The sequence below is a fragment of a genome, unplaced genomic scaffold, assembly GCF_019419815.1.
Source record: "Pyrus x bretschneideri cultivar Hongxiangsu unplaced genomic scaffold, Pyrus_bretschneideri_v1 Contig26, whole genome shotgun sequence".
NCBI lineage: Eukaryota > Viridiplantae > Streptophyta > Magnoliopsida > Rosales > Rosaceae > Pyrus > Pyrus x bretschneideri.
This window is the reverse complement of record NW_025999568.1, coordinates 824854-896942: the sequence shown is the minus strand read 5'-3', so window position 1 is coordinate 896942 and position 72089 is coordinate 824854. Positions and strand designations below refer to the sequence as shown.

The 72089-nt window shown below is 38.9% G+C and overlaps 5 protein-coding genes and 1 non-coding gene across 7 annotated transcripts in view; 5 read left to right on the top strand and 1 right to left on the bottom strand.

Moving 5' to 3' along the window:
• Positions 1–3675, top strand: part of LOC125478710 (phospholipase D alpha 1-like) — a 6677-nt gene extending 3002 nt beyond the window's left edge. For both annotated transcript variants that reach the window (XM_048587155.1, XM_048587154.1), the window contains exons 3-4: positions 815–2714; positions 2996–3675. In XM_048587155.1, the coding sequence (XP_048443112.1) occupies positions 815–2714; positions 2996–3429 (2334 nt within the window). In that variant the 3' untranslated portion in view covers positions 3430–3675. The remainder of the gene's footprint in view (positions 1–814; positions 2715–2995) is intronic.
• Positions 3676–5510: 1835 nt separating this feature from the next.
• On the top strand, positions 5511–6385 carry LOC125478745. Its single transcript, XM_048587253.1, has 2 exons — positions 5511–5830; positions 6002–6385. Exons 1-2 carry the CDS (start codon positions 5668–5670, stop codon positions 6226–6228), a joined length of 390 nt encoding a protein of 129 aa, XP_048443210.1. The 5' UTR covers positions 5511–5667; the 3' UTR covers positions 6229–6385.
• Positions 6386–32012: 25627 nt separating this feature from the next.
• LOC125478724 lies at positions 32013–41923 on the top strand. Its single transcript, XM_048587214.1, has 6 exons — positions 32013–32213; positions 32328–32461; positions 34336–34594; positions 35046–35136; positions 41507–41573; positions 41656–41923. The coding sequence occupies exons 1-6, from the start codon at positions 32144–32146 to the stop codon at positions 41707–41709; spliced, it is 675 nt and encodes a 224-aa protein (XP_048443171.1). The 5' UTR covers positions 32013–32143; the 3' UTR covers positions 41710–41923.
• An 18916-nt stretch (positions 41924–60839) lies between these two features.
• Positions 60840–61333, top strand: LOC125478698 (26.5 kDa heat shock protein, mitochondrial-like). Its single transcript, XM_048587127.1, is given in 2 exon segments — positions 60840–61164; positions 61167–61333. Coding segments are annotated over 2 exon segments (492 nt in total).
• Positions 61334–64895: 3562 nt separating this feature from the next.
• Positions 64896–65825, bottom strand: LOC125478697. Its single transcript, XM_048587126.1, has one exon. It carries the CDS (start codon positions 65823–65825, stop codon positions 64896–64898), a length of 930 nt encoding a protein of 309 aa, XP_048443083.1.
• Positions 65826–66597: 772 nt separating this feature from the next.
• On the top strand, positions 66598–66706 carry LOC125478756. Its single transcript, XR_007259521.1, has one exon. It is a non-coding gene; the product is annotated as a small nucleolar RNA R71 (small nucleolar RNA).
• Positions 66707–72089: the final 5383 nt, after the last annotated feature.

Sequence of the window (72089 nt, the reverse complement as noted above, 5' to 3'; positions counted from 1 at the left end):
TTGGACTATAGGGTCTAAGGAGGAAATGGACTCATAAAATAATGGTCAAGGACATTTGTGGTCAGATGATCAATGCTAACTCCACATTGTTAATTATAGTAATTAGTTTGCTCATTCCCCACTGGTGTACTATATATACATTAATTGGTAACTAGTATGACCTCTGTGTCTGATGTTTTCAAGAGAAGGCTGTTGTATTCAGTTGATTAGACTGTGTGCATCCATTTTCTTTTGGATTGGAACCTGCACTATGTCATATAGCTTTCCGCATTTTTGTGTTTGATTTATTGAAGGATCTCCTCTCGTGCATAAGAACATCAAAAAGTGAAGCTTTATATGCACTATATATGCGAGATTGATTTTTGTTATAGGCTGTCCTGTTATACCATTGAATTGCGTTCATGTAGGGTGCTATATGTTTGAGATTTATGCATAGCCTCTCCGGTGTCCATTTATGGTTTTCGATATGGCCACTGTTGATTTTCTATATGCACACATTCAATTTTTTGGAGGGTATTTTCCTATCTTGGGAAGTGCAAGTTACATGTCATCCTATATAAGATGCTCAACACTATCATCATGTTCTCCTTTTCTTCACTTCATTTATCAGATTTTGTTTTGGTCAATATTCATTTGTCAGATAACTGAAAGCATTCTTAACTAATTGACATCCGTTGCCTAGTAAAAGTTTTTAAGGTTGCTTGTAGGAGGTGCAAACAAGATTACGATGAACTAGAAACTTTGAACTATCTACACAGTTGTCTCTTTTTCTATTTACCTTTGTATTGTCTTATTTAAGAATTTATCTGTGCAGATTACAGGAAAACTTGAGGAGACTGTTGGTATTGGCAAAGGAATTAGTAGACTCTATGCAACCGTTGATCTGGAAAGGGCTAGGGTTGGTAGGACTAGGGTTATAGAGAAAGAGCCCTCTAATCCCAGGTGGTATGAGTCTTTCCACATTTACTGTGCCCATACTGCTGCAAACGTTATATTTACTGTCAAAGAGTCTAACCCTATTGGGGCATCATTAATTGGAAGAGCTTATGTACCTGTTCAAGAACTCATAGAGGGGGAAGAAGTGGATCAATGGGCTGAAATTTTGGATGGAAAAAAGGAGCCCGTTCATGGAAATCCTAAAATACATGTGAAACTACAATTTTTCCATGTTACAAAGGACCGCAGTTGGGGTCTGGGTATTAGGAGTCCTAAGTTTCCTGGAGTTCCATTTACATTTTTCTCACAGAGAAAAGGGTGTAAGGTTTCCCTTTACCAAGATGCTCATATCCCAGATAAATTTATTCCTAAAATTCCTCTTGCTGGAGGCAAGCATTACGAGCCCCACAGATGCTGGGAAGACATCTTTGATGCAATAACTAATGCAAAGCACCTGATCTATATTACTGGTTGGTCAGTTTATACTGAAATTTCCTTGGTACGGGACTCAAGAAGGCCAAAGCCTGGTGGAGACATCACCATCGGTGAATTGCTTAAAAAGAAAGCAAGTGAAGGTGTTAGGGTTCTTGTGCTTGTTTGGGATGACAGAACGTCTGTTGGTTTATTGAAAAGAGATGGATTGATGGCCACTCATGACGAAGAAACTGCACAGTTCTTCCAGAATACTGACGTGCATTGTGTATTATGCCCCCGTAATCCTGATGGTGGTGGGAGCATTATTCAGGGCGCACAAGTCTCTACCATGTTCACTCATCACCAGAAGATTGTGGTTGTGGACCACGACTTGCCAAATGGAGAATCAGAGAGGAGAAGAATTGTGAGTTTTGTTGGGGGTCTTGATCTGTGTGATGGAAGATATGATACCCCCTTCCATTCACTTTTCAGGACATTGGATACTGCACACCATGATGATTTCCATCAGCCAAATTTTACTGGTGCTTCAATTACAAAAGGTGGTCCAAGGGAACCGTGGCATGATATCCACTCTCGACTAGAAGGGCCTATTGCTTGGGATGTTTTGTTTAACTTTGAGCAGAGATGGAGAAAGCAAGGTGGTAAAGATTTACTTGTTCAGCTTAGAGAGCTGGACGAAATCATTATTCCCCCTTCTCCTGTTATGTTCCCAGATGACCATGAGACGTGGAATGTTCAGTTATTCAGGTCAATTGACGGAGGAGCTGCTTTTGGCTTCCCAGATACGCCTGAAGATGCAGCTAGAGCTGGACTTGTTAGTGGGAAGGATAACATCATTGACCGAAGCATTCAGGATGCTTATATTCATGCTATTCGCCGCGCAAAGAATTTCATCTATATTGAAAATCAGTACTTTCTTGGGAGCTCTTTTGCCTGGGAGGCTGATGGTATCAAGCCTGATGACATTGGTGCTTTGCATGTAATTCCAAGGGAGCTTTCACTTAAGATTGCTAGCAAGATTGAAGCAGGGGAGAGGTTTACTGTCTATGTTGTTGTCCCAATGTGGCCAGAGGGGATCCCAGAGTCGGCATCTGTTCAGGCAATATTAGACTGGCAGAGGAGGACTATGAATATGATGTATTCAGATATTAAGAGCGCATTAGATGCACAAGGTCTTGAGGAGGATCCTCGTAGCTACTTGACATTTTTCTGCCTTGGGAATCGGGAGGCGAAGAAGCGTGGGGAATATGAACCCTCAGAGGCACCAGAAGCAGATTCGGACTATCAAAGAGCTCAGGAAGCCCGGCGCTTCATGATTTATGTTCATACCAAGATGATGATAGGTAACTCCACAATTATAAACTTTGTGTTACTCACTTTGGACATATCTTTTTGTGGATTTATATTCATGAACATTGTTCCTGCCCCGCAACATCTCCATTCAAATGTAGTAAGCCCAACTCTCCACTGGATTATTCAGTTTTATGGTGTTTGAAACAACTTTATACATATTAGATAGTCTGCTAGAAAGAAATATACAATCCTTTCTACTATAGTGTTGCGTTTCATAGGACGATGGTGGTTCTATATTTTACCCATAATTGACTCACTCTCATTTCTGCAGTTGACGATGAGTACATAATTATTGGATCTGCCAACATCAACCAGAGATCAATGGATGGTGCGAGAGACTCTGAAATAGCCATGGGAGCCTACCAACCATATCATCTGTCAGTCAGGGAGCCAGCACGTGGTCAGATCCATGGTTTCCGTATGGCACTATGGTATGAGCACCTTGGGATGCTTGATGAGGTCTTCCTCCAGCCAGAAAGCATTGAATGTATTTCAAAGGTGAACCAGATTGCTGACAAGTACTGGGATCTGTATTCAAGTGAAACTCTTGAACACGATTTGCCTGGTCACTTGCTTCGCTATCCAATTGGTGTTACCAGCGAAGGAACTGTTACAGAGTTGCCAGGATTTGAATTCTTCCCTGACACCAAAGCTCGTATCCTTGGTGCCAAATCCGACTACCTTCCTCCGATCCTTACTACCTAAGTGTGCTTTTTGTCACTTGGGCTGTCAAAGTAAAACCTTCTACATTGTCATTTTGTTTTTACATAAACCTTCTACATTGTCTTTTTGTTTTACACTAGTATTTGTGATGGTAGATTAATAAGTCTTATCTGCTTCACAACCTGCATAGATGTTTTTAATGGGGCAGGATGTTCACAGCAGGTTTTATAGTGATGTGGTAATGATGTGGTGTGATTTGCTGACTGATATAACTTATGAGCCATGTTTTTCTTCTCTTATCTGGCCCCTTTGCCCTTGGTTGGTGATGTGCTCATGCTCAGCATTAGTTTGTTTTTGAATCTATATGTTGAACTATGGTGGTTTTGGATGAAGAAAATAAACTTAAATTTTGAACGAAAGAATTTTAGTATTGTCGTACAGCCACAACCACCACCACCCTGCCACCATCGTTACCACCCCACAACCATTTCTTCCACCCACCCTGCTGCCTCCTTGGTTTCTCCGATGCAGCTGGCGACTGTAAGTCGTCAGTGATGGCCATAATCCCATCTCTGATGTCGGTGTACATCATTTTTGAGATGGAGGACCAGGATTTTGAGATTTTGTCACATCCCCGCCGGCTTTGGACTAGGCACGGTCGAACTCACTACACCACCATCGACCTCGACAAGGCCGGAGTGAGTGGGATTGCAGCGAGCACTGTTGTAGGCCCAATGGCTATTACTGATAACACCAAACCAGTAGTGATTCAACCTTAACCAACTTACAAGTTACAGAAATGGCGATGGAAGAAGAAGGAGCTCAGCTTAATACTTTTTGAACATTTTATTTTATTATATCTAATCGTTGGAAGAGAGAGAATATGGCTTAACTAGCCCATTACGCATGTGTGACTGGCCGCTTGGCACTAACAGATAAAGTAACAAAATAAGCTTCAATAAAGAAGTGCAAATTACAAATTAAACCCAAACTAATACAAATTGACCCCCAAATTGATTGCTTGTGATTAAAGCAATCACCAGAACATAACAATACCTTTACCTTCAAAACAACCTTGTCCCCAAGGTTCATACTGCAAAGTCCGGGAATCGTTGTTTGCGCTAAAAGTTGCACTCCAGCAGCATTACCTTTTTTGTACATCCTGCGAGCTAGGATTGTCATTGGGGCATTCTGCATTAAACCATAATCAACTACTAGTTGCAAATTCACCTGTGGAACCACATTGAGCCCAAGCTGCTTTTTGGGACAGCTTACATGAAAGACATGATGAATTTTGGACCCATCTGGTAACTTCAACGTATAAGCAACAACACCATATAACCTTGGTTGCAGTTTCTGATAACTGTGGTTAACCAAGGACTGCAACTGGTACGTCACTAGCTTCAGGTACACCCTATCACCAATATCAAAGTGTCTCAGTTCTTCTTCTGTTAGCCTGCACTTTCATTCTATTCTGTGCCAACTCTAAATTGCTTTTGAGGGCTAGCATTCCATCTTTTCCAGCAAATTATGTTCCATGGAAGCCACTTTAGTGGAGCCAACTTCATATGGGGCAATGTGTTTGGGAGGATAACTTAAATGGAGTATACTTGGAAGAAGTATGATAGGCAGTTTTGAAACACCAATATGCCCATGGTAACCATTTTACCCATTTCTTTGGTTGCCCTCAACAAAGCACCTCAAGTAAGTTTCTTGACACCTGTTCATCCCCTCAGTTTGTCCATCACTCTGAGGGAGATAACCAGAACTCATGCATAACTTGGAGCCTTGAAGTTCGACAAATTCTCTCCAAAAAAACTTATAAACATCGGATCACAATCACTGACAATTGAGTTGGGTATCCCGTGCAATTTAAAAACGTTCTCAATGAACAACTGAGCAATAGTGGCAACATTAACATGAAATTTTAATAATAAATGTTTTAAAACAAAATATTAATTAATTAATAAAATGCACTTATAATTAACAAACAAAAATATTGTTGATTATGGCATTTTTTTTTTTTTACTGTTAGTGTTGATTAGTACATTTTAACTTTTTGTTTAAAAATATTTGCCATCATTTTTCACTGGTAGCATTGATTCAGATATTTTACATTTTGTTTAGAAATCCTCTTACGTAACGCAGCCGCCTCTACATGTTCTTTTGTATGCAACAATTCACAAACATAACATAAAACGCCTCTTCGATCGGTGACCTGAAACCCCTCAACATCTTTCCTTTTTTGCACCAAACTATCCTCTGGTTATTTGTTCCGCCATGTCTTCTATGCTGAGCTCTCAAGGTTTTGTCCTGGCAACTGCCATGGCCGTCTCCAGCACTCTCGTTTGTCTTGTTTTCTCCAGGCAAAAGACTTTACCACCAACCCAACTTTCCAATCAGTCTAAAAACCAAATCCCTCTGCGTTCTTGCTTGTGTTCAGGTAATTGGGTTTCTCTTACATATTTTTTTTTATTTGACGCAGCGATATTCTAAACTACTCCAAACTAACGCGGCTGGCACACTTTTCTGACCAACTGGCTTACGTTTTCTTTCTTGTTTCTCATTGCTCGGTAATTTTCTTTTCTTATGTTTGTTGGGTTGTTTTGTTCAGGTGACAAGAAGAGGGAGAGGAAGAAAAAGAGGGTGCATTTTGCTGAAAATATTGACGAGGAGGAGCCAATTGGGGATGGAGAGGAGGAAGAACCGATCGGTAGAAAGCAGAGCAAACTCAAAACAAGTTGCAGAAACGAAATTCGACGAAGGATTCCGGAGAATCGAATCGCTTTGTACAATGGAATTCTCAAGAACCGCATCCAGAGGATGGCGTGCTCTCATTGATTGCTCTGGAAATTTCTGGCGCTCTTCGTTTCTTGGCTGATTAGAACAAACAAAATGTTGGTTTTTTGTGGTTGTGTTTTTTTCTTTTTTTTTTTCTTCCCAAAATTGTGGTTGTAAATACTTTGAATTTTTCGATTAGTTAAGAAAATTTGGGCAATGCTTTCTGTTCTACTTTCCGGCCATCAAATTTAGAAATCTTTGAATATAATTTAATGTAGAAAACTGTGCTCTATTATCTTAGTGAATAGAGTTTTTGGTGTTTACTCGGGTTTAAAATTCTCTCAATTTTTTAAATTATTGTAATAGTTTAGAATAATTTTTTTAATAAATAATAGAAAAAAAAAGAATTGAAAAAACTACTGTGTCCAAGGCTTTGCCGTAACAAATGTTGATTTGTTTGTCCTATCTTGGTTGGTTTCCATCTTGGCCATTACTTGCCTAAAAATTGTAGCTACTTTGTGATAAATAAAAAAAGTATTTATGACTTGTGATGTGTTATTGACAATTCGAAAAAATCATGTAATCCTATATTCGAATTTTTATAAGGTGGTAATATATGTCCTTAACGAGACATCTTCAACAACATCTCCGATAAGAGTTGCAAAGTTCCTCAAAATAAGTATTTTACATTTTTAGTTGATAGGAAACCTTTTCAATAAATGAGAAAAACATTCATCTTAGCTGGAAATACTTTAAAGGACAAAAAATATTTAGAAATGTTATATTTAAGTGAAGTGCAAAGACAATAAGAAATTCATGTAATTCTCAAGATTCACCAATTCTTTCCAACTCACATTCTATCAAGTCATGCCAAAAACATTATATATGGTTCTTTTCTTTTCATTTTTGTAACCAATGTAAGCTTATTTTAACAATTCAGATACACTCTTTTAAATTATTTCACTCTCAATTTTTGGAGAAAGACATATTAGAGGTTTTTTATTTTTATTTTTTATTTTTTTTTTTTAACAAACGATATTATTTACATTAAGGATGAGGAGATGGACTTAATCTCATAATAAGCTAGCAATAATGTAGTTCATATTTGCATTTGATGAGAATTGAATATAAGATCTCTCACTTACAAGTACAAATGAATATCACTAGATCATAAACCAAATCCCTCTGCGTTCTTGCTTGTGTTCAGGTAATTGGGTTTCTCTTACATAATTTTTTTTTTTATTTGACGCAGCGATATTCTAAACTACTCCAAACTAACGCGGCTGGCACACTTTCCTGACCAACTGGCTTACATTTTCTTTCTTGTTTCTCATTGCTCGGTAATTTTCTTTTCTTATGTTTGTTGGGTTGTTTTGTTCAGGTGACAAGAAGAGGGAGAGGAAGAAAAAGAGGGTGCATTTTGCTGAAAATATTGACGAGGAGGAGCCCATTGGGGATGGAGAGGAGGAAGAACCGATCGGTAGAAAGCAGAGCAAACTCAAAACAAGTTGCAGAAACGAAATTCGATGAAGGATTCCGGAGAGTCGAATCGCTTTGTACAATGGAATTCTCAAGAACCGCATGCAGAGGATGGCGTGCTCTCATTGATTGCACTGGAAATTTCTGGCGCTCTTCGTTTCTTGGCTGATTAGAACAAACAAAATGTTGGTTTTTTGTGGTTGTGTTTTTTTTTTTTTTTTTTCTTCCCGAAATTGTGGTTGTAAATACTTTGAATTTTTCGATTAGTTAAGAAAATTTGGGCAATGCTTTCTCTTCTACTTTCCGACCATCAAATTTAGAAATCTTTGAATATAATTTAATGTAGAAAACTGTGCTCTATTATCTTAGTGAATAGAGTTTTTGGTGTTTACTCGGGTTTAAATTTCTCTTAATTTTTTAAATTATTGTAATAGTTTAGAATAATTTTTTTAATAAATAATAGAAAAAAGAGAATTGAAAAAACTAGTGTGTCCAAGGCTTTGCTGTAAACAAATGTTGATTTGTTTGTCTTATCTTGGTTGGTTTCCATCTTGGCCATTACTTGCCTAAAAATTATAGCTACTTTGTGATAAATAAAAAAAGTATTTATGACTTGTGATGTGTTATTGACAATTCGAAAAAGTCGTCATGTAATCCTCTATTCGAATTTTTATAAGGTGGTAATCTATGTCCTTAATGAGACATCTTCAACAACATCTCCGATAAGAGTTGCAAAGTTCCTCAAAATAAGTATTTTACATTTTTAGTTGATTGGAAACCTTTTCAATAAATGAGAAAAACATTCATCTTAGCTGGAAATACTTTAAAGGACAAAAAATATATAGAAATGTTATATTTAAGTGAAGTGCAAAGACAATAAGAAATTCATGTAATTCTCAAGATTCACCAATTCTTTCCAACTCACATTCTATCAAGTCATGCCAAAATGTGACATCCCACATCGCCCAGGAGAGTGATCCTTAAATGTATATTCCCATCTCTACCTAGCACCAGGTCTTTTGGGAGTTCACTGGCTTCGGGTTCTTTAGAAACTCCGAAGTTAAGCGAGTAGCGCGCGAGAGCATTCCCAGGATGGGTGACCCATCGGGAAGTTCTCGTGTGAGTTCCCAAAATCAAAATCGTGAGGGCGTGGTCGGGGCTCAAAGCGGACAATATCGTGCTACGGTGGTGGAGCGGGCTCGGGTAGTGATCCGCCCCAGGCCAGGATGTGACAAATTTGGTATCAGAGCCTAACCCTGGCCGCGTGTGTGCCGACGAGGACATCGGGCCCCTAAGGGGGGTGGATTGTGACATCCCACATCGCCCATGAGAGTGATCCTTAAAGTATATTCCCATCTCTACCTAGCATGAGGCCTTTTGGGAGCTCACTGGCTTCGGGTTCCTTAGGAACTCCGAAGTTAAGCGAGTAGCACGCGAGAGCATTCCCAGGATGGGTGACCCATCGGGAAGTTCTCGTGTGAGTTCCCAAAATCAAAACCGTGAGGGCGTGGTCGGGGCCCAAAGCGGACAATATCGTGCTAAGGTGGTGGCGCGAGCCTCGGAAGTGATCCGCCCCGGGCCGGGATGTGACACAAAAACATTATATATGGTTCTTTTCTTTTCATTTTTGTAACCAATGTAAGCTTATTTTAACAATTCAGATACACTCTTTTAAATTATTTCACTCTCAATTTTTGGAGAAAGACATATTAGAGTTTTTTTTTTTTTTTTAACAAACGATATTATTTACATTAAGGATGAGGAGATGGACTTAATCTCATAATGAGCTAGCAATAATGTGGTTCAAATTCGCATTTGACGAGAATTGAATATAAGACCTCTCACTTACAAGTACAAATGAATATCACTAGATCATAAACTAAGTGACGACTTTATTAGTATTTTAACTGTCACATGAAAGACATGGGAGTTTCTTTCCTAAAGAACGTAGTCCGCAAACCAAACGGCCATAAATGTTTTTTTATTACCTAAATTACGTATGTTTCCAAACTTCAAAATGTTAATCATCCCATAGTCTATTTTGACCTTTCATCATTCGAATCAATGCTTCAATAATTCAAAATATTCAAAGTAAATGCCTCCAATCTGTAAGTCTTCCCCTTCGAAGTTCTACCCATATAAATATATATTGTGACAGCCCGTTTCGAATTATTTGTACCGTAGGTGTGAAATGATGATTTTACCCTTGGTTGTTAGTTGCCATTGTGGGGTGTTGTTTAGTTGTTTCTTTTTTGTTGTTGACTCATCTAGGACCACACACCCACACACACACACACCCGTGAACCTTTCTCTCTGTCTTCTCTCTCGGACTTTCTTCCATTTCCGTCAAAGTGTACGAATAAATTCCCATCCACCCATTTTTGGCACGGATCGTGATCAATGTAGGTATTTTTGGACTCCTTTCAAGATCAGGAGTCAATTGGTGGTGGTGGTTGGACGTGAGACCCTTGAAAACCCAAGAACCCGAGATCCCAGTTCGAGGTACTGTTCATGCATACGTAAATACGAAGGTTTCAGAGGATTCTAAGCTTATAGTGAGCTTTAAGACACTCTCTTGAAGCTTGGAGAAGCATTTTGGAAGAAATTGGACATCAGGAAGCCCAAGTTCAGTGAGTTGCAAGTTTGGCTGGAATATCGAGGTTGCTCCGGTGAGATTTCGTGAATTTCAGGGCTTGAAAGTGGTAAGGTTTTGTTCTACTCGTTGTAAGCTACATTTTGGTACAAATTTCATGAAATTTGGATGAAAAACGACTGAGATTTAAAGGTTTAAAGTTTTTCCCAGTTTCCAGCAACTAGTCGGAGAAAAAAGGGGAATATTCCGTTAATCTTAACGGAATATTCATAGCAGCAGTTAATGGCGCTAGGTTAGTTTTAACGGAATATGCTTGCTTTTGGAGGGAATATTCCCTAACGCCGTTAGGGTTTCCACACTTGTGCCAGGCACGTGGCCGACGCGTGGTGGCGTGTGGGTGGTCAGAAAATTATTTTAAAAATATGGGGATGTTCGTGAGGTTAAGTAGATCACGTTGGTATATTCAAGCATCCCATTTGAGCATTGTATGAGAAGTTATTACCTAGTTTTGGTTATGTGCTTTAAATTGACGTTTTTATAGTTGTTTCGCATATAGGTGAGACCTATCCTGAAGACGAGCCCAATCACTTAAGGCTTGGGGGTTACGACCCTTCCACATACCAGTGAGTGGGCTTTTGGCTTTCCGTATATACCTATATACTTGAGAGTTTTCCTAGAAAATGAAATTGAATATTTATATGTTTTAAAATGCCATGCAAATTGTTTGCCTATTTATTTATGCATTTGTAGTTGCATATATGTATGTTTGGTGCTGCAGACGCATAGGTAAGTGCCAGATAAGTTATAGTTTATGGTTGTGAATTAGTGGTTATGTGAGATGTATTGAGAGCTCATAAACTTGCACCCCGGTGTTAGTGCTCCCGCCCAGAGTTAGGGCACAGTCCTTCACGCGATGTTCACCTCCTGCACCACACGCTCATCTTGGATCCAAGTTAGGTGCACAATCCTGTCGTACAGACCACTATAGGTGGTTCTGACTCGTAGGTGACCCGTGATTATTCACATAGTCTTCACGTGATCGTAGCACTCGAGCATATTTATTTACACCTAGTCTTGTTGTACAGACCACTTTAGGTGGTTCCGACTCGTGTGCAGGTATAGTTGTTGAGATGTGGATTCGAGCTTTAGATTCAGCCATACAGGTCACGTTAGGTGACTCCGGTTGATATATCATTTGCATTGATTGACATTACCTAGGTTACTTACATCTTATGTTGAGATATTCGATATGGCATATTTATGAATGTTGTTATTCTGAGCATGATTGTGATATATATACCTATATATAATCTATTTTCTGGGAAATTTTACAGGTTTTACAGAGAGGGGTTAGAACTTTTGAGAATGAAATGATTTTGAAAAGCTTTATTTTTGCCCACTCACACTTTCTGTTTTGCGCCCTTCCATGTTTTAGGTAGAAGCGCTTTGGTGGCTCACGAAGACTTTGACGGTGGTTCTGACAGAACATCACAAATGTAGGATCACCTTTGGGTGTTGTATAATTAGTATTCGTCCTACTAGACTGCACTTAGGCTTTTTGTGCTCTGATTATGTTTATCACACTTAGCCGTACACTAGCGTATTACTTTAACTAGTTTCTCTAGTAGTTTGGTTTTTATTTATTCGTAATATTTTATTAATTATACTTCCGCACTGTGCACATGGCTACGTCACTCTCACGTGACGGCCAGCACGCCTTGATTTCGGTCGGGGTGTGTCATATATGGAGAAATTTTTCATTGTGACGGGAACATGGGTGATACATTACGTGTTTTTATATAAGTGGTGGGAAATTGTATTTTTTAAGTTATTAACTTTTTAGTACACATATTCTTCCATTGGTATAGTGACACATGGTGTACCATTCCGTATTCCAGTCACATTGAAAAATCTCTCAAATATGACAGTTTCGTGGGTCCAGAATCATTTAAGTCAGGCTTAAATCCTAGGAAGAATCTAGCCCAGAGATATATTTTTTCCCCAAGACTTATTTTAGCCCATGATTGGATATGGTTTGAGGGATTTTAAAGCTTATATTTTAACCTTTATCCCATGAGTTGAAGATGGTCTAATGGTGATAAATAAAATAGTGAACATCGTCATCACTTGAGGTAGTGAGCAAATATATTTCCTCCTTTAGGCACCAACACCACTATCTGCTTGCCACACGTCCATTAATCAGAGTATTACTAATTCAGCTAAGCATTCCCCAGCCACTCCCTTACCTTTCACTTATAAAATAGTTAGAACAAAAAGTAAACAAAAGCAATGAGGGAAGTGTTGTTGTCAAATTGGAGTTGGTTTGGTCAACTTAGTTCGGGCAGCTAATTGGGTTGCTAGCTAGTTGGCACTCCTTTCGAGTTGGAATTTTCCATTTTCCTTTATCATGGTTCACTTCGAACTTGAAATTGTTGAGGTGGTCCATTCGACTCAAGTTTTGGATTCACACGGTTCAGGTTTTAACCTCACATGAGTCGATGTACTAATTGAACATAATTAATTGATCAAATCAATTGTGTACCTCTACTGAAAACACCGTTTATTATGTAACAGAAAAATAACGTTGATGAAGATCTATTATAGAGTCTACAACTACGTTTACGGTATGTTTACCATAAGAAAATATGAGACTGTAAAAGAATGTGGATATTAATGATGGGGTATAGGATAAACGAATTCTCTATAATAATCTCATGCCTTGACTTTTTTAGGTATGAGATACTTGAATGCACTAATTTTTTTCATTCTTTAGTTGTTAATAAATACAAGAATGTGAATGCTACCATACTTTATAAGTAAGCATGCCCTTAGAATATCATAAATAATAAACTAGGAATGAATATTAGATAAACAAAGAAACAAAAAAAAAAAAACAAGAAATTAATATAAGCATGAGTCATTGGAGGAGAATATATAGCATACTTGACACACCCCAACCGAGATCAGGGCATGCTGGCCGTCACGTGGAAGTGACGTAGTCATGTGCACAGTGCGGAAGCTAAAAACAGTAATATAAAAGTACGAATAATTTAAAACTAGCAAATATAATGTGATAAAGTATGTGATAGCGAAAGTAAGACGTTGAATTCAGAGCTTTAAGCCTACAGCAGTCCAAAAGAAACGATACAACAATAGTGCACCCGAAGGTGACCCTACGTAGGTGAGTGTATGTCAGAATGCCGGGACGTCCTCCGGGAAAACCACCAAACCCGCTAAGCTACTAGAACCTGGAGGGGCGCAAAACAAAAGCGTGAGTGGGCAAAAACAAATTCTTTGAAAACCAATTCATAAAATACATTCTAACCCCTCGCCGTAAAACCTGTATACTTCCCAGAAAATAGACACATATACGTAGATATGCCAAGTCATGCTCAAGGGTATGCCAATCATGCTCACGAGTATGCCATCACAAAACCTCATAATATCATGCATGTGCTCAGGTATAAATCACATCAATAGCATAATAAACTGGCAGCCGGAGTCCCCTAAGTGACCTGTACGGCTGAATCTAGAGCTCAAATCTCAACTAAATCACTAAACCTGCCCACGAGTCGGAACCACCTATAGGGGTCTATACGACAGGCCTGGGTGTAATACATATGAACGCTCTAGTGCTACGATCACGTGAAGGCTGTGCGAATAATCGCGGGTCACCTACGAGTCGGAACCACCGATAGTGGTCTGTACGACAGGACTGTGCACCTAACTTGGATTCAAGCTGAGCGTGTGGTGCGGGAGGTGAACAACACGTGAAAGACTGTGCCCTACTCTGGGCGGGAGCACTAACACCGGGGGTGCAGGTTATGAGCTCTCTAAGCATCTCTAACCACTATTTAATGCAATCGTTAAATAACGCTTTCCTGGCACTTACCTATGCCTCCACAGCACCAACAAATATAGATATGACATATGCATAATCGAATATATAATTAAACGTATATGCCACTAATCATGCATAACCATCAATCATATAAAAAGAATGGCATAAAACGAAGCATTTATACTAATTTCTGGGAAATAATATGTATATAGGTATATACGGAAAACAAAAGCCCACTCACTGGTATGTGGAAGGGTCGTAGCCCCCCTGCCTCGAGTGTGCACGCTCGTCCTCGGGATACGTGTCACCTATATGCGAATTAACTATAAAAACGTTAACTTTAAAGCACATAACCGTCCGTTCAAAATAACTTCTCACACATTGCTCAAAATGGACAAATGGATATACCAACGTGATCTACACAACCTCACGATCACACCCATATTTTTAAAATAATTTTTGGACCTCCCACGCGCCCTCACGCGCCAAAACAGGCACGGACCCACGCGCCCCCACGCGCGGCCACGTGCCAGGCACACTGACGGCGTCAAGTGACGCCGTCAGGAATATTCCGTTGAACTGACGGAATATTCCGTTAACCCTAAACTGACGCCGTCAACGTCCGTTAGGAATATTCCGTTAAACTCAACGGAATATTCCCCTTTCTTCCCCGGCCAGTCCCCCTCGCCGTCGCCGGAAAACCTGCAACTCGCCATAACTCGCTCGTTTTTCCACCTTTTTTCACGTTTCTTGCACCAAAATCAACCTTAGAGCTAGTAGAACACGATCCTACAAGTTTTAAGGCCTAAAACTACAAGATTATACCTGTCCAAAACTCCAAAACTCGGCCAACTTCGAACCAAGCTTTCCCGACGTCCAAATTTGTCCAACGAAGCACTCCCAAGCTCCTGGGAACCTCACAAACACAACTATAAGCTTCAAATGTCCAAAAACTCACTAAATTAATCTTGCATGAACAGTAGCTAAAACGGACATGGCGATTTCGACGTGAAAACGTCGAAGTTCTTACCTGAAAATGGCACCACTGGACTCCTCTCAGCCTCACAAGCACGATGGTGGTCCTGGATCCCTCGATCTGTGATGTTTTAGGGTAGTTGTGTGTGTGTCCGTACACCTTCAAAAGGAAGAGGAAGGATAGAGACTCGGGAGAGAGAGAGACAGGGAAAGAGACTGAGAAAGGGATAGGGACAAGGTGTGGGTGTGTGTGTGGTCCAACTCTGGCCAACACCACACAAAACAACCAAAACATAACAAAAACAAACTAGGGGTAAAATGGTAATTTCACACGTACGTTTCAAAAATTCCGGGACGGGATGTCACAATACTCCCTTTTAATATATTATTTATTTAACCCAAAAAAAAAAAAAATCTCTTTGGCCTTTTGTGTCACATCCCGACCCGGGTTCCACCACATCTTGGGCTCGACTCCGTCGTAGTACGATATTGTCCGGTTTGGGCCCCGACCACACCCTCACGGTTTTGGTTCTGGGAACTCACACGAGAACTTCCCAGTGGGTCACCTACTCTGGGAATGCTCTCACCCAAACTCGCTTAACTTCGGAGTTCCGATGGAACCCGAAGTCAGTGAGCTCCCAAAAAGCCTCGTGGTATATGGAGGTGGGCATGTACATATAAGGCATGGAGGATCCTTTCCTCTGAGCGATGTGGGATCTAACAATCCACCCCCCTTAAGGGCCCGACGTCTTCGTCGGCACACTTCTAGCCAAGGATTGGCTCTGATACCAAATTGTCACATCCCGACCCAGGCTTCACCACATCTCGGGCTCGACTCCGCCGTAGCACGATATTGTCCGTTTTGGGCCCCGACCACGCTCTCATGGTTTTATTTCTGGGAACTCACACGAGAACTTCCCAGTGGGTCACCCATCCTGGGAATGCTCTGGCCCAAACTCGCTTAACTTCGGAGTTCCAATGGAACCCGAAGCCAGTGAGCTCCCAAAAGGCCTTGTACTATATGGAGATGGGCATGTACATATAAGGCATAGAGGTTTCTCTCCCCTGGGCAATGTGGGATCTAACAAGATTTGATGGACTTTATTTGATTCTCAAGTTCTCGACTATTCTTCTAGCCTTCTTGACGTAGTTATATTCTCACTAAGTTTGAGAGAACTTCACTATGAATTTGCTTGCTAAGGCGTTGCAAACTACGTTGGCTCGACTACATGTAGGTATGTCACTATTGTATACATCGTGATGTGAGTTTTACTACCAAGTTAGTTTTTGACCCTGAAAGTTGGGAAGAAATTCCAAGATTTATGGGAAAAGTGGCCGTGGCCATTTGGCCACTTTTAGGTCAAATTCCTGGACAACGCAGACCACATTTGAACTTTTTGTTAATATGGATCGATTCATTACATTCCTAGCTTTAATTTGGTCTTTGTAGAATTGTTTTTTTTTTATTAAGAATCGAGCTCGTTAGGAGCTCTAGAAGTTGGACCTTTAACCTGCAAAGCGCAGGAACTCGTGAAGAAGGCGAGTACGTACATACTCGCAGGCACATGGTCTCACATGGGTCCTCGGCGCGTGTAGTGTGTGGCTGCCAGTGCAACCACTTGTGGCGGCGCGTCCGACCTCCGATTGACCTTCTATCAATTTGTGTAGGTCCGTGACGTCGAGTAGATCGATTTAGTATATTCAAACCTTATGTTTGGGCAATCTACAGAGGTTTTATGTAAGTTTCCATTTATGTGTTATTAAACTAAGTTAATTAGTAATTTCACATATAGGGGAAACGTATCCCGAGGACGTACAGGGTCAAGCAAGGCTCGGAGCTTTGTTTTGACTACGTATCTGTGAGTGGGCAATTTGTTTTTATACCTATATATAATTATAGTTTCCATTAATGCATATTTACTTCACTTTTACGCTTATATTGCCAAGTATCATTATTGTGATATAAATTATGATAAATGCTGCTATATGGTTGGGACATTACTCTCATGATATTCATACATATATGTACATGCTCATCATGTTGCATCGGTGTTAGTACTCGCCCTAGGGTTAGGGCCAGTCCTTCATGTGTATGTTCACATCACACCGTTCGCTCGCCTTGGATCCAAGTTAGGTGTTAGTCCTGTCGGGTAGTTGCATTGGGCAAATCCGACTCGTATGTGACGTGCTTCTGCACCAGTCTTCACCTAATTGTAGTACTAAAGTGTATTGATTACACCCAGTCCTGTTCGTGTCAGAGTTTATCTGTTCAAATTCGTGTGTCAGCTTAGATGGATGAGCACTTAGTTATACTTGATTATCACATGATTATATTACTGCGGCATTTGATATATCATGACTTGGCATATTTCTGGTTATATTGCTGTTGTACTTTTGTTACATACTTACGTAGTATGTTTTACGAAAACTATACTTGTTTTATAGCGAGGGGTTAGTATGTTTGAAAATCAAGGTTTTCCTTACAAACGTTGTTTTGCTGACCCACTCAACTTTGTTTTTCTCCCCTCCAGGTTTAGTAGCTAGGCTTACGTGTAAATGAAGGTTCTGGCAATTCTTAAGAGATGGTTATCTTCAATGGTATAACCCTTACCCTAATTACTGTACTATTCTTATGTTCTACCATCACGTGTGAAATGGGTGCAATCCCGCTCACCCGCACACTCTTTTATTTAGGCACTTTTAGGTTTAAATTTATTCACATTCTTTTTCCACTACACTACACTTTATGGCTTCATCACCCTCTAGGTGTCGGCTAGTACAACTCGATTCGGAGTCCAAGTGAACTTTACAGGTTGAGGTGTGTCATTTTTCCCTTTTGATATATTATTTGTTTAACAAAAAAAATATATATAGCATACATATATTTGACAAGAGGAGTAAAGATAAAGATGATCTAGCTGGGCACACCACACTAGATCATAACCTAAGAAGTGTGATAGGCATTGGATGACAACGGCTCACCAATCTTAGTCGTATAAGCTAGGCTTGTTGTGAGCCCACCTGCAACAAATTCTTCGTTCGTGTTGCTTTTGATGCGCAAGCCTGCCACTTTCCCCCCTTAATGTGTTGTTGCAGCTTGTTGGGCCCTCTTCCCACTTGCATTTCTTATCTATTTAAGGTGGATGCAAGAGCTAATGCCATCTCCAACCGAAGGCTGGCCAGAGGGCTCGATTTAGCCCTCTAGCCCTCCAAGATATTAATATTTTAATGAACAGTACATGACCATATTTGCCTCTATCTCCAACTGAGGGCTAAAGGGCCATAGGGCTCGTTTTAGCCCTGTCACAAAAAACTGTCTCCAACCGAAGGCCAAAGGGATATAGGGCCAAACATAGTTTATTATTTAAATTTAAAAACTACAACAACTTAAATTTAAAAAACTACAACTTATGTTTAAAAACTACAACTTAAATTTAAAAACTAAAAATTAAATTTAAATTTTGTAAAATAGAAGTTATAGAAAAAAAATAGAAGTTATAGGAAAAAAAATTTGTAAAAAAATAATATATATAAAATAAAACTGTAAAAAATAAAATAAAATAAAAAATAACGACTAGTTGATGTCAGCTAGCAGTTGCATTTGAATATTTGGCCTAGCATTCCTATCGAATATAACTGATAAGAATATATTATATTGCTGTCAGTTATATCCGACATGAATGCTTGGATTTTTGGCCTAGCTCGGGGTTGGCTGGCTAGCTGGATTGGGCCAGCCCTTTAGCCTTTGCAAATTCCATGGGGCCCACGAACCCTCTGGCCTAACCTTTAGTTGGAGATGGTTTTCGGGCTATTTTTGGCCCTCTGGACCCTTTGGTTGGAAATGGCCGAAATAACCACCCAAATCCAAGTTCCTAATTTGCCTACCCTCAAAATATATCTTTGGAAATGAATTAGACCTAAAATATGGGTCCCCAACAATGTAAGTAGGGAGAAGGTAGGGCACTGATTGTAGTTCAACAACTAAAGTCCTTTGTGCAGTTTGGCTTGTCCAATCTTCTATGCCAATGCTAGTTTTTTATCATCCCTCTATTTGATTAATGAAATCTCATTATTTTTATTAAAATATAGAGGGATACTAGCTATATTTCAAGAAAATTTTCATTGTGACGGGAATATGGGTGGTACACCACATGCTTTTATATAAATGGTGAGAAATTATATTTTTTAAGTTATTAACTTTTTAGTACACATTAGATGCTCACCACCCTCCTCTTAGACTACCACGTTTTATTAGCCTAAGACCAAACCCAACCCTGGGCTAAATGCTATTTTTTAGGTTTTATTCCCTTCCCAAACCCAACCCAACTCATGCTAAATGTGTGGACTAAAAGCTAAAAGCCAAACAAAAGCCAAAATCCCCCCAGGATTTAGCCCAGAAAATGGTGTAGGCACCACTAGCAGGACCCCACTCACTGATGCAAGGCGCAGCGGATAGTAACGAAGTAAAATTATATATAGGATTGATAGGGATGGCCCACTATCTCCTAGTGCGAGGAGAGGCCTGAAAATCCTATAAACTTTGGTTCTAGTACTAGCCTACAACGTAGACACTAGAAAGAACAAAGTAGCAAACTCTTACAAAGAGAAATGCACATAAAAACGAGTTTACAACTCAAATATCAATATAATAATTCAAACAACTTTTCCCTTTTCTTTACAAATACAAGAATTTATAGATGCTCAAACCCCCTCTTAATAATTACTAATACATGCATCATAGTTCATGTATCATTACTAGAGTTAATGAAGTCATTAATATTAACCCCACTTAATCTACCCCTCTAACATATATTTATTACATTAAATAAAGATTGAATTATTACATAAAATTCATTACTTCAGAACCCTTGTATTCCATGTATATCGGCTGAATTTCAAAAGCCAAATCTATTGAATCTTCCGATGATCTTATTTCATGTCCTGCATCATTCTCACCGGGTCGGAGAGAATTCATCCTCGAATTCGAATCACCATCAACTTTGGAGACAAAATATTGATATCTTCCACTCCAAACAAATAGACACTTTGAATAAATGGGAAACTTTGAATTGCATAAAATATACTCCACAGCCAAGGTCTTGATCTGGACGTCTTCCAAATAAATCTTCATGTGATTAGTTGTATTTGCAAAGTTTCTTGTAGTACTTGAATTGAAATTACCAACTCCAGTCAAATCAATAAATTCAGAACTACCCAACAAGTCAAATAAGCCATGGGACTCGACTTCCATATCTTCAAAGAAAAACTTGAAGTTGTAGCCTTCAACATTTCCAAGGTCCCATCCACTTGGAATTGCATCACAATTTTCACAACCCTCACAACAACGATCAAATATTGGAGGAAGATCTAGATTGAGACTTCCATCTATTGGTAGTTGCGACATGTTGGTGTTGTTACAGTGTCACCCTTGGATCGAGCTGACATTCTGATACCAACTAATGCAGGGCGCAGCCGATAGAAACAAAATAAAATGACAGACATAATGGATAGGTAGGGTCCACTATCTCCTAGTGCGAGGAAAGGCCTGAAAACCTATAAACTTTGGTTCTAGTACCAGCCTACAACGTAGACACTAGAAAGAACAAAGTAGCAGACTCTTACAAAGAGAAAGGCACATAAAACAAGTTTACAACTCAAATATCAATATGATAATTCAAACAAGTTCTCCCATTTTCTTTACAAATACATAAATTTATAGTTGCTCAAACGCCCTCTTAATAATTACTGATACATGCATCATAGTTCATGCATCATTACTAGAGTTAATGAACTCATTAATATTAACCCTACTTAATCTACCCCACTAACATAAACCTTTTACATTAAATAAAGATTGAATTATTACATAAAATTTATTACTTCAGAACTCTTGTATTACATGTATATCGGCTGAATTTCAAAAGCCAAATGTATTGAATCTTCCGATGATCTTATTTCATGTCCTGCATCACTGACATGGGCATGTCTTCCAGGATTTATTGAATCAAATAGCTGAGATCAAATATAATTAAATCTAACGGTAAAAAAATGATCTAATGGCCAAAATTTAAATACAACGGCTAAAATAATTCACCCAAATTTAGTGATTTTTCAATATTTATCGAAATTTAAATATTTTTAGCTTAAAATGTTCATAAAATTAAATTATGATTGTCCCATCCCGGCCTAGGGCAGAACCACTTCCCGGGCCTGACTCTACCATAACACAATATTGTCCGCTTTGGGCTTACCATTCCCTCACGATTTTGTTTTTGGGAACTCACGAGCAACTTCCCAGTGGGTCACCTATCATGGGATTGCTCTAGCCCCCTTCTCACTTAACTTCGGAGTTCCAATGGAACCTGAAGCCAGTGAGCTCCCAAAAGGCCTCGTGCAAGGTAGGGATGGGAATATACATATAAAGATCACTCCCTTGGGCGATGTGGGATGTCACAATCCACCCCCCTTAGGGGCCCAACGTCCTTATCGGCACACCATGGCCAGGGTTAGGCCCTGATACCAAATTGTCACATCCCCGCCCGAGGCGGATCACTTCCCAGGCCCGCTCCACCACCGTAGCACGATATTGTCCGCTTTGGGCCCCAACCACGCCCTCACGGTTTTGCTTTTGGGAACTCACACGAGAACTTCCCGATGGGTCACCCATCCTGGGAGTGCTCTCGTGCGCTACTCGCTTAACTTCCGAGTTCCCATGGAACTCGAAGCCAGTGAGCTCCCAAAAGGCCTCGTGCTAGGTAGAGATGAGAATATACATTTAAGGATCACTCCCCTGGGCGATGTGGGATGTCACAATGATAGTGTACATAATTTATTTTTTTTTTGAAATTACTTTAAAAGAAAAAATTTAGCCTAAATTTATTCTTTAATAATCTCAAACTAAAAAATTTAGGCCAGATGGGTTGGAGTAGAAAAGCTGTTTCTGGGCTAAAACCTAAATTTTCTGGAATAAAAATTTTAGGTTTTAGCCTAAGAGTTGGAGATGATCTAACTATGGTTACCAATGAAAAATTAATAGTTTCTTAAGACTTGATGAGGAAAGAGATTTTGTTAAAAAAATGAGGAAAGAGATAAATAAATTAAAAAAATTATATTTTAATTTATGCATAATTACTGCTCAGCTTCTTCCTCAAACCTGCAACACATCAAAATTTGATAGCCTCTGTTTTCTTCTGCTCCTTCTGGAACCCATTAACTGTCCCATCTTCTTTCCCAAACTTGGAACCCATTATGCTCTCCATCTCCTCCTCCCATGTTTGATTATCTTCTACGCAAAACAATGTCCAGAGAGAGGTGGGATGGGGGAACAAGAAAGAGAGGCTGAAGGGAATAAAATAGCTGGCGGCAAGGAGGTGAGATGGTTGTTGCCGGCGGAACGACGGGATTGGGTTTATGTGACTTGAAATTATTTATTTAGTTTTGTAAATCTTTTCAAATTAAGATCGACCATTTAACATTTATGAATTTAAATTTATGACTTTTTATTTCCAGAGAAAGAAAGGTTGGGGAGGAGACGAGAGAGAAAAGGCAAGAGGGTGGGTTTACCAACGGCAGAGCAGGGTGATTGTAGTGATGGTGCAGCCTCCTTGACTGTTGGTTTTTCTATTTTTGAAGTTTATTTAGTTTTTTAAATGCCTCGTACAATTTAATAGATGAGCCTTTAATATAAATATTAACTGTAGTTAATAAAAAGACACATGGCAGTCTAAGAGGAGGCTAGTGAGCATCCACTTTAGTTAATGGTGATGAGCACAAAGGAAAATGATCCAGCAAAGATTCTTTTCCTGATGATCCTAAAGATTTTGTGATCGTGATCATTCATCGTACATCGTGTAGTTAGAAATCAATTTAAATTTTAAAATTTAAAATTAAATATAAATAGTACCTAATGAAAACTGACTGCACGATGTACGATGAACAGTCACGATCACGGGATCCCTAGGAAAAGGATCCAGTGAGGATCCTTGCTGAGAATACTCTCAAGAAGGCATGTTTCCGTCACAATGAAAAATTTCTCGTCATATTGTAAACATTTTTTGTTTTTTACTTATAATGTCACATCTCGACTTGAGGCGGATCACTTCCCGGGCCCGCTCCACCACTGTAGCACGATATTGTCGCTTTGGGCTTACCATTCCTTCACGGTTTTATTTTTGGGAACTCACGAGCAACTTCCCAGTGGGTCACCCATCATGGGATTGCTCTAGCCCCCTTCTCGCTTAACTTTGGAGTTCCTACGGAACTCAAAGCCAGTGAGCTCCCAAAAGGCCTCGTGCTAGGAAGGGATGGGAATATACCTATAAGGATCACTCCCCTGGGCGATGTTGGATGTCACAATCCACCCCCCTTAGGGGCCCGACATCCTTGTCGGCACACACGCGGCCAGGGTTAGGCTCTGATACCAAATTGTCACATCCCGGGCGGGGCGGATCATTTCCCGGGCCCGCTCCACCATCGTAGCACGATATTGTCCGCTTTGGGCTTACCATTCCTTCACGGTTTTATTTTTGGGAACTCACGAGCAACTTCCCAATGGGTCACCCATTATGGGATTGCTCTAGCCCCATTCTCGCTTAACTTCGGAGTTCTTACGGAACTCGAAGCCAGTGAGCTCCCAAAATGCCTCATGCTAGGTAGGGATGAGAATATACATATGAGGATCACTCCCCTGGCGATGTGGGATGTCACATATAATCTAACAACTATGATAAAATGAGATTAAATCTAATAGTTAAAAAAAGATTTAACACCTCAAAATTAAATCTAACGTCTAAAATAATTTAAGAAAATAATTTAAATAAAATTTAACTTAAAATTTTATAAATACTTATGTATTTGTATTTTTTTAATTACTTATTGGAATTTAAATATTTTTAGACTAAAATGTTCATAAAAATAAATTAAGATAATCTACATAAATTTTATTTTTTAAAAAAAGTTACTGAAAATAAAAAGTTAGGCTAAAATCATTATTCAATCATCATGGGCTAAAATTTTAAGCCATAAGAGTTAGAGGAGAAAAATACTTTCTGGCTTATGGCTTAAAATTTTCTAGTTTAAATTTTTAAGCTTTATCCTCAAGGGTTGGAGATGGTCAAAGTGTGGAGGAAAAAATATCCTAAAATTTATGGAGTTGCCAAGTGGACTTTTTTCTCGAAGCAGACAAGAAAGCCCTCATTAAATTGATGAGGCCCGATTTAATCCACACACAATTCAACATCTCTGAAGACATGAGTAGCCTAATACGACGTCTCCTGCCATGGTAATGGGAAAAGTTAAATGCATTAAAGATAGGATTAATTACCAAATCCTCTTTAATACTCTCCTAATTGAAGATCAACACAAATAGGGAAGGAATCCCAATCTTATGGAAGAAAGAAAACTATCCATCCTCAAGAGGAACAAGTTGTCCTTCAGATGCATAGTTAGGGGCAATTGTAAGACGAAGTTGGATCAGACAGAGCAACAGTGTCACCATTATCCTATTCTGAGGCAATAGAGAAAGTTCGAGCGTCTCCCTTGGAATGATCATGCTTGTTCCGTGAGACACGAGATCTTATCCGTGGAATCAATCAAATCTTCTATATGTCTTGGAGTTCCTACAATCTAGGAATTGGCGTGCGTTGCAAGTAATCACACTCCTAAGAGGGCACAATATCTACTTCTAGATATATTCTAGGATTCTCTCGATTTAGTACAAGGATTCTATCCTGAAAAATGTCTCTCTCCCAGTTAGTATAAATACACTTGCCTAGTATTTGTCTTTGGTAACGCACTGCAATTCTTTTACCCACTACTTGAATCTAAAACTACTTGCTAACATGACTGTCGAAGAGCCTTTGAACGACACACACCCCCGACCTTAGGTTTGCTCACGGTTGTTATCTGTTTCGCATGTTGCTCGGATGTGCTTCCACCATCAGCGAGAGTGCACAAATTTGGTTCCAACATATATTGCACTCACGAGTGTGATTCCTATATAATATATGACAATAGAGAGGAGATAATTAATCATAAAAAATAGAGGGAAAAAAATAGACGAGTCTCATACTTTATATAGAAAATTTACATATCTAACTCACATTACCATGAAAATAGTGTACAAATGAACTTGTAGTGTCTTTCTTATAGATTGACATCACACTCACCTAATCAGATATGGATGACCTAATGGGAGGGAGATTAGGCTCACTGTATATGTAATCGTTATTTAGATGAGTTGAACAAAAGACGTCTAACTTACAAAATAATACTATGGACGAATTGTATCAAAAGCATTTCTATGTGCCCAAATTTAGGGTGGTAAAATGTAAAAACTGTTGTGACATATGTTTTAATACATATTGTGATTGTGTAAATCCTAAGTAGAGATAGATTAGGAATCCTTTGGGATCTAGAAGATCTTTCCTAATAGACTTTGAATTATTTGGAGAGCAAGTTTCTCTCCTCTTTATTACTATAAATAAAGGCACAATGACCGGGGAATTAACACACAATTCCTCAAGCCTATTCTCCATTCTCTTTCTCTCTATGCAGCACCCCTCAGTTAAACTTAGGCCACAACACATTATCAGCATGCTCTTCACATTGTGCTAAAGAGAATTTATTCATCTTCAATCAGGGGAGTATTACGTTTCAATTATTTTAATCGACTAAATTTTGATTTTATTGAATTCATATACTTTTACTGATTCAATTTATTTTTTTCTTGTGTTGAACATGATACAAGTTTTGAAGATAGAAAGACAAAATTGAAGAAATAATTTTCTGCATCAAACTAGTTCATTAATATCATCACAGAATCATGTTCTTCCAAAACAACAATTTTTATCTCGATATTTTTGCAGCCCTGATAGCATGAACATTCACTATAATGCATGACCCAACTTTACATTTTTTAGATTCTATATAAATTGTGTATGCATTATACTTATGATTTTAAATTATGTGAATTGATATTACTATGAATTATATTGTTATATAAGCATATAATTGAATTGAAAAAACAAAAAAACAAAAAAAATTAGGGTTTATTCAACCCAGGCGAGTTGGGGCTTGGAACCATTAAGCAACCAAATCTCGAGCCACTAGCACGTCAGGTTATCAACCTATGCTGTTGGAGCCACTGGAGCCACAAGCTGTGAACCAAGTCGGAGCACAGTAACTCCCTTAGAACCCAGAAACCCATGACGCCGTTCTGACGTCTTCACCCCTAAACGCGCACATATAGCGAGGACCCCTACCATAACCGCCATCCTCGATGACCTGAAGTCATCCACGATGAACACCTGGCCAAGATTCCTTCAAATCTCACAGGATTTTGAAATCCCGATTTTGAACCCGTGGTTTTTTTTTGGCTCTTGGGCATTGAGAGTAACCCTCTCCGTCACTCATGCGTGGCCCTCCGTTGGAACCTGACTTTCCTTGATGGTCCCGACCTTAAACACTATAGCCAGAAGTGGCGACACTGGTCTTCCTCTCTGATGATCATTTTGAGCGACGCTGGGGTGTTCTTTGGTCCAATACGACCCTCTGGGCTTCTCCCAGGGTCTGCCTACAATAGCCCAGCCCACTGCCGTTAGCTTTTTTTCTTCGTTTAGCCCGTGATGCCACATAGCCCAACCCTGGGCCTCTGTCTCACTGCACTTGCATTCTTCAACCCATGCACGTGTAAGACATGGCTTGCTGCCCTTACCCCCTGCTCGGCCTGTATCTGTCCTAGCCCAATATTGGGCTTGGGCTTTTTTTTTTTTTTTTTTTTTTTTTTTTTACAGCCCCATGTGGGCTTTGGTTGGATTTTGGACTTGAAGCTCCATACTTTTAGGGCCGTTTCACTCAACTTTCAAATAATGGTCCCAAAGCTACTCACTATTAATATCTTTGTTTTCTTTTGCTTTATGTATATTTTTTGTCTTGTATATATTGTGTTTGTTTGCAGGTTTTATGAACCCGAAGTTCATACTTCCAAACCCGAAGTTTCAGAAAAGTGCCATGGAAACTTGAAGTTTCTTAACGCGCAACACTCATATTGAGACCCGAAGTTCTCCATGCTTAAATCCGTTTAAATCAAACCATGTCTTAGAACCTGAATATTCTAACTTTGATGTTTATGGAAATTTTATTTCCTAAAACACCAATCACGTTCTTGTTTTCGCCATTCAGCATAATGTCAAATCGTAACAAGTTCGATTTCACTAATTTGGAAGTTTCGAACAAGAAACTACTTTATGTGGATACAAGACGTGACACCCTGCTTGACTACGACTAGTTGCGAAATCATTGTAGCCAGTTATGGTGTGGAAGAGCTGAATAAGCCTCTGTCATGATCTTCATTTGAAAACTTATGCTTGAAGCATATCAAATGGAAGTACTTCACTGCCAAGGACTCCATGGCTCTTTGACTCTCTATGGACCGTTTCAAATCATGCAAAGATGAATTCTTGCCCAAAGCAAAACATGATTGAAACCTTTTTTTTACGTCCATGAATAAGTACAATTCTGAAGTTTATATCTGATTAAATTTTGACTGGAAGAAAATCTTTCTCATTCTTCTATATCTAAATTGTTCATGAAGTAGCAGTATAGAGAGCGAAATTTGACATGGAAGGCTGTATTGGCTGAACCTCCTTGTATATTTGGTTTACTTTGTGAATAATTTATTTTTTTCTTGGATATAAGATTGGTGTTTGGTTGTCACTATTATTCTCCAATAAGAGTTAATTAACGAAAATTACCACATATGACTAATAAAATTAACTTATGCTTAGGTATGTTTTATGGGGAAGTTAGCAGTCTGGTTCTATGCTAACTTCATACCTAATTGTGGGGCATGGCACTGCCCTATATTGTCTAATGGTACTAATTTTACCATAAAGGGAATCCTTATACTCACTCGTTTTGGAAGAACGCCTTTTGAGCTTTAAGGATATTCGAGAGCATTATTACCATATTGAAACCAATGTAGAAAATGGAGTAAAATTCCTTTGCATATTACCATATTGCACTTCCTACGAATATAGCCAGAAGTGTATTCTAGAGAAGATGGAATACTTAACGAGTAGATTACATCCATTCAGGCCAACTATGTGGCTGGCCAGAAGCCCGAGATTCCAAAGCAATTTTCACTATGGATGTATGTTTGGGATATTTAGGATGATCTGTGATGAGCCGTTTTAAGCATCCTTTTATTAGAAGTAAAGATATCATACCTAGACACGTATCATGCCTTAGCACCCTCCATCTTTTCTACAAAGAATTCAAGGGGACATTTGTGGACTGATTCAACCACCATACGGACAATTTTGATACTTTATAGTATTGGTTGATGTTTCTACACATTGGTCACACGTGTGGCTGTTGTCCATAAACTGCATTCTCCACATTGGTGGCTCAGATTAACAAGCTCATGGCTCACCACCCAGATTATCTGATCGAATCTATTTGATTGGATACGTTAGAGAATTTAAATCGAAAACTTTCGATGGATATTGCATGTCGGTTGGGTTTTGAAGTTGAACATCAAGTACCCCATGTTTATACCCAGAACGACCTAGCAGAAGCATTCATTAAATGCCTTCAAATGACTGTGCGATCGTTGGTCATACGTACCAAGTTATCGATCTCTGCTTAGGGCCATGCAATATTGCAAGTAACCATGTTGGTCCACCTGAGGCCCGTCACAACCCAACCTTATAAAGCGTGTGTTAGTTGGTTACCAGATACGAACCTGACATATCCCATCTGCGCGTCTTTGGTTGTGTGGTTTATGTGCCATTTGCGCCACCCTTACGTACAAAAGAAAAAAAAGGGTCCTCAGGGAAGGATGGGAATCTATATCAGTTATGATTATCATTCCAATATTTGTTACTTAGAACTTTTGACAAGCGATCTCTTTATGCTTGTTTTGCGGATTATCACTTTTATGAAACAGTCTTCCTATCGTTAAGTGGAGATAAGAACGTCAACGTTTTGACAGAACGACGCGAATTATCATGGCCGTCCCCACTATGTCTCATCTCAATCCTAATCTAGATTGTCAAAGTATAACCAGACACTTCCTCTGATGAAGTAAAAAGTGACAAGATCACGTATACCAGCTGCAAATATGCCTGCAAAGATGTGTACCAAATGTACGACGGACCTTCATCCTGAAAGCAGGAACACCACTATTATGGCCGACCTTCTTACATTGGCGGCTAGCCAATCAATTTGTCTTGCACTAGAAGTGTGGTAGATCACTCGGTTCGAGGATTCACTTCCCCCAAATTGGAGGAACATGACATGAACAAATCCGCCCCTTAATCACTGTCTCAGTCTTTTCCATCTCATGAGATTAAATCCGGATTACTCCCAATATCTGAAGTTCTTGGTCCAATATACTAGTTTGGATGAGATATGGAATTGGAATAAGATTATCGTAGTTGATATTTCATTTATATGGTAACTACCGACATAAATGAAAAACGACAATAACGAATCGCATTCTGTTGATTAGTGTCAACGTAGAACTGATTGGTCAACTAGAGGAATCAATTGATGATGAATGAGATGAATGAAATAGTGCGATATGATGCCTTGTGGCGTAAGTTTTCTCTCATATGCCATGTGATTGATTGCAGCATTACAAACATGGTTATAGTATCTCTGGGACCCTAATACGACACCTACATGGAGTTTCCAAAAGACTTACATGTATTGATTCAAATAGTTCTAGATCACAAGAACACCCTCTCGGTTCTCAAGAGGCCTTCACTTTGCGGATGCAGAATTATCTGGGCGGATGTGGTATACCCGTTTAAGTGAATATTTGATCAGTTAGGGATATATGCCCCTACATGTACAAAATCCGAAATGGCTAGAGTTGAGAAAACTAATTTGCATCTAAAGTCGGACTTTAAAATGAATGATCTTGGGAAAACTTGACATTACTTTGACCTGAAGTTTTGAGCTAGTTCTAATGGTATTCTGGTTCACCACTCGAACTAGACCCAGAAGGTGTTATGTCTGAGTATACCCTGTTGTTTGTATACTAGATGCAAATGAGACATTTACAGAGGATATGGAGCATAAGGTTCCATATTTGAATGTGAGGTAACCATATCTAAGTACAATTAGCGTTTGTTGTACTTAGCTCAATGCACTAGATCAGACATCTTATATGCTAATAATCTTTTGGCATAAAGCAGCACTGCGCCTACACGCTACCATCAAATTGGTGTTAAAGATGTTTTTTCATTACTACGTTGTGGGATTCGCCAGATTAGACCCCTTTGATCATTGGAATGATGCCTACCTTGTGGGATTCATCAAATCAGACTATCTATATGACCGCACAAGGTATATTCCCGAATGGTTATGTCTTTACCATTAAGGAACACTGCAATATCTTGGAGGTCAACCAGATAGACCTTTGTTGCGAAACCTTTGAATCGTTCCAAGAGTCATTGTACATCATCACATGAAAGATATGGTCGAGAACTCTTGTTGAGCATATTAGAACTCCTTGCAATTTTCGTCCCTCGTTAAGTCCCAATAACAATGCATGAAGACAAAGCTGTATGTATCGACCAGATTATGATACATCTCAACAAGTCAATGCCAAGCATATTATGTCTACATCAGCATGATCATCAGAAGATTGAAGTCAAGCAGTCCGATCCCAGACAACCTTGCCGACGTCCACACGACGTCACTGTCGAAGTCTACCTTCCAAAAGCTTGTCCAAGGAATTGGTATGCGTAACTTTCTCACTTACGATGCTTCTAGTTTCATTTGGAAGTTTTGCCAAACTTAGGGGAAGCATCTAGAAGTATACTCACTTGACCTTAATGTACTCTTTTTCCCTGCGATTAGGAGCATTTTTCCCGTTGGGTTTTTGCTATTTGACTAGGTTTTAATGAGGCACCCATCTTGGGTTGGTCATACCCTTGTGTACGTTCTACTTGCGTCCCGAAGATGTATAGTTTTAACTTAATGCAACTTCTCACTTTTCTCATTTGACTATGGGATTTTGTCCCACCATGGGTTTTGCCATAGTAAGTTTTGTGAGTTTTACCATCCATGCATTCTTCTGTTTGTTTTGAGACTTGCATTCGTTATTTGTGCCGGCTAGATGAGACGACTTCATCAATTGCTTTTACATTTGCTTGAAGATTTGATGCGCTATCTACTTGACTATTTGCACACTTAAGGGCTGTGGCATATGTTCTAATACATATTGTGAATGTGTAAATCCTAAGTAGAGATAGATTAGGAATCCTTTGGGTAAATCCTAAGTAGAGATAGATTATGAATCCTTTGGGATCTAGAAGATCTTTCCTAATAGGCTTTGTATTACTTGGAGAGCAAGTTTCTCTCGTCCTTATTACTAAAAATAAAGGCCCAAGGACTCAAGAATTAACACACAATTCTTCAAGCCTATTCTTCATTATCTTTCTCTCTATGCCATACTCCTCAATTAAATATACGTCACAAAAAAACCAGGTACGGTAAGTTAGGGAACACAAGTCCAAGCCCTATTTTTAACGTTTTTTACAAGCCAGGAGGATCCTCTCTGGATGCTCTTGTGAGGATCTTAAGGATCCTCAAATCGTATCCGTTCATCGTATATCGTGAAATCAGTTTTCGTCAGGTACTATTTATAAAAATTTAAAATAAAAATATTTAAAATGATTTCTGATCGCACGATGTATGATGAATAGATACGATTTGAGGATCTCCAGGATCCTTATTCTTTTACAAGTCCAAGCCCTTTGGATTATGTAATGAGTATGATTCTCTTCCTTTCTATTCCCATCATTTTACATTGTTTTTTTGTCTTATTATTTTTATAAAAAATTAATATAAGATGATGATGTGGTTAAATCGTAGCCGTTGAAATAAGAGAAGAGAGAAGGAAAGAGAGATTAGGAGGGAGAGATTCTCCTCCATTATGTAAACTTTCCATCTCAGTCGTACGTTTTTTCTTCCGCTTCCCAATAATTGTCATTCGCCATCGAAGAACCAGAAGAAGGGAAACTCGAACAATCCAAAGGGCCATCCCTTCTGGGCTTGTTTGCTTCAGGAAGTGTATGCCTTTGGATTTCGATATCAGGAATGAAAGCAAGAGACTGATATCAAAGAAGAAATATTTTCTCACAGGTCAGTCGCTGTTCATCAAATATTCTTTTATTTTTTTCTTTCCATCTTTTGTTTTTGATTAGTTTCAATCGTTGGGTTGAGACCCATGCGTTATCTTCTTCTTTGGATTCTCAGGAGGGGCTCTCTGGTTTTCTTTCCTGCAATCTGTTTTCCATCGGATTTTGTTGCTGATTTTACATTTTCCTAGGAAAATCCTTGGAGTAGATCTGATTTTGCTTTCTGGGTCTTCCTTGTATTGCATGCATGGGGTAAGTTTTCTGAATCCTTTTCTGGATTTGGTAATTCCATTGGATTGAGTGGTTTAATGGGATTTCTGGGGTTTCTCCATTTTTATTATTTTTGTGAGTTAATTAGATACTGTTGTACTTGATTTGATTGGGATGCGTGGAAGAGTAAATGGATTGCATTGTTGCGTCAAAAATTGATGAATCGGAATTGGGATTTTGGGTTTTATACTGGCATTTTAGTTTTAGGAATTTCACCAACTTATTATGATTGTATGTGGTTAAGTAAGGTTAAAAATCTTTTCAGACTGTATTCAATTTAGGTTTTAATTTTAAATGAGTCTGTCAAACTCTAGTAGTATTCAATCTTGATTTTTAAAGAGTCTGTGAAAATCTGGTGGTATTCAATCCCGAGTTCTTAAAAATGTTTCAAAATCTGGTTGTATTTAAAATTCAGTGAATTTGTAGGAATCTAGGAGTTGGAGGATTTTGGTGGATTCTAGAGTAGAAAATAGAAATAAGAAAAGCCCTCACAAATCATGCCTCTACGGCTCTACCCTAAGATTTCATTGTGATTCCTTCCTCTATAAAATACGAGCAGACTTGGAAATGAACGAACTCTTCTTCTAAGCAGACATGTAGTGGTAACACGTCCAGAAATATACAAACTTCTTTTTCAATTTCTGTCTTCTTTGTACGGCCAAATCTTTATCTTGTTTCTCTTCAAGGAAGACAACCAGTAATCAGCAATTTTCTTGTGTTCTACTCATGGCCAATTTTGTTTATTATTTGTTTTAGAGAACCCTAAAATCCCAATTTAACTCAATCAATTTCTAATCATCAATTTCCTTGCCTGATCTTTTTTTGTATTCAATTTCCTTGCCTGATCTTGGTATGCCATAATCACCCATATACATGTTGTACTTGGCAATACCACTCCCCTTCATCACTGTAGAAATCTTCCTTTCTTGTCTGCTTTCCTTTTGGCGTCCTCATCGTTACTTGATAGGATCCTCCATAAATGCTATAAAAGCTTCATTAATATCCACTAAACATCATAACAAAATCCATATAAAATTTCTTAAAATTTCATGTGGAGTCTATGTGAATCCATTAAAATTCATGTGGAGTCTATATGAATCCATTAAAATTCATAGACTTCAATTCTGTTAAAATACATCAAAATTTCAATTGAGTACACCCCTCTTAGTCTTTTGTGACAACAGAAACACATGGCAATTGGGAATTTATACAGTTGGACTCGATAAAAAAATATCAATAGTTGAATTCAGTTAGATTAAAGTCAATCCAATCAGATGCCAATCGGCAAAGATTTAACATCTCTTTGGTCATTGGATGTTGATTGATTGACTATATTTGGATGATATCTAATAGAGCTGTTGCATAATGTTTCTTTCGTTGAATTGGCTTTTGGAATTTGGCTGTAAGCATATTCTGATTAAGAGTTTTAGCAAAGTACTATTGGCTAGTACTGATACCAGGAGCTGGAGTTATGTCAGTGCGATGGAATCATGTTCTTTTTTGCTTATTTTGAGCCCCTTTTAATTATCGTCAAGGACATTTTTCTGTTCAGTGTTCACCTCACACTATAGATTTGTATTGACAATGCCAGTTCTTATCATTTTGAAGGAAAAAAAAGTTCTTTTTTTTTATTTTTTATTTTAATTTTAATTTTTGATCTTTTCCTTTTCTAGTTGTGTTTGGAGAAACTTTCTTGGGGTGATGTTTTGCGAATTTATCGTGGGGACTTTGACTAGGGTCCTGTAGTTTTTACTGTATTGTACAGGTTTGTTTTTATGTTTAGTTAGTATTGTTGGTGTTGTTAAATTTTAGAATTATTTTTTATTTCTAACAGAATGAGATGTGGTTTGTAACAGAGCAGTGGTTGTCTAGCATGCCATAGTAAGACCGCACTGAAAACCTCAGTGAATGAGCCACCAAGAGGGTTATTAAACGAAGGTCGGACTGTAAAGAAACCAAGCATATCAGAGGATTTTTGGACCACCAGCACGTGGGATATGGACAACAGTGCAGTTCAGTCCCAGGGAAGCATCTCATCAATCAGCACAAACCAGATCCTTGATCCACATGGTGGCTCTGGCAGCAGTAGCACCCCTGCCGAATTTGTAAATCATGGCAAGTTTTTTATTTATTTGTTCTTGTTATGGTTTTATCAATTTCTGAGAATTTTATGTTCAAATTTCTGAGATAGTTTCTACACGTTGGAAATTTGTTTAATGACTCACTATCAGGTGGGTCTTATACGGACTCCTCATGGACATTCCAAAGGACTGAGCTGCTTTGGCAGTATCTTACCTGTAATGGAGTCAAATAATTATGTGTTACTAGTAGCCCGTTTCTCAAATTTTTCTGAACTTTTGCCTACCAAATTTCATTGCAGATGTGATCTTGGAAGGTTTTATTTACAGTCACTGTACTTTCTATGATTTCAAGAATGGTTTAACACTGTGGTTCTTGTCAGTTTTTGTATCTTGCTATCACATTTTTTTTTTTTTTTTTTTTTTGCTTTGACAAATGTGTGTGTGGAGCCTTGTTAAAGTTATATTACATGGTATCTGTGGTGCAGGTCTTCTTCTCTGGAGCCAGACTAGGCACCTTTGGATAGGGAATAAAAAGTCTGACAGCCCGTCAAAGAAAATTCGAGAACCCAAATTAAGGTAGGTTGCTGCTTCTATTCTTTTTCGACTCAAACTTATTGTACCTTTTATGTTTTTTTTTTTTTTTTTTTTTGGGAAAAATGAGGAAATATATTGAAAGAGATAACAAGTACAAGTGGAGTCATAAAAGACTCTGATCCCAGCTAGGGATACATAGTGATACCAACCATACAGAGAAAGTAAATCTCAAGAAGAGAAGATAACACTAGCTACAAAAAGCCATTAAGGCATACAAAAAATAGAGGATGGCAATGGAGTGGCCACCTTCAGACTACCAATGGCAGAGGACATGGGAGTCCATCACGTGAAAGTACCAGAACCAAAGAGGGAGGGGGGCGTTGAAGCCCATTGGAAGCGTCTCACCCTCGAGTTGGCAAGTGCAGCTGCCAAATGAGCTGCTCGATTGGACGACCTTGCTGTCCAAGTCCAAGTTACTGAAGAAAATGAGATGCCAATCGTCGAATCTCAGCGATAATGGGGTAAATTCACCATATCTTGCTGTGAGAAGGACAATTGATGGCCTCCATGACCACCATAGAATCACTCTCAATCATAACATGCTGGAAGTTTTTTGTTGAAGCTAGTTTCATCCCTGTTAATACTGCTTCAACTTTAACCTCTTCAACTGAAGCTCTCTTCAAGAAACTGGACTCACCACAAGTGAGTTCACCACTAGAATTTTGAATAACAACTCCCACTCCAGCTTCCATTGTGGAAGAGTTCCAAGCCCCATCAATGTTAACCTTTACGTATGGGTCCACCGGAGGGATCCACCTATGAATTGAATGGTCCTCTGGACTAACAATTGATGGGAGCCTGGTGTGTATTTGTTATGTCATTGTACATACTCTTACATCTTGCTAAGACAGAGATGGGGTTGGGAGCCACCTTCTTGAAAATTGCATGACATCGTTCTTTCCAAATCTCCCAACATATCACCCCAATATATAACCAGATAGCATCCCTTGAAGATGCAGATCCCATCGTAGCCATGCATAGAAGCCAGCGATCAAGAGAGGTAATTGCTTGATTATTGGGGCGATAACATAAGTGAGAGCCGTACCACACATAGTGCACCCACGGGCACTTGAGAACTATATGTTCTAAGGTTTCATCCTCTGTACCACAAAATGAACATCTAGGGTCCATGCCAATGTGTCGAGAGAACAGGTTGTGTTTTGTAGGAATGGCATTTGAAATAGCTCTCCATAGAAAGTAGTTGATTTTCGGTACTGTCGTCATACTCCATATTAACTTCCATAGTTTCGGATCCACTTGGTGGGATTGGTGAGGGTTAATACCAGGAGGCTCGCTAGCATGCTTTGACATTGCCCAATGATAACCTTCAAATCGAATATTGCCCATTTCGATTCCAAGGCCATACCAACCTGTCAAATTCACTAATATTGTGCAAGGGTATGGTTAAAATGAGCTCAATATCATGAGTTGATAAAATATGCACAATCTCCTCCCAGTTCCACATTCTCCTCTCTTTGTTAATCAACAACTCTACCATGGTTGGAATAGGTCTAGGGACAATCATGGAGGGAGTAAGGCATGATTGCTCCAAACGAGTTAGCTAGTTGTCTCGCCATATTCTTATCTTAGTGCCATCACCCACCTGCCATTTAGAGCCACCGTGCCATATCTCCCAACCATGTAACAAGCTGCTCCATGCCCATGAGGGTCATGCTCCTCTAGTAGCCGAAAGAAAATCCCCATTAGGAAAATAACGGGCTTTCAAAACCCGAACCCATAAAGCATTAGGATTTTCCCACAACCTCCTGCATTGCTTGGTTTGAAGAGCATTGTTGAAGTGTTCCAAGTCTCTAAAGCCCATGCCCCCTTTATCCTTGGCCACACAAAGATCCTTCCAAGCTTTCCAATGCATTTTATTCTCTGTTTCAGATTCACCCCACCAAAAGTTGCTCAAGGCTCCATTCAAAAAGTTGTGAGTGGCCACAGGGAACTTGAAACATGACATAGGATACGTAGGGATTGCTAGTGCTATAGACTTTAGTAGGACTTTTCTTCCTGCCATTGTGAGTCTTAGCTTTCCACCCTTGTATTTTGCTAAGGACTTTATCTTGGACTTAGGTTAGTGCATCGTGTTAAGACCTCCCCCATACTGATGGGATGCCAAGGTAACGCCCAGTGTCCTCGGAATGAGCAATTTTGAACAAAGAGTAGACCAATGAGGTAACTTTGGAAGGGCAATTTTGGTTGAGGAAGATGGAAGATTTTGTGTAATTAATTCTTTGCCCAGATACATGACAATAGTTCTCCAAAATGTTCATAAGAATCCTGCTGTTCAGCTCATTTGCTTGGATGAAAGAGTCATCGGCAAACCATAAGTGGGAAATAATTGGTCCGCTACAACTAATCTTGACTTCCTGCAATAAACCACGATTAGTAGCACAAACAATGTTTTGGGACAATACTTCACTCACGAGGAGGAATAGGTAGGGTGATAAAGGGTCCCCTTGCCTAAGACCTCTTGTAGGAACAAAATAGTTCCTTAGTTTCCCATTGATCACCACCGAGAAAGAGATAGTAGTCACATAGCCCATGACTAACCGAATCTACGCCCCATTAAAACCCATCCTCACCATCATTTCCTCCAAAAAAATCCCACTCCACCTGGTCATACGCTTTGTGCATATCAAGTTTAAGGCCCAGTTCATGCTTTCCACCCTTCCTCTTCAACTTGAGGTAGTGAAAAACCTCATGGGCTATTAACAAATTATCTTGTATTTGGCAGTTAGGGAGGATGGTTTTCAATCTGTTTGAAAGTATCTTGGATAGAATCTTGTAAGAGTTGTTGCAAAGGCTAATGGGGCGATACCGGCTAGTATTTTCAGGATTGGGAACTTTGGGAATAAGGGCAATATGTGTTTTATTAATATGGTTCAACGTGATAGAACCCCTAGAGAAATCAACTGCTGTGCTAACAATAGTGTGATTAATAGTTTCCTAAAAATGATGATAAAGAGCCCCGGAAAGCAGTCCGGTCCAGGAGCCTTCAAAGAACCCAGCTGAAAAGTTGCTCCTTTAACTTCTTCGTATGTAAAAGGAGAACACAAAATCTGATTTATGTTGTTTGTTACCGATGGTTGAATGCAATCAAAGACTGGACCCAATCTCTAGAACCATCATAAGAGTAAAGACTCTTATAAAATGCTTCAAAGGTATTCCTAATTGCAACATTGGTCTCTGCCCATACCCTTTCGTCGCTAGCAATACAAGTGATTCGGTTCCAACTTCTTTGTTTTTGTTGAAAGGTGAAAGAAACGGGTATTTACATCGCCTTCCTTCAGCCATTGAATTCGGGAGCGTTGTTTCCAATATGTCTCCTCACGAGTCCAAATATCAGACAGTTGAGCATTAATTTCCATCTCTCTGATCATTGATGGTGTTGCTTGCCTGTATGTGATTGAGCTTAGCTAGCAACTCTACTGCTTTCTTTCTCTCATTTGAGAATTTCGCCTTGCTCCAATGGACCAGACGTTTCCAACATTGGCTCAAAGAGGAATTCCAACGCTGCAAGTTTCCCCTTCGATTACCTTCATTCCACCCTTGCTCGACAATCTTCTTACAATCAGGATCGTCCACCCAAAAAGCTTCAAACTTGAACAACTTTTTGGTTTTTGGGGTATGTCGCAGAGTATCAAGAAAAATTGGGTTGTGGTCGGAACCGATACGTTGGGCATGATAAACTGTAAAGTCGGGCCACAGATCGATCCATGCTTCATTAACAAGGAACCGGTCTAACCGTTCTTGTAAAATTGTCACACCATCCTCTTTTCGTGCCCATGTGAATTTGGGTCCACTAAATCCCAAATCCAAGAGGTTATTATTTTCAACAAAATCACGGAGATACCAGATTCTACTAGGACGCCAAGGGCTTCCACCCTCCTTTTCATGATGCCAAACCAATTCATTGAGATCTCATACCACCATCCAAGGACCACAAATACTTCTTCCCATGTTCATAACTGATGCCCAGAAAGAGGCTTTGTCCACTTGGTGAGGCGGACCATAGAAATAAGGCACCCCGATTTGAGTACCACCAGAAGAGAAAGAGATCATTGTGTTAATAAAGAACTGGGAAGATGATAGAATTTGAACTGACATATTAGAATTCCACCAAAGATTCAATCCACCCACTACTCCAATAGGATCAACATCAATTTTGTTTTGGTGTCTCTCCACATTCTGCGAGATATCGATTCTCACATCATTTAGATTTCCCTCCGTCACAAAATTTGATTGTCCATCACTGAATACTGAACTTTCAAGATGGCTCCATCCTTTTCCTCTATCACGCCCTCTCCCTCTCATCCCCCTTGTATTTGATTGTCGGAGTTATGGTCCTGGGTTAAAGCTTTTGGTTTTTTTGGGCCCTTTTGTTTGGGTTTTGGGAATGGGTTTCTTTCCTTTTTTCCTAAAAGATGAGAGAGGGTTCATCGTGTTTTGGGGATTGTGGGCTTGGTAAAAGAAATGGCTTTGTAGTTGGGGTAAATGTGATATTTGGGTCATCTAGGCAGTGGGTCCTAGTTTTTTGGTTTGGGGGTGGCTTTGTTTCGGTATGGGTGTTAAGAGGTAAGAGAAATGGACACGTGGGGGTGATGCTTATAGAGTTGTGTAAAACCTTAGTGGGAGAGTGGGGTTCACGGGTATCATCTGAATATGTCATTGTTGGGCTCGAGTTGGGGTGATTGGGGATTGATGTGAGAAGAGATGCATGGTTAGGATGACTAGTTGACTGCAAATTAGGGATAAGGCTGTTGATAGGATCGATCCTTGACAATGTGTATGTCGAAGAACCAGAGATAACTTGGGTGGGAACATGATTTGTGAAGACATTCGGGGGTTAATGACTGGTTTTTCCTCTTTTAAGGCATCATGATTACCTCTACCTGCTGCAAAGAGTCATTATGACTGGCACGCTTACCCACGCCCGTGCTATCTGCTTGAGTTAACTCGTTCGTAACGCTTGAGTCATCCTGAATCACCATCTTGCCGGTAGCCGGAGGAGGAGTTTCGCCATTGATTCGATTTTTGTGGAGACCATCGTTTTCTCGTTCTGCTCGATGCCTCCAATGATTAAAGTTTAAACCATCATGTTGACCACCTGACCTTTTGCCTATTTTGGTAGGAAACAACGGTGCTGAGCCCTTCATCGCCTCAACACAAATGTCTCTCCTATATGCCAGGCCTTCCTTTGTTACCAACAGACATAGTGGATATTCACATGGGTGCTCTTTCCGGTCAGTATGGCCTAGTCTTCCGCAACGATAATAGAATTTTCTCAGACCTTCGTATCTTAGGCGGATCATCGTCTTGCCTCCAAATTCTCTAGGCAACATGAATCCTATCGGAAGAGGTCTTGCTGTGTCAACCTCGACTTGCATTCGCAAGAATCCGATACCTGTGCGACACGGATCCTCCACATAAATCATTCACCCAATTCGATTGGCAATAGTTGCAGCATTTGCACTTGTCATTAGACCAAGGGGAACGCCATGAGCTTGTATCCAGAATGCCGCCTTACACGTTACAATCTCATCTAGTGAGTAATTCAGAGGTCAATGTTGAACGGAAAAGACATCGTTGTTCACATACCACGGGCCCTTATCGACTAATCAGTGTGCCGCCTCCTTCGACTCAACTGTAATCGTGTAGACATTGGGGTTGGCCCAAGCTATTTTCACATCATCACAATGAACGACGTTTCTCCACTCCCTTCGGATGGCATTCTTGACACTACCAGCGAGTGGTTCTTTTTCTGCTATTAAGAAACTAGCCAGACTTACACCTTATCAAACATCGGAGTTGTCCTCCAAGTGAATAGTGAGATTGTCTGCCGCTTCGCCATCAGTGTTGAACGGAAAAGACATTCAGACTTACACCCTGTCTTTGTTCAAAATCTGACAACTGTAGAGTTTTTGCCTCAAACACTAGGACTAGAGAGTATCTACCATTTCCGGTGACCTCTTCACGATATGTTTAGATCAGCCAGAAAGAATTATTTTGCTCATTGGACCTCTTACTTATGTTTAACCAGATACATGTTAGACAATTGAGGACAATTTCACATTTTCATCAATGCATTGTACAAAAATAAACAAATTAAAAGCATTTTTTTCCCCAATAATGCTAGTTTTTTTATTTATGAGAACACCATACAAGGATTTCTTCATTCTAAGTTTCGTTGCATGTCATAAATGGGGACCGGGAAGTTGTCCAAGCACGTTGAGTGCTTGGTTCACAGTAAAGTGTAAAGTAGGCAATGGGTATTCATGAGTACCTTTCTGTACATTGTCAGCACTCATTGTCTCAGCATGGTTAAATCATTCTGCCTTTGCAGTTGGAACGCGTCATATGAAAGTTTACTTGGGAGTACAAAGCCTTTCCCTCAGCCTATCCCTCTCCCGGTGAGCCCCTGCCCCTGCCTGCCCGCTGTTATCCTTACAAACACACTATCTAATTTTTTTTTCCTGGTTCCGACATTAACAGGAAATGGTAGATTTTCTCGTGGATATTTGGGAGCAAGAAGGGTTGTACGATTGAGCGGCAAAGGTACTAGAGATTTTTTAAGTAGGCTAGAAGTTGATTCAAGTGTATGTAACACTATTACAATCACTATTACTTGCCTCCCAGAAAATAGGAAGCAATAGCATGGCTTGTACGTGATCAACTATCACATCATTTTGTTCTAGGATTTTAACTTCCGGGGCCTTTTAGACGCGCCCTTGTGTTGCAATTCAAACTGATTTTACAGGAATGGTTTCTTCCACTGCTCTTTGTGGCCGGTTTTGCAAGACGAAGATGACCTTTGTCTACACTTCCGTTTCGTTTTCACCCTCCTCCCCCTTGCGGTATCTGCATGCTTCGGTGTTCATTTCTGTTTATATTTGGGACCTAACAAGTAAAAAAGGAACACTATAGACCGTATGACTAAGTGGTTATGTTATTTAATATATGAAAAAATATTTTTATTGAGTCCTTTTGTCCAATAAATGATTTTCTTGGGCAAGCCTGCGTTGTATGTGATTTTGGGGGTAATTGTCAAAACGTCATTTCATTTATGATAAAAAAAAAAAAAAAAATTACTGTTAGCACTCAAAAAATCTTATTAGCTATCCAACCAAATCAGAAATTGGATAAGCAAAATAGGTGGTACACAGGGCATTTTCAATACGAGATTCAAAATGACTGCATTTGACATCTTTTTGTTTTTGCCAAAAAATGTAAATTATCTATCTTCACCAAAAGATTAAATAAAAAACTAAATTTAACTTCATTATTAATTCTTTTGGTGCAAGTCTCACTAATCAAAGAGAGAAAACTAAATAGGATTTCAAATTTACATTCTTCCCATTGGAGTAGATTTTGTCATTACATATGCCGGAAATATAATATGGGATGTAAATATGTTTTTGGCATCTCAAATTGCAATCCCCAATTGGAGATACCTTATAGATTGACGTATGGCTAAGCATCTCCAAGAGAAGTTCTAAATTTTTGTTAAACTGGCAAGTGACTAGTCAAACACCTATTTTAGCTACTCAGTTAATTCAAACTCAACCTGTTCATTTTCTAAAAAAACTACTCCCTCTGCCTTTTCTCATTGCTCAACAGTCCACCCTTTCAATATTTAACTGATGAACAGTTGCTCTATAAATTTAAAGAGTGACCATTCGTTTTGCTATAATAGACGCTCTTTTCTAGAATTGGTTGGAGATATATATTTTTTATTTTTATTTTTTGTTTAATTTGACTCTTTAAAATAGAGTTTGGTTGTAAAATTTTTACAGCATCTTTATGAGATGCTCTAAACGAATAAGAGCTGAACACTTAAAAAGTGTACAAGTGCCAACTTGATGCTTTGTAGGAAATGACCAAAAAGAAGGTAAGTGAAAGCCAAGCTTGTCACTTCCCCACGAGCAAAGTTGCTCATTGTGTTAGATGGGGATTGTATAGATGGATAACTAACTCCAATCTGATACCTGCAATACAATATAACATATTATACACACGTGATTATGTATGTATGTATGTATGTATGTATATTCTCTTTGAAACCGAGTCAATAACCATTAAACCCATCACTAGTCACACAGATGAAAACAACATCCTTCACCATAATTTCCACATTGGAAAAATCATGACAGAAAAGGAATGGGGAATTCCCATTTACAAACACAAGTCCCTTCATACTCAACCATCAAATATTCAATATAATTATTATGATTACATCAATGCATGGATCAACATTTTCCTCTATCAGAATGAGGATTCAGTCGCTCTTGGTTTATCAACTTTGACAAGAAATTTCAACCAATACTCCCAGCTTGGTTCTCCAAGTGGTGGTCAGTTCATGGCCCAACAACAGTCTCATCCCATAATCGTTCATGCACAAAGTCAACCATTTCCAGTCAAGATTCGACAGAAGTCAGTTCAATAAGAAAATACTACTTCTTTTAATTTTCATTGCCAAATATAAAGTCCCATGGATTTCAAAATGGAGGTATGAATGAGACAATGAAGAAGTTCATAGAGTCAGATCAGTGAAATGGTGGGACAAGTTCAATGAGCAAAGAATCATCGACCAAGTTCTTAGTGAATTACCTATTAACTCACAACTAGTTGTTGTGACACAATCATTATCAAACATCTCCCCATCTTCCTCACTAAAAGGAAAATCAAAATCTTCCAAGTCATAACATCGAAGCACAAAGTTGTAGAAATTGAAGACCTTGGACAAAAATTTCTCGCTCAAGCAACACAGTTACAATCACAAACCGCTCAATTACTGTTGCAATTAAACCAACCCAGCCAGTCTGATGAAGACGAAGAATCTTCAAATGCATCATTACAACAACTAGTAAAGCCGAACACTCAAAGTACCAGGTGGGCCGACTACCAAGATGCACAAGATCAATTCGAATGATCAAACCATGTGACTCACAAGTTAGCCATCATGTGAAAGTCACCATGTGAAGCACAAGTCAATCATCATGTGAAACACAGTCAGTCACCACATGAATCACTCAGGCCATAATGCGAAGCACAAATTAGTCACCATGTGAAACATAGTCAGTCACCACGTGAAGCACTCAAGCCATCATTAACACAGTAAAAGCCATGAATCATTTAATGGGAATTGCAACAATTATTCAGACAGTTCACTATTTATCAACAGTAAGAAAAAAAAAAAAAAGAAAAAAAAAAGCAGCAGCTCCCCGTGGTTCAACAGTAAAAAGCTTAATCATTCAAGTTTCTTTTCTTAAGTCTATAAAAGAAAGGTTCCAAGGAAGAAGTTAAACAAGTTAATTTCCAAATCTTTTCCTCAGTCAAAATTTTCTTTGAGTTTTCATTATATTTAAAGAAAACAAACACTATAAACACTTTAATTTTTAGAAGAAGAAGGATGTCTGCGTGCACCAATTTTTAGTCCATTCAGTAAATTGTACCATAGTCAACATTTGTAAGTCTTTCAGATTTACAAAAGAAGTAATTTCAAAAAATCTATTTTCAATAATTATATTGCATCATTAATTTAAATTCATTATTTTCATTATAATATAATATGAAGTACAAGTCAATCTGTAGACATATAAATTTTGTTGCTTGCAAATAATGCATCACAAAGCTCCACGTGGCATATGACTCATCACAAATGGACAAGTCATCAATGACACGTGGCACAAATCAAGCAAAGGAAGCTCAAAAGCATTCATAAAATGCAGCAAAGGGGAAGAAATCTCCTTAAAATCGGCAAGGAGCCCAAATTGCTCCCAAAACCAGAATGAAAGCTAAAACATCTTCACAAAACAAGCAATAATTGAAGATTGCTTGCAAAATAGACAAGAAAGCCTTATATATTTCGGCCAAGCAAGGGAAAGTGGCTGAAATTAAGACGCAAAACATGCCTAAATTCTCCCATGGACGAATCAAGACACAAATCAAGGCCAATTCCATCCAAAGGCAAGCTTTGAGAAGTCTATAAATACAAGGTCCCAGGACAAACAAAGGTCGACAATTTCTACATTCAAGGCCGAAATTTTCACAAAAGGAGAACCTCTGCCAAATCTTTGAAGGCTAATACGTTGCCAAAGCTCTATTCGAAGAACGTACAACCAAAGCTGAAGCTTTTTTCTCGACCAAAGTCGATGATTCCCTTGAAGAATCAACCAGCACTTGTGCCGATCCCTTCAAGACTTTGTTACAAGCTCAAAACTTGTAACAATGTTCGATTCCAGAACAAGTTGCCAAGACCCTAACAAAGTCCTACATCAACATCACCTTTTCCGCAGCCCTAAACTTGAGGTGAAGACTATCCATGCATTGTTTCAAGCTCAAAACTTGAAGCAATCATTCAATAGTTCGTTCGAGATGAAGTCATTGTGACCCTTAGATCAACAACCTATGCATCAACATCAAATTTGAAGGCTGAATTAGAGGAAAATTGTAAACAGAGATTGTAACCCTACAAATTCATCAATACAAATATATTTTGTACACGTGTTCTCGTTTCATTCGATACAGAATTTTTATGCTTACAAATTTGGCACGCCCTATAACACATCTCGGCCTCTCATCTCTGTCTTCAAATCCGCAAGAATCACAAATGGCATCAAGAAAGTATCAAGCTGTTTCTGCAACAAACGGGAAAAACAAGAATATCCTTGCCACAAGTGGTGGCACTTTGGGCGTCACAACCCGAAGTAAGGCAAAAGCTCTCTTTGTTGTGCTCTCCACTCCTACATTAACCCTGCTGAAGGAGAAAGAGTACCCGAGGCATGAGCTTGTGATCACCCTGGCCTCGCTAAGGGCACCAAGGGAAGAAAGCCCGAGGAGGTACTCTGAGTAGTTGACTTCCTATGCCGACTCAAGCAGCAGCTCGTATCCCATAGCCATGCAAGTTATGACTACTGGTGCAACTTCCATTGAGGAGCAGTTGGCACAAATGAGCGATGTAATCGTAAGGCTGACAATGACCGTAGACGAAAAGGATTTACAGATTGTTACACTTGTCAACCACCTGGAGGCGCAGCATGATGAGAAAGTTGACCCAAAGGTTGATCTGCAAAAGGAGGAAACTAATGAGAAATATGAGCCTCTGGTGGAGTAACCTAAAGAAAAGCTGGAGGTGGACCGAGCTGCGACACTCATGGGATTTCTCTCTATCCAATTACTGCAAGATATGATCACAAGCACAATCAAGGTGCAGTACAAAGGAAGCTCACATGACTTCGTGTTGTATTCAAAGCCTTATTCCAAAAAGATTGATGCCTTGAGGAAGCCAAGGGGTTATGAGCCGCCTAAATTCATGCAATTCGATAGAAAAAGGCAATCCCAAACAGCATATTGCCGATTTCATCGAAACTTGCAACAATGCTGGGACGGATGGAGACTACCTTGTCAAGTAAGTCGTGTGCTCGCTAAAAGGTAACGCTTTTGATTGGTACACTAACCTCGAGCCCGAGTCCATCAACAGCTTGGATCAGCTTGAAAGAGAATTCCTCAACCACTTCTAAACACTCGTCACACCGTAAACATGCTGGAGCTGACGAGTAAAAAGCAGTGGAATGATGAACTTATCGTCGACTACATCAATAGATGACGTTCATTAAGTCTAGATTGCAATGATCGACTTTCTAAAACCTCCGCCATTGAGATATGTGTTTAAGGCATGCACTGGGGGTTACATTACATCCTCCAAGGCATAAAACCAAGAACTTTTGAAGAATTGGCAACTCGATCCCATGAGATGGAGTTGAGTATTGCCAATCATGGGAAGAAAGAGCTGATCATCGACTTAAAAAAGGATAAGGTGTTCGCTCCAAAGGTAGACAAGACTGGGAAAAAACCCACCAATGAAGCTTTTGCGGTCTATACTACCCCCATCAAGGCCTTATCTGCGCCCATCAAGATCTCTTCCAAGAACAATGTGAAGGAGATAAAGAAAGACGAGCCTTCTCGCACCCAAGATAGGTACAAAAACACCTTGAGGGAGTTGAAGCAGAAGACGTACCCTTTTCCTAACTCTGAAATGGTTGTAATGTTAGGCGACTTGCTGGAAAAGAAGGTGATCGAGCTACCCGAATGCAAGCACCTCGAAGAGATGAATCACATTAACGATCTTAGGTACTGCAAATACCATCGTATCATGAGTCATCCTATTGGCAAGTGCTTCGTCCTCAAGGAGCTCATCATGAAGCTAGCACAACAAGGGTAAATTGAACACGACCTTGAAGACACGATTACAACACACATTACTATGATTGTGTTTGGATACTGCTGCAACAATAGGAAGCCCAAAAGAAGTGTAAAAGCTACTAAGCCAATGTACGTAAGGGAACATGGAGCAAAAGCCATACATTCCCATCTCGTTGCACAAGTACTTCCCGAAGGACTTCTTCTAACAGTGCACTATTATGCCTGTCACATGGTCGAAACAGAGATAGAAGAGCCCTCAAAAAGCAAAGCTATTGCTATCGAGGAAGAAATGACCCTCACACCTATAGAAGACCTGATGATATACTTTAACATCAAGGAAGCACTACGGCTGCCCAAGGAGATGCGAAAAGCACTAGTAGCGGTCTTTGGGAGTCTCGATGACCACGAAGTGCAAGAAAGCAAGAACGAAGGCTTGAAGCTTTGGCCACATGAATATGCCACATGTTGTGCCACCCATGATGCAATCAACTTCAGTGATGAAGACTTGCTGCTAGGACCAAAACCTCACAACCGTTATCTTTTAGTCTTTGGGTACGTAAGGGAGCACAAAGTCAATCGCATGTTTGTGGATGGTGGATCAACCATAAACATCATGCCAAAGTTAACAATGACCACAATCAGCATCAAGGTGGATGAACTATCCCGAATCCGCCTCCTAATCCAAGGTTTTAACCAAGGAGGACAAAAAGTGATGGGCATGATCTGAGTGTAGATAACCATTGGCTAACTCAAATCAAGCACATTATTTTAGTGATTGATGTAAGAACTTCCTATAGCTTGCTCTTAGGAAAGCCTTAAATCCATGAGAATGGAGTAGTGCTGTCTACCCTTCATCAATGTTTAAAGTTCTACCAAGAAGGAGTAAAGGTGATACAAGACAACACCAAGCCATTCACCAAAGCCGAATCACACTTTGTGAATGCTAAGTTCTACATGGATGAAGACATGGTGGCTGAAACTATTCCAAAAAAGATCAAATCCACAGGCAAAGCCACACATAAAAAGCAGGAGTGGCAAGTCATGCCCAAGAAGCAAGAAGGGGAAGCTATGCCATCTTCAAGAAAAGACGATGATGAGCCTGCTAAGCCCTCAACAACCAAAGGGAGTGTGACACCCTTAAAAGAACCAAACACACCTATCTTCCGATGCATCCTCATGTCGAGAAGAAAGAATGGGCAATCCCTATTTGAAACTGGAACAAGCAAAGCCAACACATAGCTGCACAAGGACGATGAAAAGTTACTCAAGACAAATGCAGTTTTACCTCTGACACAGCTAGACAACTCTAAAGTTTCAAAAACACCACAAGTTTCATAAAACCCCTGTCAAAAGGGGTAGAACCAAGCTCTCTTCCAACCAAAAAGACCGAAGAAGGTTTTAACCCAAATGCCTACAAACTTATGTCAAAGGCTGGGTACGATTTCGCCTCCTCTTCAAATCTTGGAAAGAAGAATGCAAACACCGTCAACGACAAAGAACATGACCTCATCGAGACTCAAAAGAAGTTGAAGGAGCATGGTTACAGAGTTGACAACAACAAAGCTAAACTTGGCTTTACACTAAATACACCCGTGAAGATTTCAAGCAAAGCGAAAAATGTTAGTGCTCAACACATCAACGTGAGCGTTGAACAAAATCAAGAGGAGCCTAAACCCACCCCTCAAATGTTAGTCTTTCATAGGCTGAATCGTTCAAAACCCATAATTTTGGCACTTGATCATATTGGTGGTCAATACTGAACTTCCATATTCAAGCGGCTTAACACGCCAACACCCCAAAGCTCTGTTTTCGAAAGGTTGTCAAAACCTAAGAAACAAAGCAACACGGCTAGCTCTCCTCCACAACGGTTGGCCTTGGAAAGACTTAAAGAAATTAAGTAGCCTTCTAGAAAGAGGAAGACAATGCCAAAAGAAGAAAAGCTCAACGGTCTAGCAGCAAAGGACGAGTTCGAAGCTCAATTTTTTCATGGATGAAGCGCAAAGCAACCTTGGAAGTTGACACAAAAGGATAACTTAAGGTAAAGAGGCGCACCATCATCCATATTGGCCAATCTTGATGCCAACAAGTTCAAAAAGACTGCACTGAAGAGGAGGTCCAAGAAGTCTTCTACATCACAATCCAAGAAGACAAAGAAGACAAAATCCCTGAGGAAGATGTCAATGTTGTGTAACCACAGCTTAAGGATGAGGGGCAAGCCACGGTTGATGATCTCAAGAAGCTCAACATAGGCACAAATGAGGAACCGAAACCTTTCTTCGTAAGGGCACTACTAAGTGCGGATGAGATCAATAAGTACTACCAACTGCTAATAGAGTACAAAGATGTCTTTGCTTGGACCTGCAAAGAAATGCCCGACCTTGACCCTACCATCGTCGTGCATCGTCTTACACTCAAGCCTGGAAGGCGACTGATAAACCAAACTCAAAAACGCTATTGATCCAAGCTCATCCACAAATTAAGGCCAAGATTGACAAACTAATCGAAGCAGGCTTTATTCGAGAAGTGCAATACCCTGAATGGATCTCCAACATCATCATTGTCCTTAAGAAATTTAGACAAATACATGTTTATGTAGACTTCCGAGACCTCAACGATGCTTGCCCGAAGGATGACTCACTTGCTGATCATCAAAATCATGGTGGAACAACCACTGGCCACGAGGCACTATCATTCATGGACGGCTCCTCTGGATACAATCAAATCCACATGGCTCCCGAATACGAGGAGCTAACAACCTTCCACACTCCAAAATGTATCCACTGCTACAAGGTACTACTAGACGTTGTCGACCCTTCAGTTGACTCATGAAGAATAAGGCTCCATTCATATGAGATGACGCTTGTCGCAATGCCTTTGAAAGCATAAAAAAGTTCCTGGCCAACCTACCTGTCCTAGGAGTGCCCATGCCTAGAAAGCCATTCATCTTATACATTGCCACACAAAAGGGTTCCATTGTAGCACTTTTGGCACAAGAAAATGAAGACCAAAAGGAAAGAGCATTCTATTACATAAGTAGGACTCTCATTGGTGCTGAGCTTAACTACTCACCAATCAAGAAAATGTGCCTTGCCATAGTTTTGCTGTCTAAAAGCTTAGACATTACATGCATGCTTACACCATCAACTTGGTTGTTAAAGCCGACCCAAATAAGTACGTTATGTCCAAACCCATTATGACAGGGTGATTAGCTAAATGTGCGTTGCTTCTCAATCAATATAAGATCATCTACGTCCTAGCTAAAGCCGTCAAGGGACAAGCATTAGCATACTTCCTTGCTGATCATCCAATCCCAACAGATTAGAAAATCTCGGACGACTTGCCTGACGAGGAGGTGTTCTACATTGACATCTTCCCGACATGGACAATGTTCTTCGATGGATCCGTACGAGCAGACGGAACGAGGGCATGAGTAATATTCATGTCACCACAAAGACAAGTACTACCCTATTCCTTCCGATTAATCGAGCTGTGCTCTAACAATGTCGCTGAGTACCAAGCACTAATTATTGGACTCCAAATGGCGATCGACATGGAAATCACAACGCTAGAAGTGTATGGCAACTCCAAGCTCATAATCAATCAAATCTTAAATGAATATGAAGTGAGGAAAGATAATCTCATCCCATATTTTCGGCTAGCAACTTAACTGATAAAAAAGTTAGAGGCCGTGACGCTAGAACATGTGCCAAGAAAAGAAAATCAAATGGCTGAAGCTTTCACTAACCTATCCTCAAGTATAACTCTATGAGAAGATGAAGCTGTGGATATGCCAGTTTGCCAAAGATAGGTGATCCCGCTCATCACTAAAATGCTACTGGATGATACAAACATCATCGTAGTACTTCTAGTCGACACTGAAGAGTGGAGACAGCCACTAATCGACTACTTGGATTATGGAAAGCTTCTAGACGATCTTAGACATCACTTTGAAATAAGTCGACGAGCACCTCACTTCCTCTACTACAAAGGAACACTCTATTGATGCTCTTTTGATGGAGTACTTCTAAAATGCCTAAGTTAGGAAGAAGCCAATCAAGCCATGGAAGAAGTACACTCATGTGTATGTGGAGTGCATCAGTTTGGACCAAAGCTACCTTTCCATCTCAAGAGAATGGGTTACAAATGGCCGAGCATGGTGAAGGATTGCCTGGGACACGCCAAAAGATGCCAAGCCTGCCAATTCTATGCCAACTTCATACATCAACCACTTGAGCCATTACACTCTATAATTGCTTCATGGCCGTTTGATGCACGGGGATTGGACGTCATAAGACTAATCACACCAAAGTCATATGCAGAAGAAGCTTACATCCTAGCTGCAACAGATTACTTCTCCAAGTGGGCTGAAGTTGTATCCTTAAGGTAAGTTAAGAAGGAATTTGTCGTTCGTTTCATCAAGAAGCATTGATAGGAGCATATTTATGCTACTTAGTTATGATGTTTCCTTACATTTAGTGAGTTAATTACTATGTATTTCAGTCTTTTAAGTTATTTTCGTATGTTTTTAGGTCCTAATGGCAAAGGGAGCAAGAAAGTGCATTTTGAGGCTATTTGGAGCATTTTTGGGCATGGATTGGATAGCTTAACCATGGAGCAAGGAGGATGGACGAAATTGAAGACTAGAAGAGCTAGGAAAGGCTACAAATTTGGTGGAAGAAGTTCTAATGCAATGAGGATAAGGAAGAAGCAAGAAACAAGGAACCTTATCCAACCTTATCTTATCCTATCCTAGAAACCTTATCCTATCCTATCCCTAACATTATCCTATTCTACCCTATCCAAATCAGGTTAGGACTTAAACCTAGCTAATTAGAAGGAATTAATTACACATCTCAACTCCTATTTCAGTTCTAGAAACCTTATCCAAAGTGAATGTCGCAAAACACCATTCCTTGTAGCTTTAGGGATTACAATCCTTCTCCTACTTTTATATCACATGTCCTAGGCCCTTTAGGATTAGGAATCTGCCTTAAACACTTCTTCTAGAACACCTAATCCTATCCCTACATGTGTGCCGCACCTAACTTTCTAGAACTCCCTAAATCCTAGCCGCACTACCTATTCCAATTCCCACTTGATTTCTGCCTTGAATTAACCCATTTTCAATGGGATTGTATAATCCTTTTCCTTCACTAAGTGTGCCAATTAGCCTATATAAACACCCCTTGCCGTGGCATTTAGACCACCACCTTCACACAACATTCATTCATCCATTCAGAGAACCATTCTTTGCCACACCCTTGCACCCAACTTTACACCATTCCCCTACTTCCACACCTCCATCCAAACCTCCATACACCACCATCAAACCCTTGCCGCATCACCCCACCCTCCTAAATCCATCCAAAAACCCAGAAAATTATCCATACAACCACCCTAGACCTTGTGCCGTGACTTAGCAAGGAAGAGGAGAAGGAAGATCAAGCCTTGGGCGTTTGTGCATTCAAGTTGGAGTGTTGGACGTTTCTAGGTGTAATCTATCTTTTATTTTCAATGTTTAATTCTATATTGCTTTGTTTTGTCATGAACATGAGAGGCTAAACTCGTTTTAGCCTAGGGATGCTTTGAAACCATGATTGCATTTATAATATGAGTTGATTAAGTCCAGTTGTGATTTCATAAATTATGAACGCAATTTACTTAACCGTTTGATGGATAACTTATTCTTGTATGTTTATTAGGGAGGCCTACTTAATTTGCATGCTTGAATTTGGGGCTAGAATATAAGGGTGTTTCACATAATCGTTACAAACTTATGTTCACAAGTAGTTAAGGTTGTTTTCACAATCATGTTAAGTAAATTCCTAGCACGAGTATCATGATGTCATAGTTATAAGTGCTTTGTCAATACTTATGGTTTCCATTGAACGTAATGATCTTTGACCGCATCTCTATTATGATGTCATGTAGGGGACTTTTGAAGAATGCTTTGGGTTGTCGTATGATGTCATCCAATCCACTAACTTAAGGGAAATCTGAGGGTTAATTAGTGATGTCACGGTTAATCTGGGGTGTTGAGGTTCATGGTTTATCGAAAAAGCAACTGGAAATCAATTTATGTTTGAATGTATCATGTGTGGAGAAGTATCCCTTGGCTATCCCATCATCCATTAGTTTTTCTCAAATTCATCCAAAAGTTGTTTTTAAGTTTTAAGTTACTTGTTTTCTTTTAAATTCTTCCAAAAGCAAAACCCCTTTTCTTACTTGTTCCAAATATGTCCAAAAGAGTCTTTTTGAGTCTTTAGAGTCAAAACTAAGTGTATTTTCGTCCAAACTAAGTCCTAGAGTCTAAATTGAGTCTTTTTGGTTGTTTTGAGTTGTTTTGAGTCTTTAAAGTTTGTTTTGAGTCATACAAGTTAGTAAGAGTCTTGTGAGTTTATTTAAAGTATTTTAAAGCCTATTTTCACTTCTTTGAGTCAATTTTCATTAGATTAGCAATCCCTCCTAATCCCCAGCCTAGAACGATCCCTACTTATATCTATACTACAATTGTCAAAAAGAGGGTTTAATTTGAGTGCTATTATATTTCACATCAAGCATATCAACCATTGATATGGTGTGCCTTGCTACATCATCACTGACAACGGAAAACAATTCTCCAACCGACTCATGGACGAGCTTTGCAAGAAATACAAGTTCAAGCAACACAAGTATTCCATGTATCATGCTCCGGCCAATGGTCTCGTGGAAGCATTCAACAAAACACGTTGTGCAACGTCCTGAAGAAGGTAATCAGCCGAACAAAGAGAGACTGGCATGAAAGAATAAGTGAAGCATTTTGGGCATATAGGACGGCACATAGAACTCCTACCCAAGCTACAAATCTTTGAAGACTAATACATTGCCAACGCTCTCTTCGAAGAATGTACAACCAAAGTCGAAGCTTTCTTTCAACCAAAGTCGAAGCATTCCCTTGAAGAATCAACAAGAACTTGTGCAGATTCCTTCAAGACTTTGTTACAAGCTCAAAACTTGTAACGACGTTCGATTTAAGATCAAGTCGCCAAGACCCTTCAATCAACAAAGTCCTACATCAACATCACCTTTGCTGCAGCCTTAAACCTGAGGTAAAGACTATCCACGTATTGTTTCAAGCTCAAAACTTGAAGCAATCGTTCAATTGTTCGTCCAATATTAAGTCATCCAGCCTTTGGATCAATAACCTACACATCAACATCAAATTTGAAGACTGAATCAGAGGAAAATTGTAAACAGAGATTGTAACCCTACAAATTCATCAATACAAATCTACTTTGTACACGTTTTCTTGTTTCATTCAATAAAGAATTTTCGTGTTTGCATAATCATCATGTGAAGTATAAGTTAGTCACCATGTGTAACATAGCCTGTCACCATGTGTAACATAGCCTGTCACCATGTGAAACACTTAAGCCATCATTCACGCAGTAAAAGCTAGGAATCATCCAAGAACTGCAGTAATTATTCAGACAGTCTACTATTCGTCAATAGTAAAAGCAAAAAGTAGCAACTCCCCTTGATTCAACAGTAAAAAAACTCAATCATTCAAGTCTCCTCTCTTAAGTCTATAAAAGAAAGGTTCCAAGGAAGAAGTCAAGCAAGTTAATTTCCAAATCTTTTCCTCAGATCAAATCTTCATTGAATTCTCATTGTATTCAAAGAAGCCAAACATTGCAAACACTTTTTTTTAGAAGAAGAATGATGCGTACGTGCACCAATTGTCAGTCTATTTAGTAAATTGTACCACAGCCAAATTTTTTAGGTCTTTTAGATTTACAAAAGAAGTAATTTCAAAAAATCTATTTTCAGTAATTATATTGCATTATTAATTTAAATTCTTTATTTTTGTTATAGTGTAATGTGAAGCAAAAGTTAGCCATCATGTGAAAGTTACCATGTGAAATACAAGTCAGTCATTATGTGAAGCACAAGTAAGTTACCATGTGAAACACAATCAGTCACCACGTGAAGCATTCAAGCCATCATTCACAGAGTAAAACCTAGGAATCATCCAACAGGAATTGCAACGATTATTCTGGCAATCTACTATTCGTCAACAGTAAAAGCAAAAAGAACCAGCTCCCCATGATTTAACAGTAAAAAACTTAATCATTCAAGTCTCACTTCTTAACAAAATCAAAGAAGAATATATCAATCTTGTGTTTATTCATAAAATTTTCTCATTTTTTCTTAAATATCTAAATTTTGGTCTTGGATGTAACTTTGTCTGAGTATTTCTCTTCTTGGAATATTTTCTATTGCTTTGATGACAATATTTAATGATTTCCAATGTATTTTAAATGGCTTACTTTAGACCAATAATTGTTGATTTACTTCAAAATCAGTTGCTGTTGGTGAAGTTGGATCTTCTTGAGTTTGGATAGTTTTAGTTTAGGTTTTGTTTTTGTAGCAAAGGTGAGTAACTTGGGAGGTTGTTCTAACTGATTTGAGTCTCATATCTACTAAATCATTAATTAGTTCTTGGTCACGACTTATTATGTCTATTGAAGTACTTCCTGAAAAAGAATGTCTAACTGGTTCTTTAGGCCTAGTTAATTGACTTAATTCATTTTGCGTGCATTTATATCTTCCATATTTGGCATCTTTGTGATGTTTTTGGATCAAACTGGTTGCATTTTACATTATTTGGTGTTAGTGTGCAGCCAAGTGTGTAATAGGATCAATTGGAAGGCAAATTAAGTAAAAACACTCCTTTTGGTAGCTGAGCATTATTCCAAGCGTGGAGAGGATTCTGGGGAGTTAATTTGAAGTTCAAATGAGGAATCTAGGACTAATTTGGCTGCTGGAATTTCAGGAAAAGATGTGGAAGGAAAGTGGTGCAATTCGGCCATATTGGGTGGTTCTAAACAAAGCAAAAAAATTGGAGTCAGATTGGGTGGTTCCACACACCATGCCGTGCATTCCCTTACCTTTCCAGCTCCCTTTTGCATCTCCAGCACCAAAACATGCATTCCCATTAATTAAACCATTCAGCCACATTTATACCCACAACATGCCCATGCCGTGCACTTTCATACCCCTTTCCAGCTTTGTACAACCAATTCCAGGTTGTCCACTTCATCCTTGCAGCCATTCCACATGCATCTTCAATTAAATTAGCCACATGCATTCATATTTCCCTTGTGTCGTGCATCACCATCCCAGAAATCCACCCATCCCATCATCATTCACACAAACACAATCATTGCCGTGACTCCCCCTCCACTTTCCAGCATCACATTTCCAGCTTTGCACATGCATTCACTTAACCTAGCTGTCATGTTCCCTCTCCCATCCATTCATCTCCCTATAAAAACCATACTCACTTCACACAAGATACACTTCTTCTTGACTTCATTCCATCATTTCCCACACTCTAGCCGCTCCACCTCTGTCCATTTCCTCTCCCATTTGCAGAAACCATTCAACTCTAGCCGCTCCACCTTCATTTACAACACAATTGGAGAACCAACACCAAAGGCAACTCTTAAAGGATTTCGACATCAGTTTTGCTCCAAGGGTTTCTTCTCCTTAATTCTATGTTCACTCATGTTGTATATTTTTATGTCAAACTTTCTGTAAACATGAAGTGTGACTAATCTCTTTCTAGGGATTCGATGTAGCCTTGCAAGATTGCCATGTAGTTAATTCAGAATGCTCAGTTAATCCATCTATTTCTTGTTTCATTCTCTGATTTAATTGTGACTTGGTGTGTTGATTTTAATGTTTGATCACCAGTTGAATTAACCACAGGTTGTTTAGCCAAGAGTAAAGCACACATCATGCATATTCTTGGTGGATATGTGAATGAATGAAGGGAATGTTTTGCAAACAACCTGCCGAGTGTTTCCTTTGGTTTTATGAAAGTTTCTTGTGCGTGACACATTCTTGATTAGGAACCAAAGTTGCACATCACAATTAGGTTCATGATTAGGAACATTTGATCAAATCCACACATCATATGGTTGATCATATCTAAGTGAAACAAACCCAAGAAAGAGGTAGATGGCTGAGTATAAACTGACTTAACAAACATGGACTTGGCTTAGCAACGGTGAAACCGAATCCCTAGCTTCATCTCCATTGGTGCTATCCCATTTTATTAGTTGTTGATTCATTTATTTGTGTTTACTTCAATTTCTTGTGTTTTCAAGTTACAACAACAAATCTGCCTAATTTGATTAGTTTTATTTCTCTAATAGAGTTCTTACACAACAAGTAGTTGTATAGGTTCAATTAGTCCCTGTGGATTCGACACCCTTACTTGTGCCATTATACTAAACATATTTTAGCACTAGGAAGGAACACAACAACAAAAAATGGCGCCGTTGCCGGGGACTGATTTCAGTCCCTTATAATTGCTTGTTTTGCTATTAAACCTTGTTCTTTTCATTTTAAGTAGATTTCTGATTTTTATTCAAACTTGTTTTATCTTGTTTCAGGTAGTATATGTCAAATACACTTGCTGAATTAGGCCAAAGAATTGAACGGTTAAAGGGCAACAATTGGGACAGCTTTGTTCCAACAAGTTCATCCATTGTCCGTGAAGAAGAGGAAGAGAAGTCGTCTAGTTCAACAAGTGAAGGATCTGAGCACGTTAATTGGGAAAGAGAAGAAGAGATGGTGGGCAACCAAGATGAGCTTCGAGCTTTGGAGGACTTTGCTCAACCAATCATAACAAACTCACCTTCATGCATCTTGCTGCCCACAGAAGCTAGAAACTATGATCTTAAATCTTCACATTTCCATATGCTTCCTTCTTTTTATGGCTTACCTAATGAAGATCCTTTAGCTCATATTAAAGAATTTTACAACGTTGCGAGTGGTTTACCTTTACAGGGAGTAAGTGAAGCAAATCTGAGGATGAGAGTGTTCCCTTACACCTTGAAAGATAGGGCTAAGGGTTGGTTGATGACTCTAGTACCTGGTTCACTCACCACGTGAATCAGTTGCTGTTGGTGAAGTTGGATCTTCTTGAGTTTGGATAGTTTTAGTTTAGGTTTTGTTTTTGTAGCAAAGGTGAGTAACTTGGGAGGTTGTTCTAACTGATTTGAGTCTCATATCTACTAAATCATTAATTAGTTCTTGGTCACGACTTATTATGTCTATTGAAGTACTTCCTGAAAAAGAATGTCTAACTGGTTCTTTAGGCCTAGTTAATTGACTTAATTCTTGAAGTTGGATGCTCAACTTTCTAGCTAGAGTGTTGAAATTAATTTATCTGTACCATCAAATTATTGTTCTATGTTGTCTAGATTGACAAAGTTGTTTTGAATATCAACTGGTTTACTTTCATTAATTAGGAACCAATCTAATGGTGGGCTAATGTCTGACCATTTAATGGTTCAACGTATTTTGATATTGGCATTTTCTTAATTACTTTGGATTAATAAAGTGTGTTCTTTGAGACTCTTGGCTATGGTTCGGAAGTTCATGTTTGTACCCGTGCACTTGTAATAGGCTCTAAAAATTAGAGCTAATGGTTGGGCACCTTCCAAGACTTGATAACTAGAAGTTTTTATGCTTAATGTGAGTGCTTTTAACATATGGATCTGTTAGCCTTACGGTGAGGGCTGGAAAACAATCGAAATGGATTGGTCCATTGTATAGGCTTGACTCGATCATTTCAAGAATGCTATCACTAAAGTTAGTGAATCTTGCATCTCAGAGACATAACAGGATAAAGGTGTTGAGCATATAGGTGAAACCTATCCTTAGGACGAGCACAGTCACTCGAGGCTTGGGGGCTACGACCTTTCAACATACTAGTGAGTGGGCTTTTGGTTTTCCTTATATACCTATATACTTGTGGTTTTTCCCAGAAAATGAAATTGAGCGTTTATATTTTTCAAAATACCATGCATAGTCTTTGCCTATTTTATTTATGCATTAGTAGTTGCATATATTTATGATTGGTGTTGCGGACGCACAGGTAAGTGCCAGGTACGTTTATAGTTTATGGTTGTGAATTAGTAGTTATGTGAGATGCATTAAGAGCTCATAAACCTGCACCCTGGTGTTAGTGCTCCCGCCCAGAGTAGGGCACAGTCCTTCATGTGATGTTCACCTCCCACACCACACGCTCATCTTGGATCCAAGTTAGGTGCACAATCCTGTCGTACATACCACTTTAGGTGGTTCCAACTCGTAGGTGACCCGCAATTATTCGCACAGTCTTCACGTGATCGTAGCACTTTTATTTACATCCAGTCTTGTCGTATAGACCATTTTAGGTAGTTCCGACTCGTGTGCAGGTATAGTTGTTGAGATGTGGATTTGAGCTCTAGATTCCGTACAGGTCATGTTAGGTGACTCTAGCTAACATATATTCTGCATCGATTGACATTACCTGGGTTACCTACATCATATGTTGAGTTAGTTGACGTGGCTTGCATACATACATATTTGTGAATGTTGCTACTCTAAGCATAGTTGTGATATATTTATATATTCTATTTTCTGGGAAATTATACAGGTTTTACGGAGAAGGGTTAGAACTTTTGAGAATGAAATGATTTTGAAAATCTTTGTTATTACCGACTCACACTGCGCCCCTCTAGGTTCTAGTTAGAAGCGCTTTGGTGGCTCACAAGAACTTTGACGGTGGTTTTGACAAAACATCACAAATGTAGGATCACCTTTGGGTGTTATGTAATTTGTATTCGTCCTACTAGACTGCATTTAGGCTTTCTGTGCTCTGATTATTGTTTATCACACTTAGTCTTACGCTTGCGTATTACTATAACTAGCTTCTATAGTAGTTTGGTTTTTATTTATTCGTACTTTTATTATTATTTTTGCTTCCGAACTGTGCACATGGCTACGTTACCCTCATGTAACGGCCAACACGCCTTGATTTCGGTCGGGGTGTGTTAGCTATTTTTTAGCCCCCTAATAATTAATTAGTTGAAGTTTGTTCTTTAATTTTATTGGTTAATTAAACTACCATATTAAAATAAGGTTTTGGGATCACATTTTGAATGCCACTTATTGCTAAATGACTAAGCGGTAAGAGAGGGGTGAAAAAAATTAAAGGAAAGATTATTGGAAGAGGTAAGAGAGGGGTGTGTATGAAAAGAAGTGTTTGAGGTGAATAGAATGTGAAGATTGAAATAAAATGAGGTAAGATAGTATGGAAGAGTGAAAAGGATGTGAGAAATGGTATAGAAATGTTTTAAGTATTTATAAAAATAAAAAAAATTAGAATTTTTAATTTCATCTAAAACAAAAAATTTCCAGCTACGCCCAATCGAGAGGGCTGGATTTTGGCTCGGTGGGTTCCAAGAGTTTTTACCCCAAACCTCCATTGGAGATGAGTTTTGTGTCAAAAAGGGCTATCCATTGGCCTATGGCCCTATGGATGGCTCGGTTGGAGACAATCTTTGTGTAAATAATATTATTTGTTAAAAAATAAGTGTAATTCAGATTCACTGTATGTAGTATGTCACCTTGTTTTTCATGGTCATCTCTCAAATATGACTCTCGATGAAATGGTTGAAAAAACACAGCTCAAAAGTGAAATTTCTAATGCATTAATTATTTTGGACTTCCTAGAATTCTTCCCCTCAGGCCTTGGAAATGCACTTGTGGAAGCAACTGAGAACATAAATAGGCTGCTTGACAACCTAAACATATCACCATGGTCGCTGTCCGGCCGTGTCAAAGAGCAAAACGATAGCTACAAACTGCGGTACGATGTTCCAGGGCTTGCCAAGGAGGATGTGAAGATCATTGTGCATGACGGGGTTCTGGAGATCAAGGGAGAGCGCAAAGACGAGGACGAGGAAGGGTCGGATGATGAGTATATTGGTCATCAATGAGCTATGGTTACTATAGCACAACTCTCAATTTGCCTGATGATGCCAAAGTTGATGATATAAAGGCAGAGTTGAAGGATGGGGTGCTGAGCATTACCATTCCTAAAACTGACAAGCCTAAGAGGGAGGTGAAGGAGGTCAATATAAATTAATGTCGCAATCTGATGATCGAAAATTATTATTTGTGTGAGAGTGTGTGTGTGCGCTTTTGTGTTCGTGTTGAGATGAATGTCTATCTGTTCTTGTGGAAAGACCTATGTTTGAAGAGTAGAGCTAAATAAACTCATGCGACGACTCTTAATCTTAAAGTAGCCTTTGGAATAAATACAACTTAATTACTTCTCTTTCAGATGAGAGGTACTTAAATGCATTTTCTTGCACCATTACTTTTCTCCATAGGTAGAAAAGATTTATAGCGTTTAGCAAGTCCAAGTATTGTTCACATGAGGATTCTAATTCAATCTCTAATTTGATAAACTAAACCAAATCTAATTATATTAAAAACACACAAACCCAAAAATACAAACCCAAACAACAAACTAGACTCGATCTTAATTAATAATTCAATCAAAGATGTGAAGAGTTTGTTGTGATGATTTTATAAACGAACAAAAACAGAACCTTATAAAAACTAAAATTAAAGAGAAGAAAACGTTGTGTTTTAAGGCAAGTGATGAAAAAGTCTAGGGATTCGGAATCAGCCACAAGCAATCTAATTTAGGTTTCAATGCATTCAATGGATCTTTCAATTATTTAGATGATAATTCCCGTATCTAAGTCCTTGTTAGGCATATTAGACCATAGTTTTCCTTAAGTGAATGATTCTCTCCTAGTTTAGGCAGAGATCGTATATCCTAACATGCAGTCTATCCTAGTTAAGGCATAAATTTAACAAGTATGACTCTTTACACTCTAGAAAACAAGGGAACCAAGCAAACCATTATTCTTCATCAAGCAATAATGTAATTTACCACACTTAACCACAAGAAGCTAATTGAATTATATTGCTAGTTCAACCTCAAATTCATCTTCCAATCTTACTAGATGCAAAGTCTTAAGGTGATCAATCAAAGAACTCAAACAAAAAGTAACAATTCAAACAGTGATTAAGCATTCATCTAAAAGAAACTAGAAATCCAATGAATAACATTAAAAACCATAAATATCCATGCTAGGGCATCATCCTAACCCTAGAAAAAGAGTTTAGTTACACATAGAATACGAAAACATAATTAGGAATCTTAAGAACATGAAAAACTTATGAAAGATGAAGATGGAATAACAAAGATGGTCGGTGGCTGCTCCTTCTTCCAAAAACATGCAGAGAATACTCCCAAGGTTTTTAGCTCCTTGGACTCCCTTTATACAGTAGACAAATCCTAACATAATTAGGTCTTGTGATATCCTTTGTATTGCATGATTGATGATATGGCGAATCAACTTCCCATTTATTTACTTCAAACCCATTTGAAATAGGATTAAAATCAGCTCAGCACGTTCTATCTTGGGCTTTGGGCTTCGACTGAATGAAGACTTGAAAAACCCAACAGACTTTGCAATTTCCGCGTAGACTTGGCTGACCGATGTCTTGTATGAAAATCTTCATAACACCATTTAGGAAACTCGGAATCATGAACCGTAAAGTTCCTCTGAAAGCTAACTTCCATATCTTTCTAATGGTCCAAGGCTCAACAGCTGGTTCATTCTGAGGAAGTACAGTTTAATCCGTAAAGTTGGGTGATCTGCACAAGCAGCTTCTGCTTCCAGCATGCCAAACTCATTTCAATAGCAAAAGTGCTTATTTTTCTTCTTTCTTCCTCTTCACTCATCAAATCTAAGAAAAACATAAAACTAGTGAAACAAACTAAATTCACTACAAATCATAACAAGAATCTAAATTAAAGGGCATTAAAATGTCTGCAATATTGGTCGTATCAAATACCCCCAAACTTAGACTTTGCTTGTCCTCAAGCAAACACAACAAAGACTCAAGATTAAATTTAAACAAAACACAATGCAGTTAGACTTTCCAAATATATTCCTCAAAGATTACAGGGAAAATACAGCTCAAAGAATAGAGAAACATTGTAAGGATTCTACACATGATTCAAAAGTTAACAACACCTTGCACAACCATTCATCCGGTACGTGTATGACTAGCCAATAATTAGCACAACACTTGCAATTCGGATAGGTATATGCAAACAAATGTAATATGAGTGATCTCTGGATAATGAATGTATTGAACCCCATAGGCTTGCTCTTCATACCATCTCTCCACTAATGTAAATCAATGTAACACCAAAGATCAAATGGACTTTACAAAGGTTGTAACGTTAGGCTAGGTTATTGGCTATGAAAGAAAGGATAGGGAAAAACTAGAACCTGAGATATACCAAGACTTCTTCATACGTAATTCAGTCGAGCCTCTTTTGAAATATGATTCTTGGCGTCTAGGACTCATGTTGTAGGAATAGAACAATTTCAAACTTTTTTCTTTTTTTACTTCGCTTTTTTTTTTTTTTTGCAAAATTGAGTAGTAATATGACACCTGGTACCTCGGTACATGCCGCATCTTTGATGTACACTCAACCTTTATCACTGTCTTCATCATCTTGGTATTCATCTCAAGCTATAAGGTGTGGCTAATATAGGTTAAATGGGTATAGATTAATGTGGGTGATGAAAGAAAGGCTAAGTGTTTGGCTTCAAAGGGCTAACTAAGGATAACATAACATAAAGGGTTAAGTAGAAAGGCTCAAACAGTCTAAAGATGGCCAAAATCATCTCCCTAATGTTACATGATTTAGGATTTCACCTCGAGAGATATTGAAACAAGTTCTAGTGTTCGTTGAGATCTTAATGATTACTTAATCTGCATATAATTCTCTTAAGTAAGCAACAATTGCATTAACCTTGGCTAAGTGCATGAGAAAGGTGTAAAGAATGATCTTATAAAGCATGGCTAACCAAAAAAAAAAAAGAAAAACAACTAACAAGAACCAAAATTAAAAAGAAAAACTTTGAAAACTCAGACTTCCAAGTTATGATAATCAGTTTCAGACCTTTGCTTGGTTTTTGACGTGTATTTCACAAAATACAAGGCAGAATTACATGTTCTTTATATGGTTGGATTCAGAACGGAAAATTGAAGAGAATCGTTAACCAAAACTCAGAAACAGCAACAGACCGTTCCAGAATTTAATAAAACAGAGAGCCTATGTTTACTGACACAAAACAACTAACTGAAAAACTATCAAAATGAGATCCCTCCCCCAAACTTGAATAGCGCATTGTCCTCAATGTGAAGTGAAATAAAAGGCATGCACTGAGTTAAACAAATAAGGAAAAGTATAACTGACTAAAAATAATCAGAAAAATAAAGAGTAAACTTTAGAACTCCCCTGGTCATGATGAAGTCCACTCTTAAGCACACAGCAAGTTCCATCTTCCTTCTTCAAAAACTTGGGTTGCCTCCTAAGAAGCGCTAAGTTTTAAGTCTTCAGCCGGACATAGCAGTCTTTATTTAGGATCATTGAGGTACAAAACCTCCTCATTCATTTGTGGGACAGGTTCCAGGTATTGCTTCAAACGATGGCCATTCACCTTAAATGTCAAACCATTCTTCATATCTTGAATGTCCACAGCACCATGGGGATACGCTTGCACAACGAGATAAGGTCCAGTCCATCTAGATCGAGGCCTAGTGGGAAATTACTTGAACCTTGACTTTTTCCACAAAACTTTTTGTTTTGGTTCAAAATATTTCCGAAGTAGAGCTTTGTCATGAGCAACCTCGAACTTCTCTTTCATTCGATTCATAACATCCTGCACAGTCATGGTGAGTAAACGAGCTTTTACACCAATTTTAGTACCTGCAGTAGCCATGAAAGGTCTACCAAGAATGAGAGGTAGCTCATTGCCTGGAATTTCAGCTTCTTCCATGTCCAAAACAATGAAGTCAGCAGGGAGAATGAACTGATCAACCTTGACAAGTACATCTTCAATAATGCCCATTGGATATTTCACAGAATGATCAACAAGTTGCAAAGACATGGAACAAGGCTTTAACTCCCCCAAACTTAGATGTTTGTACACAGAATAAGGCATAAGATTGACACTTGCTCCCAGGTCAAGTAAAGCTCGTTCAAATTTTCTTTCTCCAATAATGCACGGAACTGTAAAGCTTCCTGGATCCTTGAGTTTTGGTGGCAATTTTCGTTGAAGCATTGCACTTACCGTTTCTGATAACATCACCTCTTCATGTTTTCCATACTTTTGCTTGTGAGTACACATTTCCTTCAAGAATTTTGCATATGATGGAACTTCTTTGATGGCTTCAAGCAATGGAATGTTGATTTGAACTTTCTTGAATTGGTCCAATATATGCCCCGGATACTGATCTTTTCTTCCCTTCTGTGCACGCTGAGGGAATGGTAAAGGATGATCATACACCACATCCTTAAGTGTTGGATCAAATAAAATTCTTTTTGGCTCAGATGGTGGCTGTTTTGAACTTTTAAAAGAATTATTATGCTGCTGGTCATTCATATCTGTTCCCCTCTCCTTCTCCTTTTCAACTTTCTCATGCTTCTCTACTTTGTTGTCGATCATCTTCCCACTTCTCAAGGTTGTAATGGCCATCACATGCTCATTATTTCTTGGATTAATTTATGTTTGGCTTCGAAATTGCCCTTGTGCTCACTCCAATTTGTTCAAAGTAGTAGCTATTTGTCCTAACTGAATCTCAAAATTATATTGAGCCCTTTCCAACACCGCATGACAAGCGATACAACTTCTTGTTCATACCGGTCGGTTTTCTTGAAGAGTTGAGATAGCATGTCCTTGATAGAAGGGTCTTCTTGTTGAGTTGGAGGAGCTTGATAAGGCTGCTGATATTGCTTTGTTGAATTGGATGGTCCCATGGTATTTTGCGAATCTCTCCAAGAAAAATTCGGGTGTTCTCTCCATCCCAGGTTATAATTATTGGAGTACGGATCATTTCGGGGCCTCCCACTAAATGCATTGACCTCTTGTATGCTTTCTAGATTAGGATTTGCTGGACAATTTTCCATGTCATGGGCGATGCTTGCACATAAGGTACATGGCTGCGTGGCTATCTTGCTTACTAGCAGTGTGAGAAGCTTCGTGAGAGCTGCCACTTGTGCCTCTAATTAAACCTGTCCTTGCATCTACTTCATAAAGGCCTTCTCTTTTTGTTGATGATGTAGTTGGAACTCTCAAATCTTTTGTAGGAAAATTCCCATGCTCATAATTTTCACATATAGTTTCGAAGGCATGTATGGAGTCTTTTGGAGTTTTGTCCATCAAGGTTCCACCAACTGTTGAATCAACCAAACTCCTACATTGAGAGTTCAAAACTTTGTAAAAATAATGAACCTTCTGCCAAGTGTTGAAACCATGAAGAGGACATTGAAGAAACAAGTCCTTATATCGCTCCCAACTTTCATGAAACTGTTCACCCTCTTGTTGGCGATAACTCGTAATTTCATTGATCAAAGTATTGGTTCTCCGAGCAAGGAAGAATTTGGACAAGAAATTCTAGGATAAATCTGTCCATGTGTCAATGGAGGCTTCAAGGAGGGAATCCAACCAGCCACTTGCTTTATCCCTCAAAGAGAACGGGAATAAATGAAGTCGAATTTGTTCCTCCCTAACATTGGTAAAGGTGAATGTCGAGCATAGCTTGAAGAACGCCTTGATATGATGGTACGGATTTTCCTCCTCCTTCCCATAAAACATAGGCAACAGTTGAATTATTTGTGGGCGAATCTCGAATTGCTGCGCAATGGGGGCCAATACAATGCACGACGGCACGTCGTACTTTGTTGGTTTTGTGTAGTCACGCATAAGCCATGGTTGTGGGGGTGGCAATGGTGGAGGATTGTCTCTACCATTATTGACTACTTCCCCCATGGCTGGTTCTTGAAACACTCGCTGTCTCCGCTGTTCTCTTAAAGTATGCTCAAGTTCTTGATCTATTAGACTCAACTCAAGTTGCAACGAACGTCTACCTTGCATATACGATCAGACTTTGCTCCTTGTTTTACTACTGCTCGGTATTTTACGCAGCTTAAATATCCAATCGTTGATCTATTTTTTTGGGTTGAAAACTAGACTTCTGGGGCTTTCCAACGATATAAAATGTGCCTGGTAATAGATCGAATGGTTCAGTCCAAAACTGTGTCGAAACAGTGATGCAAAAACTAACATAAAACAGTGACGAAAATTTACTTTTACTTATCTTAATAGTTATGACTCTTATTTGAAAATAGAGAACAAAACAAAATCAAATTGAATAAACTACAATAAACGACTTATTAGATATGGAATAAGATATCAAGTTGCGGGACACAATTAGAGTCCCCGGCAACGGCGCCAAAAACTTGGTGTAAACTTGCAAGTGCACAAGATAGTCGTAATATAGCATTTAGCAAGTCCAAGTATCGTTCTCACGAGGATTCTAATTTAATCTCCAATTTGATAAAGTAAACCAAATCTAATTATATTAAAGGCACACAAACCCAAACAACGAACTAGACTCGATCTTAATTAATAATTCAATCAAAGGTGTGAAGAGCTTGTTGTGATGATTTTGTAAACGAACAAAAACAGAACCTTATATGAAAACTAAAATTAAAGAGAAGAAAACATTGTATTTTAAGGAAAGTGATGAAAAAGTCTAGGGATTTGGAATCAACCACAAGCAATCTAGTTTAGGTTTCAATGCATTCAATGGATCTTACGATTATTTAGATGATAATTCTCGTATCTAAGTCCTTGTCAGGCACATTAGACCATAGTTTTCCTTAAGTGAATGATTCTCTCCTAGTTCAGGCAGAGATTGTATATCCTAACATGCAGTCTATCTTGGTTAAGGCATAAATTTAACAAGTATGACTCTTTACGCTCTAGAAAACAAGGGAACCAAGCAAACCATTATTCTTCATCAAGTAATAATGTAATTTACCACACTTAACCACAAGAAGCTAATTGAATTATATTGCTAGTTCAGCCTCAAATTCATCTTCCAATCTTACTAGATGCAAAGTCCTAAGGTGATCAATCAAAGAACTCAAACAAAAAATAACAATTCAAACAGTGATTAAGCATTCATCTAAAAGAAACTAGAAATTCAATGAATAACATTAAAAACCATAAATATCCATGCTAGGGCATCATCTTAATCCTAAAAAAAAGAGTTGAGTTACTGATAGAATACGAAAACATAATTAGGAATCTTAAAAACATGAAAAACTTCCAAAAGATGAAGATGGAATAACAAAGATGGTCGGTGGCTGCTCCTTCTTCCAAAAACATGCAAAGAATCCTCCCAAAAGAACCCACCCCCCCCCCCCCCCCCCTTTTTTTTTCTCGTTGGACTCCCTTTATATAGTAGACAAATCCGAACATAATTAGGTCTTGTGATATCCTTTGTATTGCATGACCGATAATGTGGCGAATCAACTTCCCAATTATTTACTTCAAACCCATTTGAAATAGGATTAAAATCAGCTCAACACATTCTATCCTGGGCTTTGGGCTTCGACTGAATGAAGACTTGAAAAACCCAACAGACTTTGCAATTTCTGCGTAGACTTGGCTGACCAACGTCTTGTACAAAAATCTTCATAACACCATTTAGGAAACTCAGAATCACGAACTGTACAATTCCTCTGAAAGCTAACTTCCATATCTTTCTAATGGTACAAGGCTCAACAGCTGGTTCATTCTGAGGAAGTACATTTTAATCCGTAAAGTTGGCTGATCTGCACAAACAGGTTCTGTTTCTAGCATGCCAAACTCATTTCGATAGCGAAAGTGCTCCTTTTTCTTCTTTCTCCCTCTTCACTCATCAAATCTAAGAAAAACATAAAACTAGTGAAACAAACTAAATTCACTCAAAAACATAACAAGAATCTAAATTAAAGGGCATTAAAATGTATGCAATATTGGTCGTATCAATTACTCACCGACATGATTGGAACTCACGCCATTATGTCTGGAATCAACACTTTTCCACTACCGTGATAAAGGAGCCACTTGCCTCCTTTCTCTTCCTTTCACTAAATCCAATAAATTATTAGGTCTCGTTTGACACGGATTCTTATGAACTGGAATCCTATACTGGATCTTGGGTCTGTCCTGAAATATCTCAAGTTGGATAAAGTAGTATCCTACGTTTGCTCAGTGCCCGAAAGCTTTTATCTTGCGAACCCCCTTGCACGCGTTGCTATCCCTTCACTTCTGGAGATTGAAAAAATTATAGCCGAGGCTGAGACTATAGAGATGAAAAATAATATTTTGGAGAGCTAAAACATAGCAATCCACCCTCTTTAGTCCTTCAAAACTGAAGGACAAATATTCGTGTATGATAAAAAATAATTTTTTGGAAGGCTAAAACATAGCAATCCACCCTCTTTAGCCCTTAGACCTGGCAATTTATTACACAACCCGTTAACACAACAAGTAAACGACACGAAAATAACGGGTTTTGGATCAACACGATAACTAATTGGGTCATTATCAGGTCACATGATAATAACCCATTAATAACGGGTCTTGAACAGGTTTACACAAGAGTGACATGCGGGTAACCTGTTTCGACACGATAAGAAAAAAGTTATTTTGATGATTTTAATTTTTTAAACTACTAAAAAAAACTTACTATAAAATACAATACATATAATGAATATGTATATATTGTTTATTAATTATTATTCTATTATTACTAGCCTCTCCGCACGCTCTCATGCGCATGCGAGAGGCATTTTTGCATCACAGGCGCTACGCGCCCCAAAGATGTGTTGCTTTAGATATTCATATATTTCTTAAGTGATTACTGAAAATAAATAAGATCTCATTGCCAAAGGAGATGGCTTCGTCCAACTATTTAGGCAAAAACTTAACTATAATTGAAATCGAGAGACTCAAAAAAGAGAGATTCTTCTCCTGAATTGCAAATAAAGTACGTGCGGAGATTTATTGGTTCTGCACCAAAACCTATTGCTCATTGCCAAAGGATCAACTAAAATGTAATCGGGCACTCTCACACATGCAAGAGACCTTCTTAAGTGATTACTAAATATATTTTTAGTTTGGTATTAAGTACTCTTTACTTTTGATTTTGGGTCCCCTTTTATTTCTTTGGTTTCAACAACTATTTGTTTTATTTTTTGTGCGTTTGGCAACTGGCATGTGGTTGGCATTCACCATTTTAAATACAAAAAATGAAAGAAAATTCATGAAAACTGAATAAACAACGTGACAACCCGTCCCTAGTTCTACGATTTATAAATTTTAAAAGAACTAATTTACGAAAATGCCCTAGAGGCAAGGACTTTGACTCCCGTTGACGATCGGTTAGAGAGACATATGACTTATTCTTTTAGCATATCCTCGTAGTACTGTATGAACGCATAAGCAAAAGCCGTTTGCGAGTCTGGATTATATCAGTATAGTTACAGACATTTAAAATTGGTTATTTAAAGTTTAGTCATAAATGAATGGGTAAAGTACAAAAAACTACCTCAACTATTGGTATCACGACATTTTCATAACTCATCTTTTAAAATTGACAATGTCATACCTCATCTTACAAATTTGTGTCAATGTTATACCTTCTGTTAGCCTGTCGTTAATTTGTCAGTTAAATGCTGACGTGGCTTGATATAGACCCCACTTTCTATTAAAAAATTAAAAAAATATTAAAAAAACTAATAAATAAAAGTTAAAAATAATAATAATTTGAAAACCCATCGACCCCCAACCCTCCCCCCCCCCTCCCGAAGAAGAAGAAGAAGAAGAAAAAAAACCCAGATCTCGTTCGCTAAGCCGATTCCGCGAGGGGTGGGTGTGAGGTTGGGTGCAGAGGGTAGATGCGAGGGGAAGACGAATTGAGAATTTTTTTTTTTTTTTTTCTGGGTTGCAGGTAGGGGCTTGGGTGGGGGAGAAGAAGAGATGGGGGGGAGGGGGATGGGGGAGAAGATAGAAGGATCCCGCGGCGCGGGGGGGGGGGGGGTGGTGTGGTGGGTTTTTTTTTTTTTTTCCTGGGTTGCTGTAGGTAGATGGGGGATGGAGGGAGGGGGAAGGGGCGAAAGGTTTTGTTTTGTTTTGGGTTTTTTTTTTATTTATTTTTTTTACTTTTCTTTATTATTTTAATATTTTAAAAATATTAAATGATTTTTTTTAGTTTTAATAATATTTTAATAATTTTTTTTAATAGAAAGTGTACTTTGAATCAAGCCACATCAGCGTTTAACTGAGAAATTCACGCCAAGCTAACGGAAGGTATAACATTGGCATAAATTCGTAAGATGAGGTATGACATTGTCAATTTTAAAAGATGAGGTATGAAAGTGTTGTGACACTGATAGTTGAGGTAGTTTTTTGTACTTTACCCTAAATTAATTCAAACTCCCACCATGTGGGAGTGGTAACCAATCAATTTTAAGAGAAAAAAAAAAAAGGAAGGGAGAAGGAGGGGCTACCTGATGGCAGCAAAAGAGAGGGAATGAAGAGAGCACAAGAGGGACAGGGAGAGAGGATGGCCCAGTGAGGGAAGAGAGAAAGGAGGAAAAAGGAGGGAGAAGAAGAAGGAGGGGAACTGGATCTGTTCCCCTTGACCTGCGAAACCCACGAACCCAACCGTATTCCGTCGCCTTGATCCACCCAAAATTTGAAGGAATTTGGGTTTATTCATCAAAGGGCCGACGACGGGGCTAAGGGTTTGTGGTGGCCATTCCTCAAATTCTGAAACAAAACCCTTAAATTACCACCACCAAAATACTCCTTTGAAGCTTAGGAACAAAGCCCAAATAAGTTTAGGGGCGTCGGAGTTTCTATAGAGCCGAATTGAGGACACCCAAATTTTAGGGTTTCAGTGGG

Excerpts from the sequence above, each read along its gene's own strand:
- LOC125478745 (XM_048587253.1), top strand. The coding sequence starts at position 5,668 with ATGTCTTCTATGCTGAGCTCTCAAGGTTTTGTCCTGGCAACTGCCATG. Across the intron at positions 5,831-6,001 it reads GCGTTCTTGCTTGTGTTCAG|GTGACAAGAAGAGGGAGAGG; the intron begins GTAATTGGGTTT and ends TGTTTTGTTCAG.
- LOC125478724 (XM_048587214.1), top strand. The coding sequence starts at position 32,144 with ATGCCTTTGGATTTCGATATCAGGAATGAAAGCAAGAGACTGATATCA. Across the intron at positions 32,462-34,335 it reads CCTTGTATTGCATGCATGGG|AGCAGTGGTTGTCTAGCATG; the intron begins GTAAGTTTTCTG and ends GGTTTGTAACAG. Across the intron at positions 41,574-41,655 it reads CTCAGCCTATCCCTCTCCCG|GAAATGGTAGATTTTCTCGT; the intron begins GTGAGCCCCTGC and ends CGACATTAACAG.
- LOC125478697 (XM_048587126.1), bottom strand. The coding sequence starts at position 65,825 with ATGGCCATTACAACCTTGAGAAGTGGGAAGATGATCGACAACAAAGTA.